Source organism: Mustela nigripes, chromosome 10 (genome assembly GCF_022355385.1).
Source record: "Mustela nigripes isolate SB6536 chromosome 10, MUSNIG.SB6536, whole genome shotgun sequence".
In the NCBI taxonomy this organism is placed as follows: Eukaryota; Metazoa; Chordata; class Mammalia; order Carnivora; family Mustelidae; genus Mustela; species Mustela nigripes.
The window spans coordinates 62,181,540-62,242,168 of NC_081566.1; the positions used below are offsets into that span (position 1 = coordinate 62,181,540).

The 60,629-nt window shown below is 47.0% G+C and overlaps 2 protein-coding genes and 1 long non-coding RNA gene across 6 annotated transcripts; 2 read left to right on the forward strand and 1 right to left on the reverse strand.

The window, feature by feature from the left end:
- The first annotated feature begins 4,488 nt into the window (after positions 1–4,488).
- Positions 4,489–33,073, forward strand: CD244 (CD244 molecule). 2 transcript variants are annotated; one of them, XM_059413501.1, is made up of 10 exons: positions 4,489–4,705; positions 4,934–5,362; positions 22,729–23,043; positions 23,134–23,397; positions 24,790–24,897; positions 25,307–25,374; positions 27,569–27,628; positions 29,233–29,295; positions 30,649–30,705; positions 31,888–33,073. In XM_059413501.1, the coding sequence occupies exons 2-10, from the start codon at positions 5,302–5,304 to the stop codon at positions 31,966–31,968; spliced, it is 1,077 nt and encodes a 358-aa protein (XP_059269484.1). In that variant the 5' UTR covers positions 4,489–4,705; positions 4,934–5,301; the 3' UTR covers positions 31,969–33,073. The 2 variants fall into 2 exon arrangements, with proteins under 2 accessions (XP_059269484.1, XP_059269485.1); XM_059413502.1 differs by lacking the exons at positions 4,489–4,705; positions 4,934–5,362 and adding an exon at positions 5,804–6,086.
- A 1,143-nt stretch (positions 33,074–34,216) lies between these two features.
- On the reverse strand, positions 34,217–56,983 carry LY9 (lymphocyte antigen 9). 3 transcript variants are annotated; one of them, XM_059413503.1, is made up of 10 exons: positions 56,761–56,983; positions 52,496–52,825; positions 46,772–47,047; positions 45,947–46,276; positions 44,470–44,739; positions 42,947–43,045; positions 41,966–42,019; positions 38,491–38,771; positions 38,049–38,120; positions 34,218–35,189 (listed from the first exon to the last, which is right to left on the reverse strand). In XM_059413503.1, exons 1-10 carry the CDS (start codon positions 56,879–56,881, stop codon positions 35,121–35,123), a joined length of 1,902 nt encoding a protein of 633 aa, XP_059269486.1. In that variant the 5' UTR covers positions 56,882–56,983; the 3' UTR covers positions 34,218–35,120. The 3 variants fall into 3 exon arrangements, with proteins under 3 accessions (XP_059269488.1, XP_059269486.1, XP_059269487.1); XM_059413504.1 differs by lacking the exon at positions 42,947–43,045; XM_059413505.1 differs by lacking the exons at positions 42,947–43,045; positions 44,470–44,739 and having other exon boundaries at positions 34,217–35,189.
- LOC132025775 (uncharacterized) lies at positions 44,952–46,765 on the forward strand. Its single transcript, XR_009406688.1, has 3 exons — positions 44,952–45,066; positions 45,293–45,811; positions 46,580–46,765. It is a non-coding gene; the product is annotated as an uncharacterized LOC132025775 (long non-coding RNA).
- Positions 56,984–60,629: the final 3,646 nt, after the last annotated feature.

Sequence of the window (60,629 nt, forward strand, 5' to 3'; positions counted from 1 at the left end):
AGGAAGCAGGCTCCCTGCTGAGCAGAGAGCCCGATGTGGGACTTGATCTCAGGACCCTGAGATCATGATCTGAGTTGAAGGCAGCAGCTTAACCCACTGAGCCACCCAGGCGCCCCGGATATTTTAAAATTTAATGGAATTCTAAAATGAAAAATTATTATTAAAAAATAAAAATGGATTACTATTTCTAAAAACAGTTACAGTAATTCACTTGGATAATATATTTAGATCATAAAGTTTTGCTTTCTTAAAACCAGCCAATAGACAGATTAATCACAATGAATGTTTGGTCATTGATTGTGATGGTGAATTTTTTATGTCAGTCTGATTGGACCACAGGGTACACAGATATTTAGTTAAACATTATTCTGGATGTTTCTATGAAAGAATTTTAGATGAGATTAACATTTAAAGATTTATTTATTTATTTTAGAGAGGAGAGGGGTATAGGGAGAGGAAGAGAAGCTGATTCCTCACTAAGCATATAGCCTGAGGTAGGGCTTGATTCCATATCCTTGATATTATGACCTGAGCTGAAATCAAGAATCAGATGCTTGGGGTTCCTGGGTGATCTACTTTTGGCTCAAGCCGTGATCGCAGAGTCCCTGCTCTGCCTGCCACTCCACCTGCTTGTGCTCTCATTCTCTCTCTGTCAAATAAATAAATAAAATCTTTTTTAAAAAGTCAGATGCTTAACCAACTGAGCTACCTGGACACTGTATGAATTTAACACTTAAATGGTTGGCTGAGTAAAGCAGATTGCCCTCCCCAATGTAGGTGGGCCCTATCTGATCAGTCGAAGGCCTGAATAGAACAAAAGTCTTCCCCTCCTACAAGTAAGAGATAATTCTCCTGCTCGATGGCCTTTGAACTGGGACATGGGCTCTGCAGATTTCGGACTTGCCAGCCTCCATAATTGCATGAACCAATTCTTTATAATAAATCTCTACCTCCATCTTTATCTCTATCTCTGCATTTGTGTCTACATGTCTCCTAGTTACTCTGTATCTCTGGAAAACTCTAAAGTACTGGTCTTATGTTATGTAGTTGAAAATGTGGAAACTTGGAGAACTGATATTTTCAGTCATCATACACATGATATAGCCATTGTAAAATACGTAAGAATAAAAAGCCAGTCACACTCTCACTCAATCCTCCTTAAAATTCTGTTTCTTTATCAAAAGATTGTTATGATTGTTTTCCCTTGGGCATATTTCTCTGATTTACAACTATTCAGAGAACATAAATTCACACACTTAGTTCTGTCCACCTAAACAGAATTATATTATGCACATTGCCTTGTGAATGTCTTAGACCTTTTTTTTTTTTTTTTAAAAGACTTAACTAATTTATTTGACAGAGAGAGACACAGGGAGAGAGGGAACACAAGCAGGGGCAGAGAGAAAGGGAGAAGTAGGCTTCCCACTGAGCAGAGAGCCCGATGTGGAGTTTGATTCTAGGACCCTGAGATCATGACCTGGGCTGAAGGCAGCGGCTTAACCGACAGCCATCCAGGTGCTCTTGTCTTAGAGCTTAATGTGTGTAAATATACATTTGTCTTATTCTTTTTATTTTATTTTAAAAAAGTGAAATCCTTATTTATTTGAGAGAGAGCAAGAGAGAGTGAGCACAAGCGGGGTGGGGGTGAGGGAGAGAATCTCAAGCAGACTCCCTGCTGAACGTGGAGGCCGATGTGGGGCTGGATCTCATGACCCTGAGATCATGACTTGAGCCAAAATCAAGAGTTGGATGCTTAACTGACTGAGCCACCCAGGCGCCCCCATCTTACTCTTTTTAAAGGTTTCTTAATATACTGTAGTATAGAATCAATACACCATTTCCCCCCAACTCTTTGCTACTAATTAACAGTTTGGCTATTTCTAGTTTTTTACTGAACATTGCTGTAAGGAAGAATCTTACCTATCTTTGGGCGTTTGTGAAAGTGTTTTTGGTGCATGAGAGTATTTCTGTTGGATAAATTCAAAGAGGGGACCTGCTAGGTCAAAGGGTGTGAGTAATCATGTGTTAATGATTGTTGGGGTGGCTGGGTGGCTCAGTTGGTTAAGCGTCTGCCTTCAGCTTGGGTCATGATCCCAGGGTCCTAGGACTGAGTTCCGCGGGAGCCTGCTTCTCCCTCTGCCTATCACATTCCCCACCTCATGCTCTCTCCCTCCCTCCCTCTCTCTTTCTCAAACAACTAAATTAAATAATAATAAAAAAAGAATCATTTAAAAAATTGTTGTTTAAGTGCCTTCTAATGAATTATCAGAACGAAAGGTGGTCCTAGGGACTCCAAACTTATAGTGGGTGGTCTGGGGGACTCGTGAACTTTAGTTGGGCTATACTAGAATAACTTAGACTCAGTGAAAGATGATGGAAGTATGATTCGAGAAAAGGAAGGATGAGAGGGTGGGGGTTGGTGAACATTTAATTCCTGGATGGCCACTGACTTTTCAATGTCCCCAACTTACAGAGACCTGGAGATTATGCAGGGAATGTGGGGCTATGGGAGTCTCTGAATTTATGTGGCCTCTGTAGGGTCTTGGGTGTTCATGCTAAAGTGGCTGAATTACACAGAGGGACCCTCTGTACAGGACCCTGCAGGGCAGGATATAAATCCCATGGAGGCAGGATCATCACGCTGTAGCTCACCAGAGTATCTCATGATATGCTTTCTTTAGGAAGTCATTCATTCTTTCAGCACTCAGCACTCTGTGACCAACTACTAAGCACCAGACACCAGGCCAGGTTCTGGAAACACTAACGAGAGCACAGACTTCAGGATGAAGCGGTCGGGGCAGGCAGGGCAATGTGTAGACTGTAACTGAGCTCAAGAGGTTCACTGCTTGGGGTGCATGAAATGGAATACAACCCAAGGCAATGTTGAAAGCGAAGAACTTTTCATTACTTATTATAAGTAAGGAGACAGGGAAATAGCTCTCAGCGTGCTGTCTCCCGTGGGGTTAGTACAGGATGCTTTCACTCAGTGCATTAGGAGACAGGAGCTCATTCACTGTGTTAGGAGACAGGAATGGGGATCTTACAAAAGCAGGCTGTTCAATGGCACAAGCCTAGCATGTCAGCATTCTGGTGCATACATCATACGTTCAAAAAGTGGCAGAAAACCGCCTGTAGGAGGAGATGTTAGTATTCTAATGAGCTACAGTTAACTTCAGGACAACTCAGGGGGGCTTCTGCAAAGGTCCTCAGCTCCAATCCAAGTCAATGACTCATATAAGGGGCTATCAGGGGGGACACATCTAGCAAGGGGCTCTCAGATGAAACATCTAGTTGGGCATCTCTTTGGCTAGAACTGTTGGTTCTGCAAAACGAAACACATTCCTTCCTTGCTTTTGCCCCTTCCCCTCCTCCCTTTTGCTGATAGCTTTCAGCTCTTATTTGAGTAACTTCCCGTTGCATTCTAGCTAACAAGACCACAAGACAGAATGATATGTCTGCTCCCAGTTCAGCGTCCAGGGAATGGTAGGTATCCCTGCGACGCGTGGAGAAAGGGTAGAGCCGGTGTTGGGGTCAGGATCAGTGAAGCAGATGAACAAATGTTTATGCTTTGAACTGTTGGAGTTCGTCCTCGATCTGTCGTAGCAGGAGATGTACCTTACTTACATGGTGCATTATGTCATAAGCGGGACTTCTCAAAGTCAAGGGCATGGCCAGATAGGCTCTGCGGAAGCTCTGCAGGGGTGAGGGACTGCCCCTTGGCAGAGCGGAATAACCATGGAGCCAGTGGGAATAAGTGATGCAGGACTTAAAATAAAAATAACATGAAAAGAAGGAAAAGAGGGGCCCCTGGGTTGCTCCGTTGCTCAAACATCAAAGTCTTGATTTTGGCTCAGGTCATGTTTTCAGGGTCATGAGAGCTAGACTCCCTGCTCAGCCGGGAGTCTTTTGGAGATCTTCTTTCTCCTCCCTCTGCCCCTATCCCCACTTGCTCTCTCTCTCTCTCAATCAATCAATCAATCTTAAAAAAAAAAAAAAAAAGAAAGAAAAAGAAAAAGAAAAGAAAACGGCACTTACTTGTGTCCAGAATTCTTTTTCGTGCGCACTTTCAGCTACAGTTATTGATTTGAGGAATCAAATCACAAGTTATTGATTGTGAGAAACACAAGCCAAGGACTGACCCCACAGGCTGAGAAAGCAACTTGGCCAGGGTCACGCAGGTTGTTAAGTCGCTGAACTGTCCCTCTAGTCTCCAAATCTGTGCTCTGTCCAGAGCACCCTGCTTTCTTCACTGGTAGCGGAGGCTGCCGTCGGCCTCCCGTGAGCCCAGCCTCGGATGGGGTCATTGGAAATGGATCAAAGAATGGGAAAAAAGAAGAAGGGCTGACCGGAAGGGAACTGAAAGTATTTGCAGCTGAGGGGAAAGCAGAAGAAAGAAAAAAAAAATCAAGGAGCCCTGGGGTATGGCCTTAAAGCAAATGCTTTCTGGGAAGGTGGGGAGCCCCTACCTCTCCCCCTCTGTGGGGGCCTAAGAAGGGTCAAAGCTTCCTGGCCTTCGTGGAGTGCAGAACCGAAGTGTGCACAGGGGAGGACAGCAAAGATGAGTTCGGTTGCTGTCTGGGTGAGAGAAGGCAAGAGAAGGAAGAGAGAAGCACCGTGGGAAAGTGGAAGAGGAAAGGAGGGAAAGTAGAAGCACAGACAGGAGATGAGCGAAAGCAAATCCACGTAAAGACATTTCAGGTTGCAGGTGCGTAAACCTGGCTATCCACTCACACAGCCTCCCCGGGGTCTTAGATCTTCCTGGGGTCCCTGCTCCTTTCCTTCAACATGCACCCCCTTACCCAGGGCTCCACTTCTCAGCCACACCCTCCAGCCCCCTCCTCCCACGTTCACTGTGCCTGTTGGAATGGGACTGTCTGAGATAATGACTCTTTGGTCCCCTTGCCTACGGGCGGTTTCTCCATATTGCCAGCAGGATGGAGACAGCCGGAACATTTCTTCACCTCTGTCCCTGAAGGAGGCAGCCTGACCGGGGCAGAGCGAGGACAGGATTTTGAAGCTGGTTTTGTGAGTCACTGAGAACCCAGCACCCGCCCACTTGAGGCCAAATTTGAAAGTTCAGCTTGTGAAGTGTAGGACCACGTCCAGGTACTGGGGCTTTCTCCGTGGCCTTGCTCGCTCTCAGCTGCTGAGAACAGCCTTGAGTTGAGGAAATTGTGGCCGGACAAACAGCGAGGCAGTTCTGCTCCGCGTCAGCCTCCAGCTGGCGGGTTGCTGCTGAGCCTGGGCGGGAGCAGAGCGTCCGGTGGGCGAGGAGCCGGCCGACCACTCCGTCCTCTGGGGATGCTGGGACAAGCTCTCGTCCTCACACTCCTCCTGCTCCTCAACGGGCATCAGGCCCAAGGTAAGGAGGCCCAGCCTGGCATGCGGTGGGGGATAGCATGGACTTGGGGCCAGAGCCCCCAGCCAGGGAGAACAGAACCCACAGCCCCTGGATTATGCCATTTCCAAGGTCACCTGGAAGGGCGATGTTGAGCTGCTCCTGACAGCTCTGGCTAGGGCACAGCAAACAGGCTGGCAGCAGGTTGGGAGGTCCTCGAGAGGGGGGTCTGGCCATGACTTCAGGAATCCAGGTGGCCTGGGGCAAGGAGACTCCTTTCCCCGGGCCTCAGTTTATCTTTCTGTGTAATGGGGAGAAAGTGTCCTCTCTGCTGATTGTAAGATGGACAAAGGAAATATCTCTAAGTGGCGGGATTACCAGCAGAGAGAAGTGGTCCCTGGGCTTGGGTTTCTGTAAGGAAGTTGGGTGGTTCTGGAAAGCAGAGACTGACAGATTGCTCCCTGAGGCAGGGAAGCTGAGCAAGGAGGAGGCACGACCAACAGCCACGCTACCTGCATGGCCTGGTCCCCCACCCCCCAGCAGTCTCCAGCAGCCCAGAAGCTCCAAGAACATGAGAATTAGTAGGGAAATGTTGGCTTGGAGCAGGAGGTGGAGAAGGGGGAGGAAGGAGACAGTATCGGGAAGAGCACATGGAAAACTCAGCTTGGAGAGATCTCGGCTGAAGGCTGCTCCCCGCTCCTCCAGCCCTGGCGTCAGGGGTGCTCTGAGATGGGAGTCTGCATTCTAGGTCAGTGGCTCTTCCAGGGGCATCAAGGGGGAGGGAGCGAGCGGAGGACACATTCTGGGTGAACAGGGAAGGAAGTGGGGCACAGGGTAGTGTTGGTCCAAGGCCTGTTAGAAGCCGGGTGCAGACACACTGCGGATACTCTTATGTCCCCAAGGCACCGTCTAGGCTCCAGAGGACTGGGGGAGACAGATGGTTATGACACATGCATTTGTATTTACAAATCTGAACAAATACAGGCAGAGAAGGGCAGAGAGTGCTGGGACAGGGAGCAGTCAGGAAGGTCTGGATGCCAGAGTTGAGGGGGTCTGGGATGATGAGCCGGTGGGGCAGGAGACAGAGGCTGCCCCAGGTCCATGCTTCGGGGCGTGGTGGAGCACATCCACTGCGGGGAACGTTGGGGTGGGGCGGAGGACGGAACTGGCCCCGCCAGGGTGTGGGCACAGGCTGATGGGCTTTGACCTTGGGGAACTTCTCTCTCTTCTGGCTACTCCCCGTGTTTGTGGGGCTGGCCTGCTGTAAGCTGACGAAACTGCTGCTCCGTTTGTTTTAATTTTTAAACTTTTATTTTAAAAGTTTTTAAACCTTTATTATTTTTATTTATTTATTTATTTATTTTAAGGAAGATTTTATTTATTTATTTGAGAGAGAGATTGAGAGGGGAGAGAGAAGGAGCGGGGGAGGGGCAGAGGGAGAGGGAGGAGCCGGCTCCCTGCTGAGCAGGGGGCTGGATCCCAGGACCCTGAGATCATGACCGGAGCCAAAGGCAGACACTTCACCGACTGAGCCACCCAGGTGTCCCATAGTTTTTAAGACTTTTAAGATAAAAAGTTTAAAATAATAATTTCAGAGTTCCAGAGAAGTTGCAGGTATAGTACAAAGAATTCTTATATTTCCTTCACCCAGTTGTAAACATTTTATCACATTTGCTTTATTTCTCTCTGTCCCCTTATAGGTATGTGCATATAAATGGATAGTAAGTATGTTAACTAACAAAATTTAAATTAAAAAATATTTTAAAAAGTATGATGATAATTTTTGCTGACCCATTTGAGAGTGAATTTTGTAGCATGATTCTTCTAAGAACATGGGCATTCCCATGTCATATTATATCATATCAGCACAATTATCAAATTTAGTAAATCTAACATTCATAGAATCAAATACACAAACCATATTTAAATATTACCAATTGTTCCAATCATATGCTTTATGGCATTCTCCCCTCCTCAGTGCAGAATCCAATTAGGATCATGTATTACATTCACTTGTTAGGTCTTTTTCTCTTATGTGTTTTATTTTTTTATTAAAAAAATGTTTTTAAAGTAAGCTTCGGCACCCAATGTGGGGCTTGAACTCACAACTCCGAGATCAAGAGTTGCATGCTCTGTTGACTGAACCAGCCAGGCACCCCGTTTTTTTTTTTTTGTTGTTGTTCTTTTTTTTTTTTTAAATATTTTATTTATTTATTTGACAGAGATCACAAGTAGGCAGAAAGGCAGGGAGAGGGATAGGGGGACACAGGCTCCCTGCTGAGCTGAGAGCCCGATGCGGGGCTCAATCCCAGGACCCTGAGATCATGACCGGAGCTGAAGGCAGAGGCTTTAACTATCTTCTGATCTATAGCAATTTCCCAGCCTTTCTTTGTCTTTCATGACTTTGACATTTTTGCGAAGTACCAGTCAGTAGTTCTGTGGAAGGCTCCTGAATGTGGGTTTGTGTGAGGTTTGCTCATGTGAGCTGGGCTATGTCTTTTGGGCGGGGCTACCACACAAGCGATGCTGTGTCTCTTTCAGAGCCTCCCATCAGGACACATGATGGCCGTGGAATCTTTTTTTTTTTTTTTTTTTTAACTTGGCTTGCTGAAGAATTTAATGAGCATAATATATAAGTAAGAAGCTCCTATCACTCTCGAGGTCTGCAGAGTATTTTCAGAAGGCTTCTGACTGCAGAGGAAAAGCCACACGTTTCGCAATGGGCTACGTGATCTATCTTCCTTGACGCCCCTCCCCCATTTCTTGCACGCCCTGCGCCCCGTGTTCCTCTCTCCTTTCTTGCACACCCGGCGTTCAGCATCCCTGACCTGCTGCTCCTGGAGCACACGGCACTCCGTGGCTTTGCATTTGGTTTTCTCCAGGGTCAACCCCACCATCCTGTAATGCCTTATCTTCCTCTCCGTGGTCCTCATCTCCACGGGACTGTTCTCACACGACTCACATCTCACACTCTACTGTTAACTGCTTTGTTTTCTTTTCTGTCTCCCACGCTCCTCTTTACCTCACCAGAATGTAAGATTCTTGAGGCCAGGACATTGTTCTTTCTCGTTCACGGCTGCATCTTCAGCCTCTAGAACAGTATCTGGTACAGTTAGCATCTCAGTAAATACTTGCTGAATGAATGGTGGGTGGACCCTTTAATCCACAGAATAAAGTGAGAGTTTATCTGTCTATTGGTGAGTTTCATTGAGAGAAGCTGTTCTAGATTTTAAACATACTTCCTCTGTGGTCTTGAAGAAGCTAATTAACCTCTTGTTTCTCAGTTTTCCATTCATAAGGTGAAGTCCAGCATGGTGCGTGCTCCACAGAGATGTGTGAGCATTAGGTGAGCTATGGTATTAAAATACTCTTAGAAAGTTCTTATACCAAGTCCTCCCAAATGTCCCTCGTGTTACTCAGTTTTTTGGAGGTAGAGTCTATGTTTCACTTTGTTTTGTGATCAGAGTCAAGAAGAGAGACTAATTTCTTGGCTAATTATTTGAGTCAGAGCGAGTTAGAAAATCCTGAGGGGTGCCGCAGGTGGCTCAGTCGGTTAGGCATCTGCCTTTGGCTCTGGTCATGATCTCGGGGTCCTGGGATTGAAACCCGAGTTGGGCTTCCTCCTCCATGGGGAGCCTGCTTCTTCCTCTTCCTGCCCCTTCATTCTCATGCTTTTTCTCTCTCATGAATGAATAAAATCTTAAAAAAAAAAAAAAGAAAAGAAAAAGAAAATCTTGGATGAGGGGCACCCGGGTGGCTCAGTTGGTTAAGTGTCTGCCTTCAGTCCAGGTCACGATCTCCGGCTCTTGGGATGGAGCCCTGCACCAGGCTCTCTGTTCATCGGGGAGTCTGCTTCTCCCTCTGCCTCTCTCCCTGCACTCAGCTTCTGTATTCTCTTTTGCTCCCTCTCTCTAAAATAAGTAAATAAATAAGTATATTAAAAAAAAAAAAGAACATCTTGGATGAGATGATGTTTTATTTATTTTTAAAGATTTAAAGATTTTATTTTTTTTATTCGAGAGAGAGAGAGCACAAGCAGGGGACAGGGAGAGAGAGAAGTAGGCTCCCCATTGAGCAGGGAGCCCCATCCCAGGACCCTGGGATTATGACCTGAGCTGAAAGTAGACACTTAACTGACTGAGCCACCTGGGCACCTGAGACAATGTTTTAATGGGTGACTCTTTTCTGAGGGTTTCTCATTGTCATAACTGGGATCTTTGGGAGAATGCAACATTTTTAAACTTAAAAGAACAAGTGTTCAAGACACTTAATACTATTATTACATTGTACAACGTGAAATATTCTAAGATTTTCACAGGGATATCTCCTTCTCAATTCCTAGTCCTTCCCTGATGTGCTTGAACACCTTTGGGCCAGGCCCGGGGCTAGGTGTTAAGAATTCGATGGTGAATCGGTACCTGGGCCCCTCGTTCACAGAGCTAACCTCTAGCACAGGACTCAACATATAATTACAGCTGTCATGAGTGCACTACAAAGTGCCCACACAATAGATACTCAAAATGTTAACCAAGTGAATAAATGAATAGTTTTTAGGTATCTTAGAAGCTGATTTGGAGGAGTTTGGGGTCAGATACGTTGAGCAGCAAGGACCTTCCAAATGCTGCCCATAGGAGTGGGTCTGGGCCCTAAATTCAGGTTCGGCTGTGGATTCTGGGGGCACCCACACTGGGGACTGGATGCATAGGGCCCGCAGACAAAACGGAAGGGCAGGGTAGCATCTCATGGATTAGCGGTAAGGCACGCTTGCCGGCTGTTCTTACAGACTGTGTTGAAATGTTCTCTTCTCGGGAAGGAGCCTCTGATTCTGACTACTCTGGCTGGGATCCAGGCATGTTCCAAGAAGACTGTAGCTGTTTATCTCTTCCTCACTACACCTCCCCTGAAACCAAGGGAATGGTGAAGCTGTTGGGTACGGGGGACAGACGGGGACTCGGGGGACTCAGGGCTGCAGCATCGTCCTGGAGGGAACCGATTCCGTAGAAGTCGCTCCAAGGATTGCTAGGCCATTGTCTTTATAAGCGGACATTTAAAATTTTAATTTTATTTACTTTTTATTATTTTGAGAAAGAGAAAGAACAAGAGAGCGAGAGCATGAGCAGGGTGGGGCAGAGGGAGAACAAGAGAGAGAATCTTAAGCACGGTACATACTCAGCACAGAGCCCAACATGGGGCTTGACCTTACCCCCCTGAGATCATGACCTGAGTCAAAATCAAGAGTTGGACACCACCCGCTGAGCCACCCAGGGGCCCCAATAGACATTTTTATTAAAGTGTGACCCATGTACAGAAAAGCATACAAAATTAGAAACATACATCTCGGGGGTGCCCTGGTGGCTCAGGTGGTTGAGCATCTGCCTTTGGCTTGGGTCGTGGTCCCAGGGTCCAGGGATTGAGTCCCGTGTTGGGGTCCCTGCTCCGTGGGGAGACTGCTTCTTCCTCTGCCTCTGCCTCCCTGTCTCTGTCTCTCATGAATAAATAAACAAAATATATAAAAAAGAGAAACGGACATCTCCATATGTTACTGTTAAATGAACATGCTTGTGTAATTACCACACGTTCTCTCCACTCATTAGCTCCTCTCCCTTTCACAAATACGACCACTATTCTGACTTTTGACATCATAGGTTAGTTTGGCCTATCTATAAAGGGTATTATATGGTGTGTGCTCTATGTTTGTCTTCTTCTGTTCAGCATCTGATGAAATTTACCTGTGTTATTACTTGTACCTGGTCATTTCATGGCTTTTCAGTGTATGACCATGCAGAAGTTTATTCATCCCTTCTGCTATTGATGAATCTTTTGGCTGTTTCCCCCCGCCCCCATTATAATAATGGTGCTAGCAGCCTATTGTACACACTTTTATATATGCATGTCTGTTGAGCATGTCTCTAGGTATAGAATCATAGGGCATGTGTACAGACTTGCAGCAGATGTTGGCCAACTGTTTGCCAAGGTGGTTGAACCAAGCAGTATATGAGAATCCCATGATGTTTCAGGGCTGCTGGCTTCTTTTTTGAGGTCCTGCAAATGGGAAGTGAGGGTGCAGGTGTGTGGAGCCTGGAAGGCAAAGGCTGAAACCAAGGGACCCACCTCTCTGCAGCCTTCCCGGTGTTCTGCACGGAAGTCCTACAGTGCACTTGTTTCTGGGCCTTAGCTGAGATGCATTATTGAATTTTAATTAATTAATTAATTAATTAACTAACTTCATTAAGCATTTACTATGTTCTAAGAACTATACAAGATTCTGTTGATGAAACATGTTGATTGTATCCTTAAGAATCTTTCAGACAGGGGCAGCTAGGTGGCTCAGTCAGTGAGGGGTCTGCCTGTGGCTCAGGTCATGGTCCCGGAATCCTGGGATTGAGCCCCACATGAGATCCCTGCTCAGTGGAACGCCTAGTTCTCCCCCTCCCACGGCTGCTCCCCCTGCTTGTGCTCTGTCTTTTCAAATAAATTAAAAAAAAAAAAAAGAATCTTTCAGACAGAGGAAAAGGAGCATGTGCAGCAATGATTATAAGGGAAGTGTCACCAAAAGATGAGACCCAGTTAGAGCACAAAGGGACCTGAGAAAATGGAGATTCCTTCTGGCGGGGAGTGGTGTGGCCTGTGGCCCTGATGCATGCAGAATCGCTCAGGAGGTAGGGATAAGGAGGAAAGATGATGTAAGTAGAGGGAACAGCTGACTGGAAGTAGGGAAAAGCACACAGGGTTTGGACAGGAAATGAAAAGCAAATGCACCTGTTAGTTTGGAGAAAGATTGCCTAAACGAGCTGATTGAGTTAACTGATACAAGGAGTTGAGGGGCATGGATTGAGTAAGGTCGATAGAGGTCAGGGGGTTGGATTGTCTGAGGAGAGGAGTCAGTATGGCCAATGAAGCCCCCAAGTGTGGGGTTAGGTGAAGAAAGAGGGGAGATAAAGTGGGATGTGGGCCCTTGAGGGTGCTTTATCTACTTTATGGTTTTTGCCTTGACTGGGGCTGTCCCTGCCCCCAGCACTTCTGGGATCTCACTGGGCTCTACTCACTCAGTCCTCAGCAGGTGGCCCCTCTTTTGCCTTCATCCCAAGCCTGGTGGCACAACCCAGAGCTGAGAAAAACCTCAACATCCTTTTGTTGGCTGGTAAAGTATGCTGCTCTGAGACTTTCCCTCACCCGCTCCCGGCACTCGGCCCTCACCCCTCCTCCACCAGCAGTCCAGGTCAGAGTTGGCTGAGCTGACTGTGGACAATGCATGGCCTTGGAGGCTGCTGGCCAGATTGTCTCCTTGGCCACCCTCCCTGCTCGCTGCCCGTTGCTTCCTGAGGAGGCAATAGAGCCAATCACCTCACCTCTGCTCTCCCTCTGCAGAGCTGCTGTCTTACTCCATTTCTTCTCAACCACCGGAAGAGGGGCCCCAAAGCTGCTGAACAGTAACAGCAGCAGTGGTGGCAGCCCCAGGGCCTCCCTGACCACCGGAATCTGCTGTGGCCTCTCCCCTCTGAACAAGCTAGTCCTTTTTGTCAGAGTCTCCTCCATCTCTCACTCAGCATGGGCTAACTTGTGAGGAACTTATGTTTTCTTTTTTAAAAATTATTTGTTTCAGGGGTATAGGTCTGTGATCCATCAGTCTTGTATAATACCCAATGCTCGTTACAACCCATACTCTCCCCCCACAATGTCCGCCCCCCAGTTACCCGATCCTCCCACCCCCCCTACCCTCCACCAACTCTCAGTTTGTTTCCTATGATTAATAGTCTTTTATGGTTTGTCTCCCTCTCTGGTTCCGTCTTGCTTCATTTTTTTCCTCTCTCCCCTATGATCCTCTGCCTTGTTTCTTAAATTCCACATATCACTGAGATCATGTGATAATTGTCTTTGACTGACTTCTTTCCCTTAGCGTAATGCACTCTTGTTCCATCCATATCATTGCAAATGGCAAGATTTCATTCTTTTTGGTGGCTGCATAACATTCCATTATCTATATCTATATCTATATCTATATCTATATCTATATCTATATCTGTCTCACATCTTCTTTATCCATTCATCTGTCGATGGACATCTGGGCTCTTTCCATAGTTTGACTATTGTGGACATTGCTGCTATAAACATTTGGGTGCATGTGCCCCTTTAGATCACTATGTTTGTATCTTTGGGGTAAATACCCAGTAGTGTGATTGCTGGGTCATAGGGCAGCTCTATTTTCTTTTCCTTCTTTCTTTCTTTTTTTAAAAAGATTATTATTTATTTATTTATTTGAGAGAGAGCATGAGAGGGGAGAAGCAGACTCCCCGTGGATCTGGGAGCCCAATGCAGGACTCGATCCTGGGACTCTGGGATCATGACCTGAGCTGAAGGCAGTTACCCAACCACTGAGCCACCCAGGCGCCTGGCTAGCTCTATTTTCAACTTTTTGAGGAACCTCCATACTGTTTGAGTGGCTGCACCAGCTTGCAATCCCACCAACAGTGTAGGAAGGTTCCCCTTTCTCCATATCCTTTACCAACATCTGTTGTTTTCTGACTTGTTAATTTTAGCCATTCTGACTCGTGTGAGGTGGAATCTCATTATGGTTTTGATTTGTATTTCCCTGATGCCAAATGATGTTGTGCACTTTTTCATGTGTCTCTTGGCCATCTGGATGTCTTCTTTGCAGAAATGTCTGTTCATGTTTTCTGCCCATTTCTTGGTTGGATTATTTGTTCGTTGGGTGTTGAGTTTGAGAAGTTCTTTATAGATTTTGGATACTAGCTCTTTTTTTTTTTTTTTTAAGAGTTTATTTATTTGACAGACAGAGATCACAAGTAGGCAGCGAGGCAGGCAGAGGTGGAGAGAGAAGCAGGCTCCCCGCTGAGCAGAGAGCCTGATGCAGGGCTTGATCCCAGGACCCTGAGATCATGACCTGAGCTGAAGGTAAAGGTTTAACCCACTGAGCCACCCAGGTGCCCTTGGATACTAGCTCTTTATATGATGTCATTTGCAAATATCTTGTCCCATTCTGTCAGTTGTCTTTTGGTTTTGTTGACTGTTTCTCTTGGTGTGCAAAAGCTTTTTATCTTGAAGAAGTCCCAATAGTTCATTTTTGTCTTTGTTTCCCTTGCCTTTGGAGATTTTTCTAAGAAGAATTTGTTGTGGCTGAAGTCACAGAGGTTGCTGCCTGTGTTTTCCTCAAGGATTTTGATGAATTTCTGTCTCACATTGAGGTCTTTCATCCATTTTGAGTCTATTTTTGTGTGTGATATAAGGAAATGGTCCAGCATGTGGCTGTCCAATTTTCCCAACATCTTTTGTTGAAGAGACTGTCTTTTTTCTAATGAATATTATTTCCTGCTTTGTCAAAGATTAGTTGACCATAGAGGTGAGGGTCCATTTCTGGGTTCTCTATTCTATTCCCATTGATCTCTGTGTCTTTGTGCCAGTACCATACTGTCCAGATGATTACAGCTTTGTAATAGAGCTTGAAGTCCAGAATTGGGATACCACCAGCTTTGGTTTTCTTTTCCAACATTCCTTTGGCTATTCAGGGTCTTTCCTGGTTCTATACAAATTTTAGGATTATTTGTTCCAGCTCTGTGAAGAAAGTTGATGGTATTTTGATAGGCATTACATCAAATGTGTTGATTGCTGTAGGTAGTGTAGACATTTTAACAACATTTGTTTTTCCAATCCTTGAGCATGGAACATTTTTCCATTTCTTTGTGTCTTCCTCAATTTCTTTTATGAGTGTTCTATAATTTTCTGAGTATGGATCATTTGCCTCTTTGGTTAGGTTTATTCCTAGGTATCTTATGGTTTTGGGTGCAATTGTAAATGGGATCAACTCCTTAATTTCTTTCTCTTTTGTCTCATTGTTGGTGTATAGAAATGCAACTGATTTCTGTGCATTGATTTTTATATTCTACCACTTTACTGAATTTCTGAATGAGTTCTAGCAGTTTTTTACTGGAGTCTTTTTGGCTTTTCACATAGAGTACCAGAAGTTACGTTTTCATACTAGTGTTTCTTATCTCACCTTTTGGCATCTAAGCCCTCCAGAACAGTGAATGAGTTGCAGCCCCCAGCATATAGTACCTTGTCTGTTTGCTTTTCCATCATTTCTTCCCCACAACATCCTGCCCCTATCCCCTTCCAGTCCTGCCCCACTCTGACTGTCCACCTCCTCCGCACATCAGGCTGGTGAGGGCTGCAGTAGAAAGTTCCACACCACAGATCAACTCCTGATTCAGAGCCTCCAATCTCAGCCAGGCCCTGGGTGTTCTGGGAATCCTTGTATCTGGCCCTCAGCATCTCCCATTCCCCAGAGAGAGGATTCTAGACCTTTGCCGTCTTGTTGAGGGCCAGTTCTATGGTCACTGGCTCCGTCAACCCACACCCTCCTTCTGCAAGAAAGAACATGCCAGTAAGGGGTTCCAGCCAACTGCCAACTATTCCTCAATGTCAGAGACACTAGTGAGGGGTTCCCCAATGTCAACCACCTTGTTTACTCCCATAAGGAAACCCATTCACCTCTTGCTTGGCTTGTCCTTTCCTGTGTGCTCTGGACATCACCACTTCATCCACGGGGCTAGCCAGGACCTGCTTCTCCCTAATGACATCTCTGACCTTTCTTTAAACCTCTCTTTTTCTGCTGGATTTCCACTCCTAGTTCATTTCCTTTGCATTTTATTTTATTTTTTTAAAGATTTTATTTATTTATTTAAGAGAGAGACCCACACAGCAAGAGAGGAACACGAACAGTGGGAGTGGGAGAGGGAGAAGAAGGCTTCCTGCAGAGCAGGGAGCCTGATGTGGGGCTCTATCTGAGGACCCTGGGATCATGACCTGAAGCGAAGGCAGATGCTTAATGACTCAGCCACCCAGGTGTCGCTTCCTTTGCATTTTAAAAACTATATTGCAATGCCACCCAGTTTTGTCTTCTTGTCTTTTGTCCTCTGTCTTCCTTTCCTCTGTAACTCCTTCACTACTCACACTTCATTACTTCACTTTTAACACTTCCACCATCAACTGTGGGGGGTTTTCACAAGCAGTTCTCTGTAACACTAGCTAGGTGACCTATAATTCAACTCGATTCTGACACTGTTTGCCCAGAGATAGCGTCAGATCCCACAAGTTCAGGGCTCAGTCCCACAAAACTGTGGCTTCCTGCTTCAGATGCCAGTCTGGTTTTCAAGCCCTGGTTGTGCTTCTGACCAACTGGTTATAGATCGAACGACCTACAACCAAGATAGAATGGTTTGATTAATATGCTGGAGCAGCTCACAGAACTCAGGGAAACACCTATGTTTACCAACTTTTAAAGGGATACTATAAAGGGTACGGATGAAGAGATAACAGGGCAAGGTCTGGGGGAGGGGTCCCAAGTGCAGGAGCTTCTGTCCCCATGGAGTTGGGGTGTGTCATCCTCCCAGTGGGATGTGTTTAACTACTTAGAAGTCCCCTAAAACCTGTGCTATTGGTATTTTATGGAGGCTTCCTCATATAGGCATGATTGATTGTTACCTCTGTCCCCAGCCCCTGTCTCCTCTCTGGAGAATAGGGAGTGGGGCTAGTTTGGATGACTACCAACTCTTCCCCACATTATGTTGTCACAAATGACATCTTTATGCATTGTGTGTCTATTAACATAGATTTATAATTATTTTTTTTCGCGTTGTAAAAATCAATCACAAACCAAAAATGCAATAATACTGGCTGTAATAATTACCTATGTAATTCCCTTTAGCACTGTTCTCTATGTCTTCACGTGGCTTTGAGTAACTGCCTGGTGTCTTATCTCTCTAGGCATGCCTAAAGATCTGTTAGGAATAACTCCCAATGTTTCTTTGTCTGGGAATGCTGTCATTGGTCCTTCATTTTTTTGCAAGATAATTTTGTTGGAGATAGAATTCTTTTTTTTTTAAGCACTTTTTTTAAAAAAAAAGATTTTACTTATTTCTTTGGCAGAGACAGAGGCAGAGAGGCAGGCAGAGAGAGGAGGAAGCAGGCTCCCTGCTGAGCAGAGAGCCCCATGCAGGGCTCGATCCCAGGACCGTGAGATCATGACCTCAGCTGAAGGCAGAGGCTTTAACCCACTGAGCCACTCACGCACCCCTGGAGATAGAATTTTTAGTTGAGAGTCTTAACAAGCTTTCAGAACTTTACATGTGTCATCTCACTGCTTTCCACTCTCATGGTTTCCGAAGAGAAACTAATTATTAGTCTTACTGGGGAGACCTTGTGCATGACAAATAGCTTCTCTCTTGTTTTCAAGATTCTCTGTCTTTGGCTTTTGACATTTTAGAATGTATCTTGGTATGAATCTCTTGTGTTTAACTTAGTTGGAGTTCATTGAGTTCATATACACATTCTTGGATGTGTATATTTGTGTCTTTTATTGAATTTGGGAAGTTCTGGGCCATTATTTCTTTCTGCCCCTTTGTCTCTTTACTGTCTTTTTGGGACTCCCATTATGCTCATGTGGGTATATTTGCTGGCATCCTTCATGTCTCTTAGGCTCGATTTATTTTTCTTCATTCTTTTCTCTGTCTGTTCCTCGACTTGAATCATTTCAGTTGACCTAGTTGTGCTGTTGAAGCTCTCCAGTGAACCTTTCATTTCAGTTATTATACTTTTAAGCTCCAGAATTTCTATTTGATTCCCTCTTATAATTTCTATTTATTAGTATTTTCTTTATTGAAACATCAGTCATCTGGATTCCTTTAATTCTTTGTCTATAGTTTCTTTTGCCTCTTTGAGCATATTTCAGACAGTTGAATAAAGTTTTTGACTAGGGGTGCCACGGTGGCTCAGACCTTGTTATCAGTTCAGGTCTTGATCTCAGGATCATGAGTTCAAGCCTCACGTTGGCTCCATACTGGGCATGGAGCCTACTTCAAAAAAAAATTGCTTTTTTTCTATTAAGTCCAATGTTTATGATTCTTCATGGTTACTTTCTTTTTCTCCCTTGTAAACAGGCCACACTTTCTTGTTTATGTGTTTTGCTATTTTGTTTGCTATTCTTTTGCTTAGGATTTTTGCACCCCTGTTTCTGAGTGAAAGAGCCTTTGATTTTCTTCTCTTGTGATATACTTGCAGATTTTGGTGTCAAACTAATAAATATGCTAACCTCATAAAACAAGTTTGGAAGCATTAGCTACTTCTATCTCTGAAAGCATTTGGGTAAGATTGGAGTTAAATCTTTTTAAATATTTTGTAGAGTTAACCAGTGATGCTAACTAGGTCTGGAGTTTACTTTGTGAGAAAGTTTTTCAGTATAGATTCAATTTACTTCATAGAAATTTTCTATTTAATCTCAATTTTAAAATTTACTGATGGAAAGCAGTTTATAACTCTTGAGATCTTAATATCTGTAGGATCTGTGGTGATATCTTTAAAAAATCCCGATATTGCTTATTTGTATCTTTTCACATTTCTTTTGATCAATCGACCTATGCATTTACCATACTTTGATTTTTTATGAAATAAAAAAATGGCTTGTTGATCCTCTGTTGTATAATTCTTTTTTCCTTCTTTCCTTCCTTCCTTCTTTTCTTTCTTTCTTCTTTTTAAAAGATTTTATTTATTTATTTAATACAGAGAGAGAGAGAGAGAGTGCACAAGCAGGGAGAACAGCAGGCCTAGGGAGAGGGAGAAGCAGACTCCCCACTGATCAGGGAGCCTGACTTGGGGCTTAATCCTAGGACCCTAGGATCATGACCTGAGCTGAAGGAAGACGCATAACCAAATGAGCCACCCAGGCATACTGTATAATTATTTTCCATCTCCCTTTTCTCTGTGTCCTTTCTGTCTGTCTGTCTCTCTGACTCTTTTTAAAAAAGATTTTATTTATTTATTTGAGAGAGAGGAAGACAGAGAGAGAGAGAGAGAGCGAGTGTGCACACGGGTGGGGTGGTAGTGGAAGAGGGAGAGGGAGCAACAGACTCTGGGCTGAGCATGAAGCCCAGTGCTGGGCTCAATTCCAGGACCCTGAGATCATGTTCTGAGCTGAAGTCAGATGTTTAACTGACTGAGCCACCCAGGTGACCCTGGCACAATGTCATTTATGCTGCATTGTATTCAAAAGGCCAGCCCAGTTACTGGAGATAGGAAAGTGAGCCTTATCTCTTTGATGATGGGTGGAGCTACAAAGTCACTTTGCAAGGGGCATGGTCATTTTTGCATTCTATCACACTGATTTTCTGCTGGAGTTCTCAAACTTTAAATTTTAATTCCTTGAAACATTAAACATAATGACAGAGTTATCTAAATGCTCCTTGAGCCTAATTCTATTGGTTATTTTTTCTTTTAAGTTTTGGACATGTTTCCTCTCCTTATTCTTGTTAGTTTTTTATTTCATTTTGGACATTTGCATGCAAATCTGTAAATTTTAGAAATGATTTAATGCTCATGTTGATGTTATTTTCCTCCAGGAATAATTTATATTTTTATCCTTTTAAGATTTTACTTATTTATTTGACAGAGAGAAAGCACAAGCAGGAGGAAGGACAGAGGGAGAGGGAGAAGCAGACTCTTCACAGAATAGGTAGCCCGACTTGGGGACCCTGGGATGATGACCTGAGCACAAGGCAGATGCTTAATCAATTGAGCCACCCAGGTGCCCCTAAAGATTTTATTTACTTATTAGAGAGAGGGAGAGAGAGAGGGTTGGAGGGGAAGGGACAGAGGAAGAGGGAGAGAGAGAATCCTCAAGTAGCCTTCATGCTGAGCCCAGAACCTGATGCAGGGCTCCATCTCAGAACCCTCAGATCATGACCTGAGCCAAAATCAACAGTTGGAAGCTTAACCAACTAAGCCACCCAGGTGACCCAGTATACCCACTTCTTCTTAACATGAGATCCCTGAACTCTGTGTTCTTTTAGTTCTTTGAGTTTATTGCAAGCCTTCTGGGAACAGGAGTCAAAAATTCTAGCTTCGCCTCTCCGAGTTTTCTCCTTCCAGATCTTGGCCCTGTTATATTCCACTGCTTTATTAGCTCCCTGATGCCGTTAGCAATATGCTTTTATACTTTGCCCATTTTTTCCCTAGTTATTCTCAGTGGGAGGGTTGGTTAGCATGTCTTAATGTGGTCTTCATGATCAGAATTAGATTTTTTTAGATGATTATTTATCTCAACTGTTAAGAATAAAACAGTTATGCTGTGGAATAAAAGTATGTTCTGCTTTCAGATCACAGATTCTTTGGAGTCAGGAACCATGTCTGATACACAAAGGGGCCCCAACTCTTCAGGGCCCTGGTCACACTGTGGATTGTAACCAGTGGGGATTGATCTCAGGTTCTCTGTGCAATGCGTCATTGTGCCTCTTGCATTTGTAGGACCATGGGAGACAAATGCAGAGCCGGTTTCTGGTTTGGCGATGGACAGAGCCAGTTCAATCATGGAAATATGAATGGGAACCCTGTGCGTGTATGTGTGTGTGTGTTTAAAGATTTTATTTATTTATTTGATAGAGAGACATCCAAGTAGGCAGAGAGGCAGGCAGAGAGAGAGAGAGGGAGGCAGACTCCCTTCCGAGCAGAGAGCCCGATGTGGAGCTCGATCCTGAGATCATGACCTGAGCAGAAGGCAGAGGCTTAATCTCTACACCCAACGTGGGGCTCAAACTTACAAACCCGAGATCGAGAGTCTGCTCTCTTGACTGAGCCAGCCCAGAGCCCGGAACCCTATGTATTTTATTCTTAGGAGTGTCAAGAGCAAAGAAATATAATCTATCAACCGAGTAACTTCTTTCTTTCTTTCTTTCTTTTTTCAAGTTTCTTTAATTATTTACTCTGAGGAAATGCCAGGGTGAAGATGTGGTTGGGAGTGAACGTGTTTATAACGCAAGTGGATATCTAAAAATCCCCCTCTCCATTGCTCTCCTCCCAATGTCCTCCATTTTAACAGATCTGTTCACATAACAATCCTTGTATCCTATTCTCTCCTCCAAATACTTTCTGACCCTCCCCGGTGGACCTTTTCATTTCCAGCATTTTCTATGTGACCACACAGCTTCCCTGCCAAAAATGGCCACTGCAACTTCCATTTTTCTTTCCTGACTGTGCTGGTCTTTCCTCCGGGAGGCAAAAGATAGCAGCTCTATGTCACAGCCTCATTTTAATTAGCACACATCTTGATCTCTAGAGAGGACAACCGCGGGCATATATCAAGGCCGTGTCGTTTTATTTTTCTCTAATTATTCTTAAGGGAGCAATTGCTGTGGAGACTTTCTAGTGACTACAAAATTGGCAAACCTTAATGAGAAATGACCCCAGTTTGGTGTGTTAAGTGTTACAAGAGAGGATTATGAATCGAGCTCTATAGGAAGACAGGGGAGGGAGCTATGAGTTCAGTTTGGAGGGTTCATCTTACTGGGTTTGGCCGTTCAGAATTTCCTGCAGTCACTGGTGGTTGCTTTAGCTCTGTGGGGAGGGAGTCACGTCAGATACAGTGTTTATAACATTATGGTTAAAAACGCCTCCTCTACAGCCTCTAAACTGACTGGATTTCAAGCTCATCTTTTTTGCTGTGTAACTTGGGCTAATTACTTTTCGGTAATTTCTGCTCAGTTTTTTTCCCACCTGTAAAATAGGGATAAAACTCTTACAAGGTCATTGTTAAAACACATAGTTAAGGGGCGCCTGGGGGGCTCAGTCATTAAGCGTCTGCTTTTCAGCTCAGGTCATGATCCCAGCGTCCTGGGATTGAGCCCCGCATCAGCCTCCCTGCTCACCAGGAAGCCTGCTTCTCCCTCTCCCACTCCTCCTGCTTGTGTTCCCTCTCTCGCTGTGTCTTTCTCTGTGAAGTAAATAAATAAAATTTAAAAACAAGAACAAAACCAAGAAAACCACATAGTTAAATGTGGTTAAAAAATTTTTTTTTTAAGATTTTATTTACTTATTTGACAGACAGAGATCACAAGTAGGCAGAGAGGCAGACAGAGAGAGAGGAGGAAGCAGGCTCCCTGCTGAGCAGAGAGCCCGATGCGGGACTCGATCCCAGGACCCTGAGATCGTAACCTGAGCTGAAAGCAGAGGCTTAACCCACTGAGCCACCCAGGTGCCCTGGTTAAAATATTTTTATATAGCTTTATATAAAAGTGTTTTATAAACTTTATGTAAAGTATTTTATAAATTTTACATGAAGTGTTTAAAACCTGCTGCCCCACAGAAAGAAGTCGGGGGTTTTAACTATTTTTCCTGGTTGGTGGGCTCCTTCAGAGGAGGGGCCCGGAGCGCGGGGAGCGGGGAGGCAGGAAAGGGAAGTACACTTCCAGGTTCTCTCAGGCTCTGGTCTCCTCACACATGCCCCCTTCCTCTTGGCTCAAGGGGAGTCATATCCAACTGCCTGCTATGCTCAGGGTGGCGCCCTTCCTGCGGCCTCCAGCCTGGGTTCTCTTTTCTGGAATCCCTAGATTCTGCTGAACCTGTGGTTGGACTCTCGGGAATGCAACTCTCCCTACAACCCCCCACAACACAGACAAAGCACATAAACTCTGTGAAATGGAAGATACAGAGGAACTCAACTTCAAAGACTTCCGTGATACTGACTTGGAAGAGTAAGATTGAAACGTGGACTGACGATTTAAAAGAGATCTTCGATTTTAGGGAAGAGAGTTTAACTCTTCTCATCAAAGCAGCTCAGCCGAGGGACAGTGGCCTGTACCTCCTGGAGGTAACTGATGACAGTGGGAAAGTCAAACATCACCGGTTCCGGGTTTCTGTATTTGGTGAGTCCCTAGGACTGCTCGGCCTGCCCCTCTGACCCCCTGCAAGGTTTTTATTTCCAGTGCCTTTCTGATCAGAATCTCTGCTTCCAGATCCTGTAGGGACCCTTGAAGCAGTGGGGAAGACAAAGGTCCTGAATGGAGGGAAATGCCAGGTGTCGCTGTCCTGCTCAGTCTCCGGAGGTGGCCACGTGAGCTATGTTTGGTATAGAGGGAAGGAGCTGATCGAGATCCCAAACAATCTCAGCAAACTGGAGGAGCAGATTGATGTCAACAGCTTGGAAAACTACACCTGCAACGTCAGCAACCCGGTCAGCTGGGTAAACCACACCTTCTCCCAGAGCTGTGACAACAAGCGTGAGTGGAGCACTTTGCACTAATAGGGGCTGAAAATGGTGGACCCCATAATCAGACTCATGGCAGAGATGCTTGGGTATAAGGCCCCTTGGTTGCCTCCTCAAGTGCCTTGCAGCCCCTCCCTGGGGTGGTCCTGGTCTCTGGGCACAGAGTTCCCATAAGCCAGGTGTAGCTTAGTCTGAGAAGATAGTTATCCCCACCAAGAATCCTAGGAGATGTGAGTTTTCCTTGTAAGGAAAGCTTAGTTGTTTGGTGGGTCACGGCCCTGCTCTGGCTGCTGGTCATCACTTCCTTCCTCTGACAGACTGATGGAGACATGTTTCCTCCTCCCAGGGAAGGGTAACTTCCCTGAGCCATGTAGTTCCCCAGGAGGTGACAATGGGGTACAACAGTGCCCTGGGCCATGGGAAAGTCAGTTTGATCACAAGGTTCCTGGGAGAGTTCTTGGTTTATTGCCTGTGGTCATCCTAAGACTTATCTTGGGTTAAGTTTGCACCAATTTTTATCAGATAAATAAAGAATTAAAGTGTCATCAGCAAAGGCATTACAGGGAAAAACCCACTTGCTGTCCCTGTCCTTAAGAAACTTACAGCCCAATACAGGCAACAAAACTAGGCATTCCTAGGGGAAAAAAAAAAAAAAAAGCAACCAACAAGCTGAAGCAATTTGGAGTGACAAGAACCCTGGCTTTTGGGTCATGTCAGCTAGGGTTTCATTATTCACTAGCTCTGTGATCTCCGGAAGATTCCTTACCCTCTCTGAGCTTCAGTTTTTCTCTTGGGTAAAGTGGGGATGATAAGACGAATTTCCCAGGATTGCTGATAAGAGTAGGTGAGGTTATGCTTGTGAAGAGCCTCACCAGCGAGCACCTGGGACGCAGAACTCCTTCCCCTTCTTCCCTTGTCGACGGGCTCCCTCGCCATGCTACGCCTATGACACGGATGTGCAATGTGGAAGTTCACACGAGGAAGGGGAGTGGCAGGAAGGGGAAGGGAGGGCTGCCGGACACAGAGTGGGGCGCAGCGTGTTTTGTGGAGTTAGCAAAAGAATGAATATATGTCTCATGTGCTGTGCCCACTGCTTTACATATATTAGATCATACGATCTACCCCCTTATGCAAATAACATCATCTCCTTTTATAAGTGAGAAGATGGAGGCTCAGAGAGGTTGAGGAAGTTGCCCAAGGGCACAGAGCCAGGCCTGTCAGACACTGGTATCCATGCCCTTAGCATCAGTCAGGGGAAGTCACCCAACTGTGGGGAGACAGGGTTGATGGTGCAATCAGTGGGGAGTGAGGGGGGAGTGCAGGTCTGAAACCAGTCCTCTGGCCAACAGGTGGGAAGGGGGAGAGAGAGACTGAAAGTTCAGGCCTCATGCTTTCCGTGTCCTAGAACACACCTCTGTGGACTACTTGGTGTTCATCGTGATTTCTCTAATCATCCTGCTCCTGGTCACCCTCATCTGCTTCTGTGTGTGGAGGAGGAAGAGGAAGCAGTCCCGTAAGTGCTGGTCCCCAGGAGGTGCTGTTGCCTGACCTGGTGTCCCCAGTGGCACGTGCCTGGGAGCACAGCACCTGCTTTTCCTCTGGAGCGTTGGGACATGTGTGTGCAGGTTTGGGGGAGGGAAAGCTACTGGGCCCTTTTTCCCAGGTCATACCTACTGAGGGACCTCGGGGATGTTTGCAGGGGGCTGGTTTGTTGGGGGGCTGCCCAGCCTGACGGACTCCTCTGTTGCCTGATTGTTGCTCCTGTGGGCATCCTGGGGAGGGCACTAGTCTGCCTCCTTTCTAGAATCTTTCTCAAGGTCTTGGCCATCTGGGATGGAGGTGGGACTGTGAGAAGCAGAAGCCGGGACAGGATGCCCTCTGGAGGGCTCTGCAGCTCTGTCTTTGCTGCTTTTCTTCCACAGATATCATCCCAGGGGAACCTCTGACAGTTTATGAAGATGTCAACAACTTGCAAAACAGGTGTAATCAAGTACGGTACACGAGGGGCTGGGGGTCTGTCTCCGTTAGCCTGGAAGATGCTTTTGGGAGGATGGTCATTAGGAGAAGGGAGACAAAGGGTGCCACATAAGTGTCTTCTCAAAGTGGTCCTCAGCCCTCCCTTCTGTCTTCCCATCACCCTCCTGGCTCTGGCTGTGGAGGACAAGCAGAAAACAAGGGAGAACCTGCTGAGAAGGATGGAGCCCAACAAGTCCACGGAAGAGGGCAGAATGCTGCTCTTGCCTCCCGGGGTGATGGCCGCCTGGTGTCGTCGCTTCTGCCTAGTCTCCCCGGCTGCGCCAAGACCCAAGAAGAATCCAGCTTCCTTGCATTTTGTGTCTGGCCACAAATTCTCATGCCCATGCATGTCCAAGTTTACTTTTGTGGGTCCCTCTATTGTTGCCCTGGGTGTGATGGAAGCCAGCCTGACCAGCCAATGCATAACAATGTTGGAGCTAGCTCAGTGGTCTGCGTCCACAACATTTTGGGAAGAGGCCTGAGTCTGGCTGAGATGCCCGAGCGAGAAACCAGTTTAGCACAAAACTGAGGAGACAAAGTGGCTTCCTCCGAGAATCCACGAAGAACCTCTCCAAGCCAGCCTCCGCAGGGAGTGGCCAGTTCTGCCGGCCTGCAGGGTGGAGTCGGGGAGGGCACTGTAGGGCGCAGCTCCACTGCCTGCCCTTAAGCAGGGCAGGAAGTGGTGACAGGTCTAGGGGAAGGCAGGGCCTCCCTGGCCAGCCGGGAGGGTGGGAGGGATGGAAGGGCCTTCTTCCCGCCCCATTCCCTGGCTCCACCTGAGGCGGAGAGACGGAAAGTCAGCGTGCTGGGATCTCCCGCTTTATCCCACGTGTGAGACCTTGTGGAACAGGCAAGCCTCTTCCCTCAGGTCTGGGCCCCGTGGGAATCAGGAATCGGGGCAGCTTCCCCGGCCCGTTTCCTTTGCCCCTTCACGGACACGAAGGAGACTCTGTCTCTCCCATCACGACCAGCCACTGACGAATGCCCGAGAACAAATTTGCCTACCGACAGCTAGAAGCCCAGAGGCTTGCGACACATTGCCTTTCCTCCCACAAAATGAGGATGACTTCAGGTCATCTTCTAGGTCATCAGCATTTAGGTAAATTCCGGGGAAGAGTGGAAAAGAGCTAGTCAGAGGATAAGAAATTTCTTGGGCCCTGGTGAGTGCTGTGAAGTGTGTCAACCTGGCGATTCACAGACCGGTACCCCTCGGGCTAATAATACATTATGTGTTTATAAAAAAATAAAAAAAATTATTTAAAAAAAGAAGAAAAAAGAAAAAGAAAAAGGAAAAAAGAAATCTCTTGGGGATTTAGGCCTCTGCCTCTGACTCGGGAGCTCCTCCCTCTGTGGCCTCATCCTTTGCTGGCTTCTCCCTGTGGGTTTCGGGGTTTGGTCTGAAGGCCTAAATCTCAAGTTCCTGTGCTTTTACTCTGGGGCCCTGTTCTGACCTTTCTGGAGACACCCCAACTCTCGTTTCTTGCCAGATGCCCATGACTGTCGAGCTCCCAGGACAGCGGGTGATTTCCTGCTGCTCTGAGCTCCTTCCTCTTGCTGGTCCCCTCTGGCTCCCTGTTCGAGCCCAACCTGGCAATAGGCGCTCAGGGGTAAAACACCTCCAACCCTGACTCCTGTGGGCAGGAGGGGAACAGGAAAGGCTTGGTCTCCCTGCCTTCGGCCTCGGTCCAAGGCTTCACTCAGCTCTGCAGCTGCCCAGGGGCTGACTTCAGGCCTAGGGCAAACTCTGCACCAAGGCTGGATCGAGAGAAGGGGCTTTAAAACAGTGAAGGCCTCTGAGGTAGGCACAGGCCCTGAGGTGAGGCTCAGATCACAGCCTTGCTCAGGGCTTGATGGTTACGTGGCAAATCTGGCTGAGAAGTCAGCAAAGACGAGTTTCTAAGTTACCGAGGTAAAGCCCGTGATCGGAGCCCCCGCGGACAGGGTCACCCTGTGCAATGCCTTCACACCTGGGGGGATCCTTGCATGGGACAGTAACTACTGCAGTGAGTTGCTCTCTCTACTGTCGCTCCCTATCCTGGGGTGACTGGTGACCACCTCCTTCACTAGCTTCCGGGCGCCCTCTTGTTTGCTCTGTGTCTTCTCACCCAGCCCCCATCTGGAGAGACACAGCCATCCGACCCCGCACCCCTTTACTCTTTCTTGTGCAGACGCAGAGGCAGAATCCCCCCGGGGAAGGAAGCACCATCTACTCCATGATCCAGTCCCAGGTACGCGATGGCTTCTCGAATCCATTCCAGGCCTGTCTATGGGGCTTCCTAAGGCCTTCCAGAAGCTCACACTCCTGAATGACAGAAAAGAGCTTGGTGCTCCTAGGGTCTAAAGGACGGCGTGGCCTCAGCTGCATTAAGATGTTGGAAAAGATCTCTGTGGTTCTGGAGTGTCTTGGCAGAACTGAACAGAGCTTGAGAGTCTGGTGTAGGTCTTCATTGCCCGTCCATGCCTGGTGGCAGGTGTGGCCCAGACAGCCCGTAGGGGGAGGAAGCTTGTCAGGGGACTTGGCTTCTGTTTTCTCTTCCCCGCTACTTCCAATACTTGGGGACCCTGTAGTGTGTTTGTTTTGTTTTGTTTTCATTTCTGCTCCTTATTATACTTGTTTTCAGGGAAGAATGTGTCTGTGTTGTCCTCTTTTATCTTATTATGCCTTAACAATAACAATTTTTAAAAATTTATTTATTTGCTAGGGATACAGAGAGGGGAAGGAAGCACAAGCAGGGGAGAGAGGCAGAGGGAGAGAGAGAAGCAGGCTTCCTGCTGGGCAGGGAGCCTGCCATGGGGCTCTACCCCAGGACCCTGGGATCATGGCCTGCACTGAAGGCAGATGTTTAACTGACTAAGCCACCCAGGCACCCGACAATAACATTTATTATGTACTTACTATGTCTCTTTTCTTCATGAATCTCACAAAACAGCCTCATGAACTGGGTCTAATCCAACCTCCATTTTGCAGATGAGGAGGCAGACACAGGTTAACTAGTGTATTCTAGGCCACAGAACTGAGCTAAAGGGCTTCTGAGCCTCCCATTCCCCCTGCCCTCTCCCTGCCTCCAACATTCTGGGGTTATAGAAATTCACCATAAACTGGAGAAGCATTCTCTAATTTTGACAGCTAAAATGACATTTTCAATAACCCAGGCTGGGGCATCTCTCTCAGGGGAAACTCTGCCTCTTGGTGGTTAGTGATGAAAAATTTCTAATAAATATGACATTTATTTTTTATTTTTTAAATAATTAATTAAGTCCTGAAGCAGTAGCCTCTTCGGTTTGGTGGCTAAGCTGCCGGGCAGAGAAAATCCCTGGGGGATAGTGATAGGCTTCAGAGAAAGATCAAGAGAAGGAGAAAGTGGAGACAGAGGGAAGTTGGGGGGGTACCCCCTCCTGCTCCCCATAAGGTCATGTGACTCACTGACAGTGGGTCAAAGTCCAAGAGCATTAAAGAGAGATGTAAGAGTGACCGACACCTGCTAGTTTTCTGGCTTTAGTCGCGTTGGATTCCCACAAGAGGAATCTCAGTAAATGCAAGGGAGAGCTCGTCTCCGACTGAGATGTTGAGCGAGAAGGAGCCTCTTCCTCTGGGGCTCCTTAGAAAGAGGATGGCTACCTTTCTCTGAGGACACCTGGTTCAGGTGCAGAGAAGGAAGGCATGTTGCCAACGGGAGGCATTGATGTGTTGAGGAAAGACATCCGGTGAGTCTGGGGTCTAAATCCTGCTTCTACTGTGAATATACTGTCTGACTTGGGCCATTTACCTTTTTGGAGCCTTATCTGTAGAAGGGATCTATGCTTCTGAAAGGCTTATTTCTCTTCTTCTTAGTCCTCGGCTCCCACATCACAAGAAGCAAATACGTTGTATGCGCTGGTACAGCCTTCCCGGAAGGTGAGTCTCCTCCTCCAGTGCTTGGGAGGCAGGTGTGGATCTGCACGCGCACGGGAGCTTGCCGAGTATGGGTGCACTGCCCTGTGAGCTATCTTCCCTTGTGTGGATCTGAGCAGATTGGTTTAAATGGCTGGATTTAAATGTTAATGGGTCAACTAGAAATGCTTTTCCGATTCTGTTTGGAGAAAAAGAACAGCTCTGAGACTAAGAGAACAGCGGATTAAAGGAGTCTCTAGGAGTTTCTATGGGACAAGGACAATCAGACAGAAAGGTGGTACTTTGTCCAGAGAGACCACGCCATCCTTAGTAGGCCAGCTGAGGCTACGGAGGGATACTAGAGGGGTTTCAGATGTGGGGGAAGATAGCCCAGCGCCAGAGGAGTAGCCCAGACCTAGAGAGACACAGTGTTGACTTGCAGGAAACCGGATAAGGTTCTAGCCAGTCATCTGCTGGTTGGTGAGCTGAGGCAACCCATCACAGCCCCCTCAAATCCTGAGGGGCTCCAAGCTGAGCTCACAGCTCTTTGGTGAACCTGGTGCCCATGGTGATCTTTAACCTTGAGTGGGAGGGGAGTTGGAAGAATGGTATTTCCAAGGCTGGGATCACAGCAGGACAACATGGGGTCACAGCAGGACAACATAAACCTAACACGGTAGTACAGGAAGTTGGGAATATGCTGCACTGTAGGAGCCTTGAGTACCTCGGGTGGGGGTCAAATGGGGGAGAGGCTTAAAACAGATTTTCAGACTTTTTATTCATCCGCCTTCTAATATGTCATTCAATCACTCCAGATCCCACCATGAGAGATAGTTACATTTCAGTTCTATGCTGCAGGGCATGGTCCTGGGGATGGTCACAGGCACCACGGTCATGTACTTGCTGCTGTTAAGGAGACTCTACCTAGGACTGCGAGTGCCTCTGAATTCCAGTGTTTCTAGGGTTTCACCACGGTCAGGGATGTGTGTGCTAGAAATGCTTACACTAGGGGTGTGTGTGTGTGTGTGTGTGTGTGTGTGATGTGTATGATGTGTTGATGAGATGCATGGTCTGAGGACACATGCGTATGTGTATGTGTGCGTGCACTGGGCATGTGTGTGAGTGTGGATCTGAGAGGTATGTGGGTGCGGGATACCAACTTCTGACTTGGGTTCAGTAAGTGTGTATTGTGCCTTCTCTGGAAACCATAAACCCCATTACTTACTCTTGGGGTAGGAGATTCTATTCATCCCTGGCTGTGGGTTCAGGGATTTTTTTTGAGGCAGCCCTGAGTCTCTTTGGGGACCTCTCTCATTAGAGAGGAGTGGGACGTTTCCTGACTCGAAGTTAAGCACTCTTTACCCTCTGAATTTCCAGTCTGAATCCAAGAAGAAGAACCAGAGCTCTTCCTTCAGTTATACCATCTATGAAGAGGTGAGATCCTAGAGCTCCTTCTGAATGGGTTCAGGGCCCACAGAAAAGCCTGGAAGTTGAACACTCATGAAAAGGCCATGCATGGAGTCTCAGAGTTGTAGAGATTTTAGGGATCTTCTTTTCTTTTTTTAAAGATTTTATTTATTTGAGGGAGAGAGACAGCATACAATTGGGGCGGGGGGGTCCCTATTTTCCCTTCTCTAAATGACCTCAATGGAGCCACCAGGCTCAATGGTTACTTTACAGTGTCCATTCCAGAATCAGCTTAAGATGATCTATGCCCCAGAATGGTTCCCAATTGCTTGCTAACTTTGGAAAATCATTAAGATTTATTTATCCTCTCTTCTCTGCACCCTTGTCCCACACACCCGTGGAAAGGAGACATGTCCAATGTACAGCCCCCAGCTGGGGAACTAGCTGGAGGACAGCCCTAATTTAAAATTCAAGCTCCCTAATAAGAGTCCAACCCTAATCCATTCTCTGACCTTGAATTAAACCCCTACTTTCCTTGGACCTCAGTTTCTTCGTCTCTAAAACGAAAATGTGGGTAAGAAGATCCCTGGGGGGCCCCTGGGTGACTCAGTCAGTAAGCGTCTGTGGCCCAAGTCATGATCTCAGGGTCAGGCTCCCTGCTCCTCCCTTTGCCTCTTAATGGTTATTTAGGGTGTATGATGTGTTCGGTAGCCTGCTAGTGGGATCATGTGAATTATCTCATTTAATCCGCATAGAATGCCATGAGGTAGGTATAATTATACTTCCCGTTATACCCAGAAGAATTTGAGGCATGGAGGGCATTCCCACCCACTAGCCTCATGGTACATCGGAGCTTCCACCTGTGGCCCCATAAAGATGCTGCCGGTGGTCCCAAGGGAGAAGGTAGGTGGGTGCCTGCTCGAGTCCCTGGCATTTCAGCTGTAGCCCCACATCAAAGCCAGCTGGACAGCCCAGGGCTGTAGAGGACACCGTGTGGGCCAGTGCAACCGAGGGCTGGGTCCTTGTTAAGGAAACACTAGAATCGGAGCCAGAAGAACCGGTTTCAAGCTCCTCCTTTATGTTCTTTGTTCTCCAACTCCAAGCTTCATTTTCTTAATCTGTAAAATGGGGGTAATAATTGATGCCTCTCAAGGATGCTATGAGGATCTCTTTGCGGGTGAGGTCTAAAGTTCTTCATTTCTTCCGCAGGTTGGAAAGACACACCTCAAAGCCCAGAACCCTGCCCGACTGAGCCGCAGGGAGCTGGAGAACTTCTGCGTGTATTCCTAGCTGCTGGAGCCGTTCGCCCCTCCCTTAACGTCCCAGCGTTGCTTTGGGAATCAGCGCCATGGATGATACCGCACGAGTCTACAGAATGGAGCACAGTTTAGAGAGGACATGGGAGTTTTTTATAGTCTATGTCTTGTTTTTGGAAAATGATTTCTAGTAAGAGCGAGTCTGTTAAATAATATCTCTAACTTACAGATTGGATGAGAATGAGTAGACCATTGGGTAGTTCATCAAAGACTGCAAAGCAAGTCGACAGCCGCACAGCGAGTGTATCAAGTGCTATGCCGATGCAGGCTGCTATTATTACTAGCATTACGAACCCTTCCTCTGGTTTTCTAATGTGTGACTCATCTTTCCTCCTCTCTAATCAGGAAAGACCACGTTTCTAGACTCCCCCCTTGCCCAGGCCCATCTTCCAAAGAGGGAGGAAAGATAGGGTGACGCAGAGAAAGAGAAACAGCCCCCCACCGTGAGGATGGACTAACTAGCTGTGAGCCACTGGCAGCTTCTCCAGGAGGCCCGGGCCTAGGCTTTACTCTGACACAGAGGAAACCCCACTCCCCCCACCACACATCAAACCCTTACTTCTGGCCACTTGATCACGAGGGAGAGAGGGCAGGATTGAGAGTAGAAGGTGCAGAGCAAGCTGACCTCTGAGTGGAAAGATCACCCTGAGCCCGTGCTGTCCTAATAGCTGGACAGTGAGACCAGCTTTGCCTACGGTATGATGTATGATTTACAAAAACACATTATTAGAAATCTGTTTTAGCGTCTTCACAAATTCTTCACAAGTAGAAACATATTCTCTTTAAGTTCTGAGTCCTGACCAGTGCTCCCCACGGCGTATGCTGGAGCAAGGGTTCAGCCGGCTGAGCAGCTGGGAACTAGACCCCTGCTGGGCTCCCCTGAGTCTCAGGTCAGTCTCTTCCACGAGGCTGTGGGGACAAGAGATGAGACTCTGGCTGAGCCCAGTAAGGGGATGCGTGTGAGCTGGAAGAGGTCCCACTCAGAGACCCCAGCTGTGGCTATCGCATGGAGCCTGGTTCCTCAGTTGTCCACTCTGTATTTAACATGGGAATTCAATACAAAACCATGCTATCATTCAGAGGCATTCTAAATTTCTTTTCTGAGTTAAATTTTTGTGTCCCTTCCATATTCTGTACTTTTCCTCTCTATAGCAGCCAAAGGGCACTTGTGTCCATCAGTAAACACAAGTCTGTTTAGTTCCTCCTGGAGAGGGGCCTGGATTCCTTGCAAGTTATCGGTGTCTTCCAGCCTTGTTCACACTGGAGCAGAGGATCCCAGAGTCCCCAGACCCCAGGCCATTCAGTCTCATGGAGCATAGCCACAGCTTAACCTTGTTCATCTCCTGCCCTCCTGATCCCTCTCCCCTCGGGGCTTGTTGGCTGGCTAGCTAGCTTCCTCCTGGAGACAAGTGTGGGCGGACCACATTTTGGAGCAGGTGTCAAGGGTAAAAACCAGGAAAACATACGCAAAAGGAGCCTGGGGGCTCCAAGGCACATACTGGCAACTCAGCGCTCGAGTCAGGAGTTTGGTGAGCAGAGGGAGCTGGAAACGATGGGAGCAGGAACAGTTCAGATGAACACCAGAGACACTGACACTGACCCGGCCTTTCGTGCAGCCTGAGTTGCAGCTTATTAAAGGAGCAGAAGAGACCCCGTGGTTTCTCCCAGGACTTTTGGGGATGCTGTATTCTAGAGTGTGATAATGCACAGCATTATCATATTGTGTGTCTTTACTGAGCTTCTGTAGTAATGCCTTACGAGGATAATTATCCGTGCAATGACCAGCCAGTGAAGAAGCAGAAATTAAGCTCCTGCTGTGTATAAAGCACTGCTTGGTCCCCGGGAGGAACCACTGCAGGACACAGAAAGCATACGGACTCCACAGGACACATGCAGGAGAGCACAACAGCAGAAGCACAACGTTAAGGACATATGTGAGCTTCTAGGTGCAGAGACACAAACGTTCACTACAGTGTCATGAATGTAAGTCAAGGTAGTGCAACGTACAGGCGTGGGGATGGGGCGGAGCCGCAGCTGGGGGGAAGGAGCGATGCTACGGCTGGACCTGACGATGACAGGAGAAGTTCTTTGAGGTAAATATGGGAAGCTTATATGGAAGAGGCATTGTAAGCACTTACAAATACATCAAGAGAGTGATACCCATATGTAGTTAAAAACAGAAATCCACAGGACAAAGAAGTATAAGGTAAAAGCAACGACCCAGTTCACTCCCTGGAGGCAGCCACTGATAAGGACTTTGTCTTTCCTTTCGGATCTTTTGTACAACTATTCGAGCATATAGATACACGCTTCTTCTTCATCTAACCGGTAGCCTGTGATACACACTGTCCTGGGCTGCTGCTTTGTCCTTTGTCCTTCCACATTAGCACATACAGGTCCTCCCTTCTTTCCTTCCTCCTTCCTTCCTCTCTCTCTCTCTCTCTTTCTAAGATTTAATTTGTTTATTTGACAGTGAGAGTGAGAGTGAGAGAGCACAAGCAGGGGGAACGGCAGAGGAAGAGGGAGAAGCAGGCTCACAGGTCAACACCCCAGCCGAAGGCAGACGCTTAGCCACTGGGCCCCAGGCCCCCCTGGTCTTTCCTTTCTTTACAGAAGTGGCAGGGCTTGCTGTCGCATGGGTTCGCCATTACACATTTAACCACATTCCTACTAAATGGACATTTAAGTTGTTTCTGTCCTTTTATTTAAAAAGCTACTACAGTGGACATGATTTTACAGGGGTCTTTGTGTCCATGAGTGAGAATATCCATTGGATTCATTTTAGCAGCTGTTTAGAAGATGGGGTGAAGGTCCAGGGTCCTTCCAACAACGTTGGACCAGTCGTGGCAGAATCCTGAGTTGGTGCCTCCAAACTGTAGAAGCACACAAGGGGACGGACGGAGCAAGGACTTCTTGAAGGCCGGGGACTCCAAGACTGAGCCTGTGTCTGATCTATTCATAGATTTGGGAAGTCACAGGGGTGGGGGGAAGGGGGCGTGTCAAATTCAGGTATCTTGGAGACACTAAAGGCAGTTCTGAAGTGCTTCTGTCTATAAGAGCTCCAGGCCTTACACCTTCCAGGAGATTTTCCAACTACAGGGAGAGAAGCAGCAGCTGCTTTTCTTTTCAGGTGAAATTTTCATAGGTAGGGATTTCAGAAGACTCGGGATCATTCTGTTGTGGTGGTGGCACCCCCTGTGAGCCAAAAGACACAAAGCATATTGTTAACAAAGCCCGGGAAGCCCTGGTTTCCTCGGCCCTGTGCTGCTGCGAGAGGAAGGTCCGGCCAGGCTAAGACTGGTCCGTGCTGTAGAAGTCAGGTCAGATGGACTGGCCCTGGGATGGAATAGTCCATCAGGCCGGCTGCAGGCATTTCTGGAGAACCTCATACTGGGAAGCGGGCAAGGCTCTCTGTAAGGCAGATAGAGGGCAGTTTAGTGCAGCACGTTGAGGGGATACAGAAATGCAATAAAAGGCCTTGCTCTCAAGAAGCTACTGTCTAATGAGCTCAGTCTCTGCCCTGGCTGGAGAAGCAAGACAAACATCTAGAGAAAGACATTCCAGGTGGCAGAGGTTCTGCCGTAAAGTAATGGTTCAGACTCTCAGACTTCACGTTCCCAGGGTTCTGAGGACTCTTCGTTCAGGGAAGACCCCAAGGAGAAGGTGAGGTGTGAGCTGATGCAGAGAGGAGGGCCGGCCGGGCGTCAGGAACAGCTCGGGAACGGCATAAACCTTCGAGATACCGTGCAGAGACAGTGTCAGAAAGTAATGGCTCAGGCAGGTTTGAGAAGTTCCTGACCAAGTAGGCAATGACAGTCTCAGGGGACCCAGAGTGAGGACTCGTGGTCCTGAAAATTCTGAAGGCAAGGGGTAAATTCTGTCAAGACCCCAGCTGAGGAAACACGCCTCTGTCCACTTAGGTTGTGAGTGAGGGAGTCCCTGGGGTGGTGTGTGAACCACGCAGGACCCACCAGACCAGTGGTGACTCAAGGCCGTTCTGAAACTCCGAGTAGGGACTGATGTCCATGACTTTAAGATAGACCAGTAGTGACCCAAACACAAAGGGCCAGGTTGGAGTAGAAAGCAGCTTTGGGAGTATAGTGTAACGTACAGATGAGGTCTCAAGGCCACAGGCGAAGTACCTTGTTGGCTAAGCATAGGCGACCTTCCACAAGGCAGGACATGCGTAGACGATGGCTGAGCAGAGCTGCATACCGCACAGATGCTTACCGACCAAGTTCTAGCCACCTTTTAAGGTCCAACACAAGTTAGTTTTTTGTTTTTGTTTTTTCCCATGAAGTCTTTCCTGTCGACCTCAGTGCAATGATACCTCCCACTTTCAATGTCTGGAAAACCCTTGGGAATGGCACACCTCACAAGTAGTATGTAGAGTGTTTTCATTTCCCTTCTAGGTGATTGAATCTTCTCCATGCCTCTTCCACTGACAGCCAGATAAGATAACAGGTCTTCAAGGTTAAGGATAGTGCCTTCACCGTATCTAAATCCCATAGTATCTAGCCTAATTCTAGACACACTCAAGATGTTCAATAAATATCTATTGATTGACGCATCAATCACAGAGAAGTAGCATAACTGAAAACCTTTGAGTTTTTCTTTTTTAAAATCTTGTTTGCGGGTGCCTGGATGGCTCAGTCCGTTGAAAGTCTGACTTGATTTCGGCTCGGGTCATGATCTCAGGGTCGTGAGAAAGGGCTATGTGCCTGGCTCTGTGCTCAGCAGGGAGTCTGCTTAAGATTCTCTCTCTCCCTCTGCACCCTCCTTCAGCAAAATAAGCAAATAGATCTTTAAAAATTTTTTGTTTGGGCATGTTAAAACAAGGAGGAAAAACAGGGAAGGAATTCTGGGGGAGATCTGAAAACAAAAAGTATATATGAACTCAATCTTTTCAGGGAAGTGAAAGCGGAGCAGGCAGCTGGATTCAGGTCAAGGTTAATTGGTTAAGGTTATTCAGGATTATTTTAAAGCTCTTTGTGGTTTTTATTTACTTATATATATATATGTATTGTTTTACAAATATTTTATTTGAGAGAGAGACAGAAGGAGAGAGGGAGGGAGAAGCAGACTCCCCAGCTGAGCAGGGACCCTAGTGTGTGGCACAGTCCCAGGACCCTGAGATCACGACCTGAGCCGAAGGCAGATGCTTAACTGACTGAGCCACCCAAGTACCCTGTATTTTTATATTTTTAAAATATTTTATTTATTTGACATAGAGAGAGAGAGAGGGAGAGCACGCACACAGCAGAGGGAGCAGCAGAGGGAGAGGCAGGAGCAGATTCCCCCTGAGAAGGGACCTGACGTGGGGCTCAATCCCAGGACCCTGGGATCATGACCTGAGCCGAAGGCAGAGGCTCTAACCTACTGAGCCACCCAGGAGCCCTCTTTCTGGTTTTTAATACTGAAAGTCCAACTACTGTCTGTATGACCTTAGGCAAACTTAGCTTCTGCGAATCTCAGCTTCTTTTGCTAGAAAATGTGGATGATAACACATTTGTAGAGGTGTCCTAGGGATCACATGAGAATATGTTTGTCCATGTTTTATAAACTTGTTATGAAAGTTAGTTCTTCTTATTTAATGGTAAATTCTACCATTAAGGGACCTTTCAACATCACAATAAAACCAATGTATTATAGTTAATAGCACATTTTCCAAAAAATCTTGACATTGGACTATTGGCTAATTTCCAGTTGTTTTGGGAAATTGCCGTACTGGTGGATTAAGGGTTGGAAGTAAATTTGGAAATATACATAGATCATGCAGCATTTGTGTTTATAGCTTCTCATTCCGGTCAGTGTTAAGAATAATCAATACAAAACATTATTAAATCAATTAGAAACATTCAGCCTTTGGCCAAACAGATGTGAATCAGAAGTATTTGTTTAAGCATTTCTGTTGACCCTGGAGTGTGTCAGGGGGATGTGTAGTGGAGAGAACTTCAGCTCCTTTCCATGGGGATCTAGGACTTTCGGTTAAAATGGTCTGTGTAATAGTTCCTTGCTTTAGGAACCCTGGGATACAGAGAAAACTGTTCTCACCTTCTGAGGTATCTGTATACAGCTGTAGACTGTGGCTGAACTCTCCTTCTGCTCAGGAACTGGGGTATTTCCCTGTAATAGACCAACATCAGAGTATCTGTAATCACCAGATAAGAGCTTTCCAGGGTTTCACGTTCAGCCCTTCAGGAGAGGGGATACCCCACGAGGTTTAGGTTTCATTCAGAGGTTGGTGGCTGCCTCCGTGCAGTGGGGAAGTGCTCTGGGTGCTCCCACCTCCCTTATCAATGGCCCAAGATTGGGAGCTGAGGATAATCACCTTCACTCCAAGGGACCCCAAGGTTTGGTGAACATGGATAGAGCCACAGCTATCTGCCCATGTGCTGCTGGTTCTGGCCCCCGTTTGGAGGGACTAGTCATCACAGTTATTGGATGGTTCTAGAAGTGGAGGAGGAGGGAAGGTGTACTGATCCAAAGGGCTCACCTGCAAGTTGACGACTATTTGCATATACACTGTGTTGTCCTCAGGTGCAGGCACCGTGCTTTCTGGAGTGACAAGATCATACTCTGCTTGCCCCTCAGGTGATGAGTCAGATCCGTTGTCCTCCTGAGTGAGCAAGTCATACTCATGGTGCCTCCCAGCCTTGGGTATGCCCGAACTCTCCCGGTCCTTCTCCATTGTTTCACTGCTGTCAGAGCTGCTGTCGGAGCTGGGCCTGTGCTGTTGCTGGGCAGTCTCAGAGAAAGTGTCCAGCTTCTGACACCCTTGGGAGAGCATAGTGCACGGTGTGTGGTCAGTAGTGAGTTTCGAACACATTGTGTGGCTGGGTTAGAAAGTGTGCCAGCCCCTACCTCTTTCTTGTTTTGTGCAAGGATCCGACCTGCTCTGATCTCTACTCCAAGTGAGGCCTAAGGAACTGAAAGAGAGGTTGTCCTGTGTCCCCACAGCGGACTCTGTTCTACTCTCCCTTCCTTCCTCCTTTCAGGGATTCACTCATTTCTCTTGGGTAAATGTTCATGGAGGGTGACACGGGCGGGACTTAGCAACGCTCTGTGAGCCAAACTGGCTCTGCGGGCTAAGCCACCCTGAGTGCCACACTGTGTGGTCTGGGAAAACACAAAGAGGCCATTAGACCTGCTCTTGAAGGAGGACACTGTCCAGCAGGGGGTCAGATCCATACGGAGATCAGTGAATGCAAGCCCGGCTCTGGCAAGGGGGACGTGACAAGTGTCAGGAAAAGGTGAGGACTTGGTCTCGGGTTAGGAAGCAGAGAAGAACTCAGGAAGTTGGTGGGATTGAGGTGGGCCTTGACGGAGGGCTGGGATTTTGATGAGTGACAGGCTGTCGTTGGTTGAAGAAGCAGTATGATCAAGGTGTTCAAAACATTTAACAGGTGCAATGGATGCAAGACAATCAGAGTGGGCCCCTGTGTTGAACAATTCGTTGGTACACCAGGTGCATGTTTAGCTGCCTTTGGGGACACATCAAGGGGACTATTTGGTCTGAGTGTAGAATAATAATGGTTCACACGTACCAAGTGCCTTATATGTATCAGACAGCATCCTAAATACTCCATCCTAAATGTATTCAGTCTGCATGAAATCCCATGACACAAAAACTACATTTATGTAGCCCATAAGGGTTAAATATTTGCCCGAGTAAGCGGTGGGGTCAGGATCTGATGTTCTTAGCTAATACTCCAAACTAATACTCAAAACCTGCATAGGAAAAACGTAGGTAAAGGGTGGTCTGGCTAAAGAGTGAATGAGAATATAAGAGTAATTACCACCTCTTGAGTGCACAGTGTTGGCACTGACCCACTCAGTACTCACAGCAACTCTAAGGACTGGGCGCACTTATTTTCAAGGTAAGGAAACCGATGCATAGAGATTGAAGTGCCCAACGTCACTTATGAGCAGAGTCAAGATTCAAACACAGGACCGCCTGGCCTCAGAACACACACACTTGGCCCCTAGGTTTTAGTGACTTTTGAATAACAAACAAAGGCCATGAGGAGCCATTGATGGCTTTAGAGCAGTCAGAGTTGAGCTTTGCAAGGTAGTGAGCAGAAGGGATAGAAAAGAGAAACCCTGGGGAAGGAAAGGCCAGTTAGGAAACTGTTATACTTTTAGGGAAGAAATAATAAGGAATAGGAATGTCTGTTAATGAGGACTAGTTAAATAAATGAAGGTACATCTGTAGGATAGAATAAATAGGAATCAGTCTTACATATGTCAGTGTTACTAGGATATTCTGTTAAGTTAAAAAAAGCCAGGTTCAGGAAAATGCTGTAGATTGCTCCCATACGTGTAACTAAAAGAAAGGCACCTACACACACACACATATACACAAACACATACGCACAAACCTATTTAATGCCCATAAATGCATTAAAGACCCCAAAAAGATTTAGAAATGCATCTTAACGATGAAAGTTCTGGGGGGAGGGACCAGGAGATTGGGATTGGGAGGGAGATTTAATTGTATACCATGAGAATATACGATTTTTCAGTTAAAAAATCCCTGCTCAGTAAACAGAAAAATTGTGACACAATGAACCTTGGTAGTGACCAAAGATCTGGAGAAGAGGGCACTTTGATTCCGTCTGTCCTTCCTTCCTTCCTCCCTCCCTTTTAAAAAATAGATTTTATTTATTTGACAGGCAGCGAGACAGCCAGAGAGGGAACATAAGCCGTGGGAGTGGGAGAGAGAGAAGCAGGCTCCTCACAGAGCAGGAGCCCAACATGGGACTTGATCCCAGGACCCGGAATCAGGGCCCGGGCTGAAGGCAGACGCCTAACAACGGAGCCACCCGGGTGCCCCAAGAAGAGGAGACTCTGAAGAGATGCTAGGGAGGTTAGAGAAGCAGACCTTGGGAGGTGCTGGGAGCGAGGAAGATCAGGGATGGCAGTGGTGTCCCCAACACTTCCTTACTCCCTCTCCTGTGCCCAGATCACAAAGGCACAATGGCACAGGCTGGGGGAGACCAGGGTCTTCCCCCAGGTTGTGAGGAAGGAGCCGGTGAGAACCTCCACCCTTACCGTCATTCCTACTTCTTGGTCCCTTTCTCTTGGTAATGTTTTCCCATCCCAAAGGCCCACACTGTTGGATTCCTTGAGCTGCCGGCATCCCACCCAACCCCGCTTTCCATCTCTTCGGGGGATCTCTTCCACGAGAGGTTACATGGTTTTTTTTTTTAATAGCAGGGTTTGTCCCAGTGGGGGGAGTTTGGGAATTCCTTAGAATTCCAGAGCTTAGAGTTCAGGGTGGTAATGGAGGATACGGAGCCATGGGAAGCAGGGGTGGTAAGACGCAGGCATCTCATCTCAGCACTCCAACGCCTATCAGGACAATTCTACTTTTGCATACTTTGTGTTGTTGGGATGTTGCACCGTATTTTGTTCAAAGAAAGCATTCCTTAGCTTTTTTAAAAATTGGAAAACCACTGCCTCAGGGATGTTCTTGGGCAATAGGTGTCCTATGAAATCTTATGGGTTTTAATTTTAAATAGGTTTTAGTTTTGCTCCTGCTGCAAATTTTACCATTCTATCCAGCCTTTGTTCCTCCATTCTTGGAGTGAGGAAAATAACTCCATCCTCATCGGAGCCCACATTTAAAGGATGATAATGCCGGAGGAACCCTACAGATCCCAGAGGCCAGGCCGCCTCCCCTATCTCTGGTTATCATGTTTCTGGAGTCCGTCCTGGCTCTGATTTCTGTTCCCCAAACTTTCTTTCTCCAAGCCACATAACTTCTCAAACTTTAACAAGCATATGATTCACCTTGAGATGCAGACTAGAGTTCGGTATCTGGGGTGGTGCCCCAAACTGGAATTTCTAACAAGCTCCTGGGTGATGCCCCGTGTTGCAGATTGACAGATCATACTGAATAAATTGTCAGGCTTTGGAGCTTCCATCTGGCCCAGGGACCCCACAGCCCGTGTCATTGGTGATATTACCTGGTGCGTCTGCTGGGGTTTCAGTGGAGCTGGAGCTGGAGGCTGGGTCTGAACCTGACAAACCAAGGTAGAGAAGACTTAGCAATAGGTCTGTTTGGAGAGAGACGTGTGATTCTAAGTGACAAAGGAGACGGGGAGAGATTTCCAGAGACAAACACAAGAAAAACGCTCTAGGGAGGGGGTGAACCCTGACATGAGTAGGAACCCACAGGACAGGTGGCCAGAGTCCCAAGGTCATTTTCAAATGAAGAGAGGGCCCTGGAGCCTCCTGCCGTCCCTCTGTCCCCTCTGTGGTGGCCACTTCTCAGGTTCGTTTGCGTCTTGTAGGAATTGCTGCAGGGATCTTATGTGTTCTACCCAATATGCTCTTTCGGGAACTGTTCCATTTCCCCTGCAATATGAAATTCCAAGGGAGCTGCCAATCATAATAGCTAATCCCGCTGGCCACAGTAGTTGGTCCAATCAATGGTCACATGAGCCAAGGGTGCACCAACCAGAGATCTTTCAAGTCGGAGTTGAAGGGAAACATCTTTTTTCTCTTCCTGGTGGCATATCTCTTAGTAGATACCAGCCTGGAGCTACCAACTGCTGTGTTGTGGCACAGCCCACCCCCATCCCTGCCCCTCAGCTCAAAGAGTAAAGTAAGGGTGAGAGATGGAGGGCCCTGATTTTTAACTCTCTGGTAACATTTGTCCCTAAGGCCAGCTCCTTCCCTTTCTTCCCCAAAGATTGATTATGTGAGTCCCAAAATAATGAATCACACCTTCTTCACTGCCCCCCCAAAGGTAGTTTGAGTTGGGCTTCAGCGATTTGTAACTAAATTTAGAGTCCCAACGAACAGCCCTCTCCCACATCAGGAGGAGAAGAAATGAAGTTTTGGGAGAGTAGGGGTAAGAGGGGACCAGGAGAGGGCAGACAAGCCTCCGAAGGTCCCAGGGATGTGGTCTGGTGCTGGCACGTGCAGTGATCTCAGAAACCCACATGGTATTTTTTGCTTCCAAATGTACCAGATGAAGATCCCAAATAACAGGATGCTGGCTATCAAGAGTCCAGTATAAAGCTCTGTGTTCCTCTCAGGCCCTTTGAAGAGGAAATGAATGACATTAATACAAATAATGACAAGAAGGTTGGAACAAGCAATGGACAAAGCATAATGTCCATCTTAAAAAAAAAAAAAAAGCAAAATGGCCTCTTAAAATCTCATGCTATCGCAGGAAATATTCCTTTTCATTCATTCATTCTACAACTATTTATTGAGTAGGCATTGTTCTGGGCTAGAAATTATAGCAGTGCTTAAGGTAGACACTGTCCCTAGGTAGAGAGATAACATGCTTTGCCCAGTGTCACAGAGTTTTAAATACTTAGACAGGATTTGAATGTAGGCTGCCTGGTTCTACCTAAGACATGCTTATCCATCACACTACACTGCTCCTCTCTGTAAATGGTGTAAGGGCAGTTCTAGGCTCAAGACGGAGTCAAGATTTCTACCTCGTAGGGCTCTAAATCCATCTGCCAGCCTGACCTAGAGTTATCACCTCCCAGGTAAACCTCTCTTTTTCTACTTCCTTCTAGAACAGAACAGAGCACAGAACTCAGGGTTCCACTCGTGATTTTGTTTTGTGACATTGAGCAAGTCCCTAATCCTTTCTGAGTCTCAGTGTCTTCATGTAACGGAGGATAGTAAGGGTATTTGCTGTGTAGGATTATTGTGAAGCTAATTATGTTAAAATGCGCATGGTCCTAGAATAGTGCCTGGCATCTAGGGAGAGACCCTAGGGCTTCCTTTCTAGCCACTCAGAGTCTGTGTTCCCTCGTGGTCTGCCTTCCTTCACCGATCCATTTCAATCAACTCATCTCCACTAACTTCCGACACTGTGCTGTCCATGTATGGTAGCCACAACCCATGCTCTAAGCCCTTGGAATGTGGCCAATATGACTGAAGAACTAAATTGTTTACTTTATTTAATTTCTAAAAAATTGAAATGGAAATAGAAACATAGCGATTTAATTTCTTATTGAAAAATGGTAAGTAGGTTTGGGACAACTTGGATATGTAAAGCTATTTTTTTCAACTGTCACTTTTATGAAATCTGAATACAGACGGAATGCTTCCCATGGAAATTTGTCATCTGAACGGAGATGTGCTGTTAGTGCAAAATCCATACTGGATTTCAGAAGCTTAGTACAACAAGAAATGTAAGTTATCTCAACGGTAATTGTATTGAATATAATCCAAAACGGTGATATTTTGGATTTAGTGGGTTAAATAAAACATATTATTAAGGTTAGTTTTACTTGCTTCTTTTGACTTTATCTAATGTGGCTATTAGAAAGTGTGAATGACACGAGGGACTCCCCGTTATATTTCTGCCGGAATGTCCTGCTCTTGCCCACTCTTGTCCACACTCTCTCACTGCATTTCATAAAGAACCACTCAGACTGCGAACACTTGGATACCAACGTCCCGGTCCCTGAAGTCTGGCTGAGCAGAGATAAACGGTAACCTGGACAGATGTCGCCAGGAAGAAACTGCTGGGAGCTGCTGCTGACAGGGTTGCTGGCGATGCATGTGATGTTGGGGTGATTTGCACCACGTGTCCAAGAGACATTGAGGTGAGGTCCCTCTTGGGATTCGAAGGTTCCTTTTTGTAGGGGGGCCCATCTGTATGTCACGTTGTATCCATTGTCCTCCACTGAGCATGTCAGGTTGACCCTGCAGATACCATCCTTAGCAAGCCCAGGATGCCAGGTAATTTTTGGCTTCTTCAATCTCCCTGTGTGAGGAGAAAGACAGACCTAATGTGGAGTCAGGCCTGCCTGCTGGGCAGTCACCATGTCCTCACTCATTCAGAACACACTCCTGAAGTTGGGTGTTGGCACCACCTTAGGGCTGAGAAAGTGCCTCCAGGAGTCATAGGAATTTTGGAATGCACCTGGCCTTTCTCTTGGCAGCCATGGAATCTCAGACATACCCCTTCACCACTATGGGCCTTTGATGCTCAGATGTTAAACAAAGGAGTCAAAATAAAAACTGGAAAAAGAAAGACATCACATCACTCCATAGCGTACCCTGTGAAGAACCAGCAAACCCGTCAATACAGGTAGGTACAACGTCTCATGCACTCTGAGGACTTGAAGGCTTACCTGTTGAGGTTCCATCATCGGCCATCTTTACTCAGGAGATAAAGGGTGAAGAGCTGAGTGCCGCTCTGACATAGAGTTAGTGCTCAATAAGTGTTAGCGATTTTAAAAGAAATATAACACTGGCACTAGTGATTCCTAATTTATTATTATTTTCACTTAATCTTCTTTCTCTTCTTTTAATAGTTGAGTCATGGCATGCCATAGATGTGGACTAGCTGACTTCCAGCATATTCTAACAGGACCATGCTCCGTGAGTCTCCATAGATAAGTAGACACCATCAAACCCAGGCAGGGGATGTGATGACCGTGTCTGGGTGGTACAGCTGAAGCAGGTGGCAAATGTAAACCCAGCTGTCAAGCCAAGCTCCTGCAAGGCCCAAGCCTGAGGAGAAAGACTGCAAGTTCTGTCCCTCACACTCGGGAGAGCCAAGCAGCCATCCCTCTTGGAGGTCAGAGGGTCTTTGGATACTAAAGCCTTTCTCCTCAGTCTTCTCTTTGTCCTCTCGAGCCTGCTGTGCCCTTATCTACAAGGATACTCTTCTATAAAAATGCGGGTGGAAGAGCTCTGAGATCCACCTGACAAGCAGTGCAGGACAGGGACAAGCACTGCAGGTTGGGTGGCGGAGGCCAACCTCGAGCTTAGCAGAAGGGGGACTTGGCAAGCAGTTCCTGCCCAGCTGCTGGCTGGAAATTTTCCCTCCGGTGAGTTGACTTGTCTGGACTCAAAAGCTGTGCTAGTGATCTGAGGTATTTGGGGAGGCAGGGAGAGGAGCAAAGAGGAAGGAGAAACATCCCAGGGGAGGAATGTAATGACGAGTACTCTGCTCAGAAACTCACCATAGACATGCAGCGTGATGTGTTTTGTGCTGATGACTCCGGAGGCCTGGGAGCACACGTAGGCATGGTAGTGGCCAGCATTCTCCATCTTTAGCCGGCCAATCATCAGGGAGTAGTCTTGGCTGGAGTTCATATTGGCATCCTTGAACTTCGTGAGTGGATCAGCTGTTGCTGCTGCTCTCCGCTCTTTGCTGATAATAGACGTGTTGAACATCCAGATGACGTTCTCTCCGGCGTGACTGGCCGAGAGTGTTAGGGGCAGGGTGACTGACTCCCCCAGGATCCCCACTACTGTCTCCCCTATCGACTCTCCTCCGGAGGGTCCTGGAGCTGCAGTCAGAGATGAGACATTGGGGCTTCAGTCATTGGGTCTCTTCCCTAAACCCTCAGCCTGCCTGAAGGAGATTGAAGCCCCAGAAGCTCTCCTGCCCTCACCCCCTTTCCCTTCCTCTGACAAGGCCTCCCTGCTCGACACTTGTCATGGACAGTCATGGCTCTGCCTTTTGCACACTCAGGCCTCCCTCGCCCTCCCTGTCCTTCTGAGGAGACCGCGGGGGATACCTCCAGCTAAAGAAAGAACAAATTATATCTCTTCATCCATCTTCCCTTCCCTTCCCTTGCTTTATCTTTAAGGTTTCAGAGTTCCCTGGGAGCTCCCAGGTGCCCTGCCAGTCTCTCTCAGACCCCAGAGGGTGAGAACAAGATTCTTCAAGCCTGTCTTCGTCCTCACTCCACCCGTGTCCTGCCAGAATCCTGGCGGTTTAGACTCCATGACTGCTCAGACCATCTCTGAAATCCCCTGGAGGGCCCAAGTGGAGCCTGTACCTATACAGAACTGCCGGGCGCGGACGGGGCTGGAGGTGCTCTGGCTGACCGGGTTCCTGGCTGTGCAGGTGTATTGCAGGTCTGGGTCACACAGCGTCCAGCGGATGATGACAGTGGAGCCCTCCTGCGATTCAGAAGCCTGCGTGTCCTGCAGGGTCCAGCTGTACAGAACACTTGTCCACGCCCTCTCCACAGAGCAAATCAAGGTAACGTTGCAGGAGCCACTGTCGGACATGTTCACAGACTTCACGATGACTTGAGGCTCCGGCACCTGCTCTGTAGGGACAACAGCAACAAGGAGATTACTCAGATCCCTTCAGCAGCAGGACACAGCTGGGAGAAGAGGCTGGTGATGATAGAAGACCCAGGGACAGAAGGAAGAGCCAGAATACCTGTTCCAGGGGAAGTTTTCTCTTAGTTTCCCCCGCAGCCTGGACTGAGTGCCCCTCTTCTACACTCCCGTAAATCCCCAAAGAGTGTTACCTCCATGACTCAGCGAGACACCAGTCCGATTACTCCTCTGTCTCCCCAACAGTACATGAACTCCTTCAGGACAGGGCCAATGCCTGTGCCCAAATACTAACACCCGACTGGCCCGTCCTTGGAAGTCTCTCTTGCATGTTTGGTGAATAAATGCACAAATGAATCAGCCCCAAACTCTGTGCAGCAGGGAGTTCTGCCTCTAGAATTTGGAGTTGCTTTTGTCTTTTGGTTGGAATTTATGGCCATGGTGCTTTCAGACCTTCTTCCCGGTCCTTTCTTTCCCTTTTGTTCCATTTCCTCTGTCCACAGCGTGTGTGTGTGTGTGTGTGTGTGTGTGTGTGCGCGCGCGCGCGTGTGTTTGTGTGTTTAAGTGTGCTTTTTTGGGGGAATTGATAATACATAAAATTGAAAGGATACAAAAAAGCGTACATAGTTTAAAAAGCAAGCTTTCTTGTTCCCAGATACTTGTTTCCTCTCCCCAAGAATTATGCTACGAACTTCCTGTTGATTTTTCCAGAAATATTCCAGATATAGACACACACATGATAGTATACTATATAAGTATATGTATACTAGATATTACTATTATATATACTGTATATTACTATTATATACACACACACTGTCCTGAAGGCTTTAAAAATTTAATTATATGTTGGCTTTCTGGGGAAGACGGCAGAGTAGAAGGACCCTAAGCTCACTTGTCCCATGGATACAACTGGATAACACCCGCATCCATGTGAATAACCCAGAAAATGCCCTGAAGACCGGCAGAACTAAGGCTCCACAGCTAAATGTATAGAAGAGGTCACCGCAAAGAGGGTAAGAAAGGCAGAGGCGCAGTTGGGAACTTATGGACCCACAGGACCGTCCACAGGATGGAGGGATAGTGTGGGTGCAGAGGACGGACAGAAACACTCTCACACAAGGAAGAGGAATCCTCATAACATTTGGTTTGGAAAACCAGAGGGGCCTGATTTCGTGAGTTCTTACAATCAGCAGCGGCTTAACACCTGGAACTTTAAAAATGGGCTGGCTGGGCTCTGGGAGGGGGAAAGGAAACTGCATCCCTGTCTATAAAGAGGCAGCACAACAAACAGCACTCCCCCTGCCCCCCAGGACAGTAGCAGCAGTTTGAAAAATCACCTGGAATATGTGGGAAGGAGACTTGTTTACTAATCTCAGAACATGTTCTGGAGGGGCAGAGATCACGCGCAGACTTCTCCAGGAACAAAGGAGCTAGAGGACATCATTTCCTTCCCCTGTCCCCACACCACCTCGCTAGACACATGGACACCTGTGGGACCAGTACAGTGCCAACATGCAATACCTAACTTGCTAACAGCTCACCCGACCCCTGCATTCTCCTGTAGACATACCCCTCCCTGTCATGCCTCCTTTGCAGACCTGCTCCCACCGCAGACTTGCACACCCCTTGCTAACACCAGACACCTTGCCCTCCACCCAGCCCCCGCTTCTGCAGATTTGCTTCCTGCAACCCAGCTTGCCTGGGTCCCCTTTGCTACAGGTCCCCTCCTGCAGCCTGCTTGGAGGGGGAGAAGCAAAGCTTGATACACTGCCCAGCTTGCCCCTGAGTTCTCCTGTGGTCCTGACTTGTCCAGTGTGCTCCCGGCCAGAGCCCATCCAAAGTAGTGCCTCAAACCTGACAGTGTGCAAGCAGTGCCAGCAGGGGCCAGCACTCCAAAGTCCCAGGCACTTCCCGTCCCAGGGGGAAGGGAAGATGAGATGACCACACACAACACACACACATACACACACACACAAACACACACTCCAACATGGCCACAGCAATGGGTTTGGGACCAACATCTGGTCTGAGGGCAGGCCCTGTCCACCAAAGAAAGAGTCTCAGGGAACAAAACAAGGAAATCACTCTGTAATTCAGTGCTATTGCATTTCTGGCAAATGTCTGCTCTGACTCCACTCAAGCCCAGGCAGCCCGCGACTGGCCACTAACAACACGAGCACAAATAGCTCTTAACCCACTGAGCCACCCAGGCCCCACATTGATCTTTTCAAAGAACCAGATCCTGGTTCCATTGATCTGTTCTGTTGGTTTTTAAACTTCTCTTTATTTCTGCTCTAATATCGACGATTCCTTCCTTCTACTGGTTTTGTGTTTTGTTTGTTCTTCTTTTTCTAGCTCCTTTAGGTGTGAAGTTAGGTTCTTTCTTTGAGTTTTCTTGCTTCTTGAGGTAGGCCTATATTGCTATAAACTTCCTTCTTAGAACAGCTTTGGCCGCATCCCAAAGATTTTGGACTCTTCCATTTTCCTTTGTCTCCATGTACATTTGATTTCCTCTTTGACTTCTTGGTTGACCCATTCATTGTTTAGTAGCATGTTATGTAACCTCCACGTATCTGTGTTCTTTGCAAATATTTTCTTGTGATTGATTTCTAGTTTCATAGTGTTGTTGTCAGAAAAGATGCATGGTATGACTTTGATCTTTTTGAACTTGTTGAGACTTGTTTAGTGTCCTAGTATGTGACCTACTCTGAAGAATGTTCCACGTGCACTTGAAATGAATGTGTATTCTGCTGTTTTAGGATAAAATGTTCTGAATATATCTGTTAGATTCGTCTGATCCAATGTTTAGCCAGTTAAGGGTCTGTCTTGGGCCCAGGGTCTTGGGATTGAGGCTTTCATCAGGCTCCCTGCTTAGCAGGAGGCCTGCTTCTCCCTATCCTTCTGCTGTTCCCCCTGTTTGTGCTGTCTCTTTCTCTCTCCAATAAATAAATAAATAAATATTTTTTTAAAGAAAGAAAATATCAACAATATTGATAAACCTTTAGCGAGTCTATGGGAGAAAGGAGGAGGAGAGAAAGAGAGCGAGAGAGAAGACTCAAATAAACAAAATCAGAAATGAAAGAGGAGAAACAATAACTCACACCACAGAAATACAAAGGATTATAAAGAATATTATGAAAAATTATATGCCCACAAATTGGAGGATCTAGAGGAAATGGACAAATTCCTAGGAACATATACCCTCCCCAAACTAAATCATAAAGAAACAGAAAATTCCAGTACTGGGTATTTGCGCAAAGAATATGAAAACACTAATTTGAAAAGATATATGCACCCTTGTGTTCATAACAGCATTATTTGCAATAGCCAAATTACAGAAGCAGCCCAAGTGTCTATAGATAGATGAAAGGATAAATAATATATATATATAAAGAATATATATATGTGTATATATATATACATATACATGTGTGTATATGTATATATGTGTATATGTATGTGTACACATACATATACACTCACATACATGTATGCATACACACAAATATGCACACATATATGTATATACATACATATATACACATATGTATATACATACATGCACACATACATATGTATGTATATACACATACATATACACAAATATATACATATACATATATATGCACACACATACCTACATATACAATATATATATATGAGTATTAGTAAGCCATAAGAAGGAATGAAATCATTTTTCTAAAGATTTTGTTTATTTTTTTGACACAGAGAAAGAGACAGCAAGAGAGGGAACACAAGCAGGGGGAGTGGGAGAGGGTGAAGTAGGCTGAGCACGGAGCCCGATGTGGGGCTCGATCCCAGGACTGTGGGATCATGACCTCAGCCGAAGGCAGATGCTGAACAATTGAGCCACCCAGGCGCCCCATGAAAGGAATGGAGTCTTGTCATTTGTAACAACATGGATGGTTCTAGAGAGAATTTTGCTAAGTGAAATCAGTCAGTCAGAGAAAGACAAAAACCATATGATTTCACTCATATGTGGGATTTAAGAAATAAAATGAACAAAGGAAAAAAGCACAAACCAAAAAACAGATTCTTAACGACAGAGAACACACTGACGGTGCCAGCGGTCGAGTAGGGCATGGGCGGACTCAGGGAGGGGATTAAGAGCACACTTCTCAGAACCGGCCGAGGGTGATGTACGGAAGTGCGGATTCACCATAGGGCACACGTGAAGCTAACATAGCACTGTGCGTTCCTGGTGCTGGAATTAAAACAAGCTATCAATGTGACTTAGAAATTGCTGCAGGTTGGTACATATGGAGCTCATTCATTCTGTTTCTATTCCCTGCAAAGTATTCCATTTCTTTAACATATGCAGAGCACTCAACAAATCAATAAAAAAGGTCAAACTACCTGATAGAAAGGTCAAACTACACAGTTAAGCTGAACTGTGTCTTCCCAGAGTTCATATCTTGAAGCCCTAATTCCCAGTACCTCAGAACATGATTTTATTTGGATATAGGACTGTATTTGGAGATAGAGGCCATTACGTTAAAATGAGGTCATGAGAACGGTCCCTAATCCAAAATGACTGGTGTCTTTATAAGAAGAGGAGATTAGGACATAGAGGACACAGACAGAGGGATGGCCATACAAGGACATATCAAAACAGGCAGCTATCTGCAAGCCTAGTAGCAAGGTCTCAGTAGAAACCCAGCCTGCTGACACCCTGATCTTGGGCTTCCTCTCTCCAAAACTGTGAAAATAAGCTTCCGTGGTTTAAGCCACCGAGGCAGTGGTATGTTGTTATGGCAAACCCAGCAAGCTAGCTAGTACAGATGGGTGAAGGGTATTAACAGAGTTGCAGAAAAGAGAACACAAATGGTTTAAAAACACATTTTGGCTGTGTTTTCACTCTGACATCTGTATTTATGGAACTGCATGAAAAGGACCAACATGGTGGCCCTATTTGTCCTAGAGAGATAAACACCTAGGAAGAAAAAAAATCTGCTTTTAAAAATAAAAGATTAGGGGCACCTGGGTGGCTCAGTGGGTTAAGCTACTGCCTTTGCCTCAGGTCATGATCTCAGGGTCCTGGGACTGAGCCCACGTCCAGCTCTGTGCTCAGCGGGGAACCTGCTTGTTCTTCTCCCTCTGCCCCTCCTCCAATGTGTGCTTTCTCTCTGCCTCTCTCTCTCTCTCTTTCTCAAACAAACAAACAAACAAATAAACAAATAAATCTTTAAAAAAAATAAAAGTTCGGGGTGCCTAGGTGGCTTAGCCGGTTGAACATCTGGCTGAGTCCAGCTCAGGTCATGATCTGGGTTCATAAAAGTGAGCCCTGCGTGGAGTCCGCTCAGTCTCTCTCTCCCTCTGCCTGCCATCTTCTCAAAATAAACACATAAAATCTTAAATAAATAAACAAACAAACAAAATACTAAAACCCATGGAAACTCTCGGGAACTCACCATAGACGTACAGTATAAATGTCTTGTCAGTGGTGACTGCAGAAGTCTTCCGGTTTATCTGGGCTTTGTAGGGTCCAGCATCTTCCAAAGTCAGGCTGCTGAGACGCAAGGAGTAACTGTCCCCGCTGATGTTTAGTCGGTCCTGGTAGCTTTTGGCTGTGATGAAAATCTGTTTTTCTGCAGTTACGAAAGCAAGAGTGCCTTGGGGACCACTCCAGGCGACATTCTCAAACTCTGTGTCTACTGAAATGTTCAGGGGGAAAATCACCAAACCCCCTAGAATCCCGGGCACCACTGCTGAGGTTGAGTGCTTTTCAGAGGCTCCTAGCCCTGCAGAGACAGAAGAGGGATTTGGAGAAGAAGTAGCTGGACTCCTCAAGTCAGCCTTCATTCATTCATTCTATAAAAACATACTGGGAACAAATGACAGATGTTGAGAAATGAAATGAAATTCCTGCCCTCCTTCCTCTAGGCTCATTGCCCAGCAGAATCATTCCTTCATTCCCTCACTTAAAAAACACTCTGTCTGATAAACGCATCTACAAAATCAGTTAAACAGACTTTCTAGTTTTCTGTCCCAATGTGGAAATTAGGCTGGTGACTTGGGGTGAGTTTTTGAATTGCTCTGAGAATCAGTTACTCATCTAGAAGACAGAAAATGTTCACACCTATGCTATCTTCCTTTAGGGATATGGTAGAGATGGAATAAAATAGGTTGCTGTAAACCGTAAAGAACAAAGCAAGTAAAAAGGAAGCATATTTTAAAAAACGAGACGGGTTGATGAGTGGCTAGCAGGGTGGATAGATGGACAGGCGTGGGGGAAGGCAAGTGATGTGAAAGTAATGGTAGCGCCAGGGTGGGAAGCATGGGAGTGTTCGTGCAAAATTCTTTCGAGTTTTCTCTGTGTTCAAGAATTTTCATAATAAAACGCCGGCCACAAAAGGACCATTTCTCATCTCTATCTCACTCTTCCTTTCCCTCATTGTCCAGGGGATCTCAGACTGGCTTTGTCTTGGCCAGGGAAATCTGGTCTGTCCTTAGGAACAAGGTTTGGGGTTGGGAATAGTTACGTAGCAAGGATTCTGCTCCTGATTTCCTCATCTCGAGAAAGACCCAGATCCCTGATGTACATTGTTACCATGGCTTCCATAGGCCCAGCATCGGTCCGAGGCCGCTCATTTCCTTGCAGGGGCCCTGTGAGTGTCTGCTGGGGGACCTCAGTGTGTATTCCCAGATTCAAGAGCTTCTGAGGCTCTGGAGAGTCCTCTGATCAAATTTGATCCAGATCCAATCAGATGGGTTCAGGACCCAGATTACTCCAGGAATCTGCTTTGAAAGTAAGTAGAAAATGTTGGAGAGAAAGGAAAATCTGAAGCCTGGAGAGACGGGAAGAGACTGAGGTGTGCTCTGAAGGCCCAGAGTGTACAGAGTTATGCAGGTACACAGATGAGACCCCTAGACTGGTGTAGACTGGTGCAGGGCTGGGGACCGGGGCGTGATTCTCTACCCACATCAGCCAAGCACTTGGACCTTGTAGGGAGGTAGCTATGAGGATGCAGGACTAGGGACCTTGGACAAGTTAGTCTAGGTCAGTTCAGGAAGATTCTAGGGGCAGTCAGAAAGCAGAAACTGGGTTCGTGTGATGCTGCTTTGAAGTTACTCGAAAGAGAGCTCTTCACCTCTGAAAGATACTGTTTATGATTCCTACGACAACTAGCACTGTGTAGAAGTGACCTCATTCAGTCCTCAAAATTACCTGAAAATAAGCTCATGTTTACAGAAAGGGAGCTAAAATTTTGGGAGTTTTAGCCACTTGTTTAGATGACAGGTTGGTCAGCTGCAGAGCCCAGATTCCATGTACATGATGTCCCAGAAGGTGGAGGCCGAGAGCTCTGACCACCTTCCATCCCAGGAACCCAGAAGGGCCGGAGTCTTGGCTGGGCACATATGACGCACCCGTGTCTCCTCACATCAAAGCAAGGCGCACAGACTGTCAGCAGGAGAAGAGAGCTGTGGTTCGTGTGCGAATCCTGCTACTGCTGCAGCAAACAATGCTACGATGCTCCGTGACTCCCAGTGCAGGGACAGAAGTCCCAGGCATCAGCCATCTTATTTTGAACTATGCCATTTGGCAAATAATAAAAGGGTGTACAATGATTGTGATAACTGAATTTGGCTTCCCCACCTTCAATAGTTTCCAAATAGTGCATTTAGTGATTATTATAACAATCAACTTCTCCCAGCTACATGCCAAGTGCTTGCTTACAGATAACATTTTTCAGGTACAAGAGAGTCTTGCATGATATGTCTTACTAATCACATTCTATGTTTAAGAAACTGAGGCTCACACAGCTAGGAAACAATGGAGCAAAGATTTAATTTCAAATGTTTCTGATATTTGTAGGGGCAGAGGATGGGCTGCCCTGAGGTGGGCCACTTTGGCATGAAGACTATTCCAAACCGAAGGCAATCAAGACCATGTGGGCTCCAGAGAAACTTTTGCCTTTGCCTGAACTACACAGAAGAATCTGAACTGGGGATCTTTCCCAGAATAAGGGTTACCAGCAGAGATGAATTTTATCTGAGTGACCGTTCTGCACGGCAGGACAAACCTCTAATGACCGTACATCTTCTGTTCTCTGCACTGCCCTGTGAACTGCCCTCCTTCCCTCGGAGGTCCCAGACCCCTGCCGCCTTCTCCTTCGTCTGGGATGACGTAGATACCTCATTTTGCCTGAGGGTCTTTGGAATTTCCTTGTCTGTGTGGACTCCTCACATATATGTCATTAAATTTTATTTTTTTTTTTTCTGTTAATCTGTCTCATGTCAACTTGGTTCTTAGTCCAGCTAAAAGGACCTTGAAGGGGACAGGACATTCTTTCTCCTTGACATACCGAAGTGGAAGAACTTTGCACCCTACTGCCTCCCAAGTTCCTGAAACCATTCCCTGGAGACACAAAGGCATCAGAGAAACTCCCTGCTAGACCAAGACAGTGAAGTTTGAGGTCATCCCCAATCCGCGGAGCTAGATAGAGGGAGATGCCTCTTTACCTTGAAATTTACTTGTTGGTCATCTGAGGCTTGAGTGACATTAGATGGTGAACTTCTGGTTTATCCAACACAGCCAGGTAGCACCCCAAGAGTTGGGTGTGACTACAGGGAACCATGATGCTTGTCATGTTTTCATGGCAAGCAAAGATGAGATGCAAAGTGAAAAGAGATTAGATCGGAACCCAGCCCCAGGGTCTCGGCCCTGCTCCCGAGCATGCATCTGGAGGTTTTCTAGAGCTCCCCTCACTGCCACCCGTCCATCCCCCTGCACTCAGATCCCTAGGCTAACTGTGCTACCCTCCACGGTCCTGAGGAAAATCGTATTCCCAGAGGGACGGTAGAGGTCACTGTCCCAGGGGACTGAGACCCTCCCTGGGGTACTGAGTCAGCTCTGCCCACTGGCCATGCTGCTGAGAGATGTTTCCAGAAAATAGCAGGACTTGGGCCTGGACGGGGAGGTAGGATGTGGGGAGAAAAGGACATTTGGAGAGAAACCACCCAGCCCAGGGCCCCCAGGCCATCTCCAGACCGCAAGGGAAGCCCCCGGTTTGGGACATCTGACGAACATGGCAGATGTAGAAAGAAGTTCCAGCAGTTCAATATGTCCCCAGAAAAGGGGGTGGCTTGTCACCAGAATTTTCATGTATCTCTCTGTGGATTTTATCCACATTGTACAGGGAACAAGCTCATCACTCAGCATTCCTTAGCGGGAAAATGTCAGAGTGAGAGGAACATAGTTATTTGAGAGTTATTTGAGACAGGGGCCAGAACGTCACCTACTCACAGTGAGTGACTATGCACAGGCTGACACACGCACACGCCCCCCCCCCCCCACGTACACGCTCACACACGCACATGCTCACACGTACCCGCTCACAGATGCACATGCTCACACACGTACACGCTAACACGTGTACACGTTCACACACGCACATGCTCACACGTACCCGCTCACACACGCACATGCTCACACGTACCCGTTCACAGATGCACATGCTCACACACGTACACGCTAACACGCGTACACGTTCACACACGTACATGCTCATGCCTGCGTGCACGCACATGTACATAAGAATAACGTGGAACCCACAGACGAACTATCACAAGGAGAGGAGTTTCTAAATTTTACCAACAAGAACTCCGGCGAACAATGTGACCAGCCCCGGAGGGACACCGCCAGTGAGGGGCAGTGGCCATAACGGGGACTTACCCACTGGCAGGAAGAGGAGACGGGTCCAGAGAAAGGAAAAGAACATGTGTGTCTTGGTCTTCTGTGGTTTACTGGAGGACGGGAGAGCCGAGTCATCCGGGTGTCGCTTGGGGCCTGCCATGATGATTTGTTTGTGGATCTCCGGCTGAAAGAGGAAGCACTTACGTAACACAGAGTCCTGTGCACGCGTGTGTCTGGTTGGGCGAGCGCTGTCTGTAACGGGCACCACAGGCTCCTCCCGCTCGCGCGGGCTGCGCAGCCACCCCAAGGTCGAGAGGAGTGCGCTCTACCGACTGAGCCAGCCAGGTGCTCCCGTATGGGTCTCTTCTCCGTGTGGGGCTGGTGTCCTGGCTTGCTGCTACCCAGGAGAACGTGGCCGTGGTGATAAGCTGTCACTTCTGAGATTAGGTGCCAAAAGGTTGTGTCTTCCATCTCCGTGTCTCTCTCCCTCTCTCCCACCCCCAGGTCCCTTTGCCCGGAGCCAGGTATTGTGTTGTGAGCCGGAGGCCTCAAGGCGAGGAGCCAGGGGAGAGCGCCAGCCCAGACCCAGCAAGGCGCGCATGTCTCTGCCAACAGTTCATGAGGACTTCAGAGCCCCCGGGAGGCCGTGCCTGCCCAGGGAGGTCGGCAACCTCGCCCATGCTTGACTGGTGCTTGGTGAGACACCGGGACCCAGAGGCACCAGCTAGGCTGTGCCTGGTTGGCTGATCCCGAGAGACCGTGAGGTAATAAATCTTATTCTAAGCTGCAAAGTTCTGCAATTTGTTACGCAGCAATGGATAACAAACAGCATGGCCCAGTGAACTCACTGTTTTGCTTTGCAAAGCTGGTTTGCATTTGTCTTCTCGTCCCGTACAACCGGGAGGATTTTCACTGGTAGGAAGGAAGGGCCGTCAAAGCTGCCTTGAGGATGGAAGCTTCTAGGGGCAGCTGTGCAGTCGGCAGGCTGGGCTGTGCAGTCGCCAGGCCGGGATGTGCAGTCGGCAGGCTGGGGGGATGGCATCATTCCCTTTATCCGGCTGTGGGAAACAGACTTTTCTTTTCTTTTCTTTCCTTTCCTTTCCTTTTCTTTCTTTCTTTCTTTTTTTTTTTTTTTAAGTAGGCTCCACACCCAGTGTAGAGCTCAGTGCGGGGCTCGAACTCACAACCCTGAGATCAAGACCTGAGCTGAGATCAAGTGTCACACGCGAACTGACTGAGCCACCCAGGTGCCCCGGGAAACTGACTTTTTTTTTTTTTTTAAAGATTTTTATTTATTTGTTAGAGAGAGAGAGATACAGAGCGCAAGCACAGGCAGACAGAGTGGCAGGCTAGAGGCAGAGGGAGAAGCAGGCTCGCTGCCGAGCAAGGAGCCCGATGTGGGACTCGATCCCAGGATGCTGGAATCATGACTTGAGCCGAAGGCAGCCGCTTAACCAACTGAGCCACCCAGGCATCCCGGAAATTGACTTTTTAAATGGGGGATGTACAGTGTCTGGTTAAACGGTGACTAGTTGGTGTCTTGAGATTCAGATTGTGTGTTTGCTGAGGTTGTAGCAGGAGAGGACTTGGAAGGAAAAGTGCAGGAAAACGGAGTGGGGAGTGTCAGGTGACATTCAGTGAGTGCGTGTCAGGTGCTGGACCCCCTGACAGTGGACACGCACGGACTCATTTAGTCCACATGACAGCTTGAGGAGATCGGTATTTTTATCACCCCCGTTTTGTAGATGAGGAAGCCTCGGTACAGAGAGGCTAAGTGGCTTATTCTGACATTTTTAAAAACAAGAATTTGAGCCCAGGAAGTCTGGGAGACGGGACGGAGGGAGAGAGCGGACCACAAGGACGGCAGGCACCTGCCATCAGAGGGCACATGCAAGCTTCAGAGCGAGGCCTCCTTAAATTTTGTGCGGCAGGTGCCTCTCTTGCATCCCGCTAGTCCTGGCCCTGGGGCTGGAGTGTGGCTGTCTAGAGAGAACTGCAGGATGCATGGCCAGGAGCGGTCTCTGGAGCCCAGATCAAGGGTCTTATAACCCGATACTACGAACTCAAAATTTGTGTCCCGTTCCCCGTCCCCCAAATTCATATGTTGAAGTCTTATTTCCAAAGGGGTGGCATTAGGAGGCGGGGCTTTTGAGAGGTGATTAGGTCATGAGCGTAGAGCCCTCATGTACAGAATTAGTGTCTGCCTGCAAGAGACCCCGGCCGCGTGAGGGGAGAGTGCGAAGACACCGTCTATGACGCAGGAGGTGGGGCCTCTCCGGATGCTGAGTTACTGGTGCCTCCATCCCTCGACCTCCCCGCCTCCGTCAGAACTGTCAGAAGTCAAGCTCTGCTGTTTATAAGTCCCCGTCTCTGGCACTGCTGTTACGGCAGCACAAACTCACCAAGATATCAGACTAGAGGCAGAGAGCATCTGGTAGGCAGGTTTTTTTTTTTTTTTTAATTAGAATTCAACTAGCCAACATATTCAATTAGCCATCATTAGTTTCTGATGTCGTGTTCCATATTTTATCAGTTGCGTATGACACAGAGTGTTCATTGTCTCATGTGCCCTTCCTAGTGCCCTTCCTCCATCTAGCAGGTGTTTTTTTTTTTTTTTTTTTTAAGATTTTATTTATTTATTTGACACAGAGAGAGAGATCACGAGTAGGCAGAGAGGCAGGCAGAGAGAGAGGAAGAAGCAGGCTCCCCGCTGAGCAAAGAGCCGGACATGGGGCTTGATCCGAGGACTCCAGGATCATGACCTGAGCCGAAGGCAGAGGCTTTAACCCACTGAGCCACTCAGGTGCCCCTAGCAGGTGTTTTTAAACAGGGGTGCAGTGTTATTCAAGGACCCGTTTGGAAGCTTGCTCCAGCAGCAGTGGGGACGGGATAGAAGGAATGGGACTGTGCTAAGGGGACAAGTAGGGAGTTGTTAAGGAGCCCAGGTAAGAGCACGAGAGCTGCCACACTCTGCGTGGGAGCTGGTTCGAGGACACTGATGATAATAAAAATCATTGCTAACATTTACTGAGTAATGACTATGAGTGATGCTTTGTGCTTTATGTAAGTTTCCTTCTAATCCTCAAGCCAACCTTATTTGGTTGGTACTCCTGCCATCCTCATTTTAGAGACGAAGAAACTGACGGTAGACGTCCCTCAAATAACCATGGTAGTGGTGAACCCGGACGGGCAGTCTGTGATACATAGAATTGAAGTATAAGCATTGAAGTAAGTAAAAACCTAAAAGAATATGAATTTTGATATAATGCAGTTGGTCAATGTGTCCTGGGCTCACCCAGTCCCCGACTTCACACAGCGAGGGCTACTATTCTCAGTGAGCTGTGGCCGCAGACATCTCGTGCTGGGATTCAGGGAGGAGGCAGGTGGAGTTGGTTATTTTCAGCTTCTCCGTGTCCTTGGTCCAGGTCAGTAAATGTGAGCAGATAGCTGGAAATTTCTGGAATTCCTTCTGCTGTCCCAGGAACTCAGCCAGGCAGAGGCACAGGTGCCAGAATCACCCATCTACCGGGCATTGCCCCCAGGTATCATCAAATCTCGGCCCGGGCTGTGATTTGGATTCTGCAGTCACTGTCCCAAGTTCTGCTGCTTACAGTCACCACTAGTTCTAACAGGCCCTTCATTAAATTTGCAACGAAGATGACCCTGCCTTTTACACAACTGTATGTTTTTTTTTTAACTTCACTTTGAGTATTATGTGGGGGTTTTTACATGTTTATACTCCTGCAGATTGGAACAATATGAAAAGAATACAGAATTTCAACAAGTTTCAAACTTCTTACACCTCAATGGAAAGATAATTAAATATCTTAAGAGCTGAAAGAAATGTAACATCAAATCAAGGGCTACAGTTAGAGTAAAGCGAAGAAAGAATTAGGTGATATCACAGT

Excerpts from the sequence above, each read along its gene's own strand:
- CD244 (XM_059413501.1), top strand. The coding sequence starts at position 5,302 with ATGCTGGGACAAGCTCTCGTCCTCACACTCCTCCTGCTCCTCAACGGG. Across the intron at positions 24,898-25,306 it reads GAGGAAGAGGAAGCAGTCCC|ATATCATCCCAGGGGAACCT; the intron begins GTAAGTGCTGGT and ends TTTCTTCCACAG. Across the intron at positions 25,375-27,568 it reads TGCAAAACAGGTGTAATCAA|ACGCAGAGGCAGAATCCCCC; the intron begins GTACGGTACACG and ends TTTCTTGTGCAG.
- LY9 (XM_059413503.1), bottom strand. The coding sequence starts at position 56,881 with ATGGCAGGCCCCAAGCGACACCCGGATGACTCGGCTCTCCCGTCCTCC. Across the intron at positions 44,740-45,946 it reads CATCACGCTGCATGTCTATG|GGAGATTGAAGAAGCCAAAA; the intron begins GTGAGTTTCTGA and ends CTCCTCACACAG. Across the intron at positions 42,020-42,946 it reads TTGGAAGCAAAAAATACCAT|GTTCAGACCCAGCCTCCAGC; the intron begins GTGGGTTTCTGA and ends TTGGTTTGTCAG.